The sequence below is a fragment of the Danio aesculapii genome, chromosome 12, assembly GCF_903798145.1.
Source record: "Danio aesculapii chromosome 12, fDanAes4.1, whole genome shotgun sequence".
NCBI classification, from domain to species: Eukaryota; Metazoa; Chordata; class Actinopteri; order Cypriniformes; family Danionidae; genus Danio; species Danio aesculapii.
The window spans coordinates 5249816-5304587 of NC_079446.1; the positions used below are offsets into that span (position 1 = coordinate 5249816).

Genomic DNA, 54772 nt, shown 5'->3' on the forward strand with positions numbered 1-54772 from the left:
TCTGTATGTTTTAGTATTTGTACCTATACAAAATGTGAATGAAAAATAAAATCCATTATAAGTATTTTTAAAATATTCATTCATTCATTTTCTACTCATCTATTTATCAGGGGTCCACACAGTGGAATGAACCGCCAAATATTTCGTTTATTCAATTCACCTACAGCACATGTGGAGCACTCGGAGGAAACCCACGCCAACATGGGAAGAACATGCAACCTCCACACAAAAATGCCAACTGGCACAGCCGGGACTCAAACCAGTGACCCTCTTGCTGCAAAGCGACAGTGCTAAACACTGAGCCACCATGCTGCTTTTTAAAATATTCGATATGATTCATTTGTGTCGGTAAATGGGAAATTCACAAACACATGTAATACAATGCAAAAAACGTTAATGGGATAGTTCACCCAAAAATATAAATTCTGTCAAAATTTACTCAGATTTCACTTGTACCAAACGTGTTTGACTTTCTTTTGTTAAACACAAAAGAAGATATTTCGAAAAAAGCTGGAAACCTTTGTTTTTCTTATGAACGTCAGTATTTACCAGTTTTCAGCTTTCTTTAAAATATCTTCTTTTGTGTTAAAAAGAATAAAGAAACTCAAAGGTTTTTTTAAGGTGACTACATTTTTAGTTTTGGGTGAACTATCCTTTTAAAGAAACAAATTAATATTTAGTTGCTGAATAAATATTTTTAAAAGCTCACCTTGCATTGAAGACAGCCGCATGTGAAGACTTTTTGCCTTGACCATCAATCCTCAGAAACACATACAGTTTCACACAGAGTAGAAGAAATAAATCCAGCTGCCGTTTGAGGGCGTTCTGCGCTCTCCTCTGCCTCCTCTGCTTATATATGACTGATGGATGTGGGCAGGGCCAAACGAAAGGGGCGTGTCCGTTGTGTCAATTGCTGTTGATCGTGATACAGGCATAGCTTTCTTTCTTTCTCTAAAATCTTGTTCAAATGTGCACATTGTTTAGACGTTATTTTATTAAATAAGCACTCATTTGCATAAATATCTATCTCTCAAAAATGTGAACATGAATAAAGTCAAAAAAATTCTTTTCATTTTTTTTCAGTCAAGGGATTATACAAAGATTTGGGATCTCTTTTTATCTCTCCATAATTCAGATAATACCGCCAGAATTTATTTGTTTATTTGTCAAATCAAATGTTAATCAGGATATATTATACTAAAATATAATCAGGCGTATTATGAATGAATAAATATATCTCTATGTAAAAAACTCCAGACTGTACATGTGAATAGAACAATAATGTTTGATGTAAGAGCAACTGAAGAGGATATTTATGGCTCAGATTATGAGAAAAAAAACTCATGTACTGCAAAAAAAAGTACTTTTCTTATACTGTTTATTTACATTTAGTTTTTGTTTTTAATTTAGTTTTTCCTCCAATGGGGTCTGTGTAATGATTTCATTTCAAACTAAAAACAAGATTATTTTACTCACCCCTGAGAGGTGCATGAAGAAATAAGTATCTGCTAAATATGTATTTATTTAAAGAGTTCACACTTAGCTGATGATGATAAAGCCTGTTTGGCATGCTGTCGGGTGTCACGGTGTCGCAGTGGGTAGCATGATCGCCTCACAGCATGAAGGTTGCTGGCTCAGTTGGCATTTTTGTGTGGAGTTTGCATGTTCTCCTCCTGTTGGTGTTGGTTTCCTCCGAGTGCTCCGGTTTCCCTCACAAGTCTAAAAACATTTGCTATAGGTGAATTGGGTAGGCTAAATTGTTCGTAGAGTATGTGTGTGAATGGGAGTGTATGGGTGTTTCCCAGTGTTGGGTTGCAACTAAAAGGGCATCCGCTGCGTAAAACATATGCTGATTAAGTTAGTGGTTCATTCCGCTGTGGCGATCCCTAATTAATAAAGGGACTAAGCCGGAAAATAAATTGAATGGATGAATAGCATGCCGTCCCGGGAGAGAGCCCTGAACTCAGAATATCCTCAAGCCTGGGGCTTCCTCCCATTTGCAGGACGAGAGGGAAGTTTGAGCTCAGGTAGGTCTGGAAAGCTCCCCTGCTAATTGTGTTAGGAATAGCTGGCTAAGAGTTTGTCTTATTGGATTATTTGGATTAGTCAATTTACTTATAATGTATGTCTTTGGACAATGGGAGAAAACCGGTAAATCTGTGGAAAACCCACGCGAGCACGGGGAGAACATGCAAACTCCACACAGAAATGCCGACTGGCCCGGTAGGGGCTCGAACCAGTGGCGTTCTTGCTGTGAGGCAACAGTGGTAACCACTGGGCCACTGTGCCACCCTATCAGGAGAAGGGGAGGAGTAGGGGTGGAAGGGGGGATTCTTTAAGACGAAGATGACTGAAGTGGAAAACTCTGGTTATTTATAGTGAGTTAGTATTCATCTGATTGGTGCAATATGTGAAGCTGATGTGGGACCAGCTGTGATCAATCATAATCACGTGATCCTCTCGAAATTAGTTTATAAATAAACGGCACTTACATATATATTCATATATATATATATGTCAAAGGCTGATTACATGCACTATTTAAACAGCACACTCACTCATTCCCATTGTTAAGTCTTGTTATCTGCTATAGTGACAATTCTACGTGTTTACCTTGTCTTGTTTCCCCGTGTTTTGATTTAGCCTAGTTTGTCTTTTTGTCTCAGTCTGCCGCCTGCCTTTCGACCTCTCGCCTGATACTTTGACCACGATTCTGGACTACCTTTATACATCTGTTTGCACCTGTGTTGACCATTGCTTGCCTGACTACCCAATAAACCTGCACGTGGATCCTCACCTCAGTTGTCTCTGTCACTCCCCGTGTTACATATATATATATATATATATATATATATATATATATATATATATATATATATATATATATATATATATATATTATAGGCCTATATTTATATATACATACATATCCCAAATGATGTTTAACAGAGCAAGGAAATTTTCACAGTATGTATGATAAAATTTTTTCTTCTGGAGAAAGTCTTATTTGTTTTATCTTGGCTAAAATAAAAGCAGTTTTTATTTTTTTTAAAACCATTTTAAGGTCAAAATTATTAGCCCCTTTAAGCTATTTATTTTTTCAATAGTCTACAAAACAAACCATCATTATACAATAACTTGCCTAATTACCCTAACCTGCCTAGTTAACCTAATTAACCTAGTTAAGCCTTTAAATGTCACTTTAAGCTGTATAGAAGTGTCTTGAAAAATATTTAGTCACTGTCATCATGGCAAAGATAAAATAAATCAGTTATTAGAAATGAGTTATTAAAACTATTATGTTTAGAAATGAGCTGAAAAACACTTCTCTCTCTTAAACAGAAATTGGGGGAAAAAATAAACTGGGGGCTAAAAATTCAGGCGGTTTAAAAATTCTGACTTCAACTATATATATATATATATATATATGGTCATGTGTTCTATACAGCATCTCCCACCTCTCGTGATTCACCTCCTCTTACGTCTTGACCATTTGTTTGTTGCTGAAAGTTTTCCCCCAGTTCTCTCACCTGCCGGAAAGCCATCTCTTAAAATATCCCCTCCTCTCACACAAGCTTTCCTTTATCGCTACACTTTTCCTGTGCTTTTTTGTTCCCCTGACTTGAGTCACACTTTTTTTTTCCGTCTCTTTCTTTCTTTTCCTTTTTTCATGCCCTTTGGCACTTCAGATGTCCTCCAGCTCCGTTCACTCTCCACATTCCCTCCGGTATTTTTCCCGATGACAAGACGAGGTCTCGCTCTCAAATAAAACTCATTCAGAGCGTCAGGAACTTCCAGGAATTTGGAGGTGTCTTTTGAATTGAGCTATATAAAGGAGATGAGCGCTCATTCAGGGCCCTTTTCCCCCTGTTCTCATCCTCTTCTGTCGGCTACCTAGGGTTTTCTTCCCTCCCTGTAGACTCTATTGTGCACTTTTCCTGCTCTGGACATCTGGAGTTGTTTTCCCGGTCGGAGGAGCTGCTGGGATCCCTCAAGCTTTTCTGCCTCCTGCAAACATTCATGTATTTCATATACAAACCTGTATCATACAGGGATCGCTTGTTAGATAAAGAGGAGAATGTCAGCAGACTGTTTACATTATTATTTGAGTTCACATATACTGTATATAGTTTCCCGCTGTTGTCTTGTGATCATGACATTGATATGCAGCAGGTCCTGAAATGAATTATTAGCATGTTATAGTTATACAGAGAGAAAATGTGCTCTCGCCATCTCAGTATGGACGATTTATGCAGTGGTTTATGGTTAAAATAAGCTTAAATGTTGTTTCATATTCTGTATTTTGAAGTGCTTTACAATACAGCATTTTATTTTATTCTATTTCATAAATAGAAAGCCAAGATATACATAGAGGTTGAGCTAAATGCTATTATAATCATGTTAAATAAATATTTGAGTTAAAAATGAAAGTGGTTTGCTGAGTACAGTGGTGGAAAGAGTTCTGTAAAATCATACTCAAGTAAAAGTACCATTACTTGCTTAAAACCGAGTGCAGGTAAAGTAAAAGTATCTGTTGTAAACATTACTCAAAGTATGAGTAAAAAGTAGAGCTTTCAAAAGTACTCAAGAGTAGTGAGTAGTGAGTATTACGAGCCTGATCTCATGAAAAAACGTATTACGTTTTGTCAGTTTAGTGGCTAATTCGTACGAAATTGTACGATTTTAAAAAGGAGGCGTGGCACCTAATGTTTGTTGCTTTTAAACTGATTCACCTTTATTCATCTTGACTCACTGACCAGCGCACAATCGCTTCTGACGCTGCTCAACAGGATACAAACAGCAGGTGTGGATGCAGGATTTGACCAACCGTTGATTACGAGTGGACGCTGCTGCTGGAGCACTTAGTGTGATTTATACGTGTATACATCAGTCTGTGGAGATAAGCAAAGGTGACGGGGCTTTATTCTCATGTGGATTGCAGCGTACAGAACATCATCACAAACATCTCTAACACACGCATCCTGTTGTTCACTGCCAATCAGTGCCAGTGTGTGTGTGCGCATTCATTGTGTGGGTGTGTATCAGTGTTTGTGCTGCTTTTTGTTTTGGGCCACTTTATGTTTATCCTGTCAGGAAACACATTGACTGTTACATCACAGGTTCACAAATACTCTTTTACTGCTGTTTAACAATCTAAAATGCCCATTCACACACTTACAGTTAAAGTCTGAATTATTAGCCCCCCTGTTTATTTTTCCCCCAATTTCTCTTTAACGGAAAGATTTTTTTCAGCACATTTCTAAACCTGATAGTTTTAATAACTCATTTCTAATAACTGATTTATTTTATCTTTGCCATGATGACAGTAAATAATATTTGACTAGATATTTTTCAAGATACTAGTAAAGTGAATTAGGCAAGTTAGGGTATTTAGGCAAATCATTGTGTAACGACCCACATAGCAAATTTCTCTGGCGCAACTCTGACCCAGGCAATCAGCTTTTGCTTGCCCCACATGCCGTGGTGAAATACGGTACATGACTGGACCAAATCTGGCTTCCATACAAGGGCCAAATGTGGACCATATCTAGGCCAAGTCTGAGCCAAGTTAATACCCCATAACTGGGCCCACACGGAATCTGCACGCACAGAATTCGGCAGATATTTAGCCCATCATTAACTCTGTTTATTGACTTGAGTAAATGTGTGTAAATCTATATTTATTCAGTTTTTAAATTAATTACAGTAATATTATTGACTAATATGAAAATGTTCATCTGATTTATGTACAATGCAGTTTGTACAGTGATAATTTCTGTCTTTTAGTAGAGATATTATATGAGAGACTTGCTTTGTTTACCAAATCAAGTGAATCTAATTGAATTTGCATTTTAAACATTAAATAAAAGTTAAAAAGTTATTTTTTTATTTCATATATTAAGGTTTTAGTTATGATACTGCCAAAATAATTCAGCAGAAATCCACAGATTTTTACCGAAATTCTCCGCAGAAATAGCAAAAACGTCCGCAGATTCCATCTGGCCCTACCCATAACTGGGTCTGAATTGGGCCAGATATGTTGGTGTGTCACGACTGCAACGAATTTGATAAGCCCATGAAGTATTTTGCTTTATGGCTGTGCTTTTTCTCGAAGCGACCTGATTGGTAGAATTTTTTTCTTTACTAAAAAATAAATTAAAAGGTATTTTAAAAGTGGGTCAAGATAGGCGAAACTTACGTGGCCCACATTTAATTTTTTAACATCTGGTCCAAGTCTTATGTGCCACCTTAAAGATGGTGTCACCTCTGTAAAACCCGGGCCATGTTTGGCCCACATGCTGTGTGCCAGTGCCGGATGAATGCCTACTGTGCCAGCTTTATGCCAAATCTGGGCCAGAATTCTTTGCTACCTGGGGATGGTTTGTTCTGTTGACGGGTGAACTGCAGCAGATCATCTTGACCATGTCTATATGCCTATAGTTGCAGTTATGTGATTGGCTGATTAGAAATTTGCATTAACGAGCAGTTGGATAGGTGTACTTAAAGGCGCAGTTGGTGATTGTCTTCAGAAACATTTTTTGTTGTGCTGGTTGAAAGTCTCTTCACATTCCAATAGTAATGATTGAAGTAAATGATCTAAATGTGTTTATATGTATGTTTATATTCTCGGTGAGGAATAAGACTAAAAAATCTTCATCAAACTAAAATTTGTCAGCCGATAATTCCCATAATTCTGATAAGTAGCCAAAACTGTCTGTCAACAAATGTAGACTTGAACAACTGCTCACCCCTTTATGCAGATCCACTGATGCGTGTTCACGCAGGCCGCGGTCACGTGGACACGAGTGACAGTGCTATAAGCAAATGCTCCATCAAAACTATTTCAAATCCTGAATCAATGAGTTACTTTTTCACGCTGGAGGAAGGACGACAACATGGCAGAACTATTTCTTTTAGACAGGTAATGTTATGGTTTAAAAGTATTTTAGTCACACAAAGCTGATGTAGACTGTGTTGTTGTTGGGTTATATGCACAGAAGTGTTGTTCAGCAACTAAAATCTTCCGACGAACCAATAATGTAAGAAATTTCCAGCCTGATCTCATGAGAAAATGTAAGTATTTTACGTTTTGTCAGTTTAGTGGGTAATTCGTACGAATTCAGTCATACGAAATTGTACGATTTTAAAAAGGAGGCGTGGCACCTAACCCCACCCCTAAACCCAACCGTCATTGGGTGATGAGCAAATCGTACTAAATTGTACGAATTAGATTGTACGAATTCATATGAATTAGCCACTAAATCAAAAAATTACAAATTGCCGTGAGATTGTGTTGGTAATTTCAGTTTCATAAGGTTCTATTTACAGCATAAATAATGTAATGTAGCTTCATAACAAAACATCAGTAAATAGCGTTATTCCACCTAGCCTGCCTTACTGAGCTAAAGTTGGTTTTATATTCACATTGGTTCATTTTCGAACAATGACAGCCTGTGATGCGCTCCCTATATTGTTCACCATGCTACTTTGAATATTCAGTCTAAAATAGCATGCAATTATGGCTTAGTAATAAATGTAATTCCTGCACGCCACCGGTCAACCCCTAAGCATACAGTAATCACTTTAGGACAAAGCGTGTGAGAGAATGAGACTGATGAGAGAGTGATGACAAGTTTTGCTTGCTAACTACATAACTGAAACTGAAAATGCTCAGAATTGTAGTATTATAAAGTACTATAAAGTTTTCTAACTGGCGAATGACATGATCTAGTGGGTCTCTGTCATCTTTAATGTGCGCGTTCGCAATTACAGGAGGCGAGGCTTTGGACAGCAAGGGAGATATTATACTAACCGGTTAGCATTTAAGCAGATCACCTTCTGCACCTTTAATAAAGTGGCCGGTAAGTTTATATACTGGTTATGGTAGGTTTTGAACCATGACTGCTGGTTCAAGCTGGTTCTTCTTGGTCATGAGCTGGTTTAAGCTGGTCCTAAGCTGTTATATGAAAACCAATGAGAACCAGAACTAGCTGTAGAAAACTGTATTTGTCATTGCTTTTTTGTTAATAGAAAGTGCAATTGTACTGAAATAATGTTCCATCTCTTGTAAGAAAACCAAAAATGTGAGTAATTAAAGAACTAATATAAAACCTAATAGGTTTTACATTAAAGCAGGCATTTAGATCTATTTTAGTATATGGATGTGACTAGAGACTGTCATGTACTGTATGTGTGGAAGTTTTCCGAGAATCGGAGATCTATATAATTATTCATTCATTTTCCTTCAGGTTAGTCCCTTTATTAATCAGGGGTCGCCACTGCGGAATGAACCGCCAACTTATCCAGCATATGTTTTACACAGCGGATGCCCTTTCAGCTGCAACCCAGTCAGGCCCTGATTAAGAATTCAAAGGCCCCTTGGCACATTGTCTTGTAGGGCCCCCTACCCCGCCGCACCCCTGTAATTGGATTAAAAATAATTAATATAATATGTTTTTTAATAAAATGAATTGAATGAATGAATGCATTTTTAAATAAATTATATATAGTACATATATTTATAGTCTACAAACATTGTACTTATTTTTAAAGCATTCAAAGCACACTTTGGGAAATAAAACTAATATAATTTGTGAAAATTTATGGTTTTTAGTATACTTGTTCAAGTTCACTGAAGCACTACTAATATATATATATATATATATAAATAATTTTTAGGGAATTTTTAATGTATAACTTCTACAAACTTACAATGCATATGATTTAAATATAACATATAGTGCCTCTCCAACCCAGTTCTAAGGATTTGCACTTAGCCTAAATAGACACACTCGAAATCTGCATTATTTTTTCCCCCCTCGCAGGGGCACCAAGTGTGCACGGGCCCCTGGGCCTGTGCCCATAATGCCCATTAATTAATCCGGCCCTGAACCCAGTAGTGGGAAATATCCATACACACTCATTCACACACATACACTATGGCCAATTTAGTTTATTTAATTCACCTAGTGCATGTTTTTGGACTTGGACCAAGTGCATGTCTTTGGACTTAGCACCAATGCAAACTCCACACATAAATGCCAACTGACCCAACTGAAGCTCGAACCAGCGAGCTTCTTGCTGTGAGGTGACAGCACTACTCACTGCGCCATCGCGCCACCCGTTATTTAGAATATATTTTTAATATATAATATATATATATATATATATATATATATATATATATATATATATATATATATATATATATATATATATATATATTCATTCATTTTCCTTCGGCTTAGTCCCTTATTTATCAGGGGGTCGCCACAGTGGAATGAACCACCAACTCTTCCAGTATATGTTTTTACGCAGCAATTGCCCTTCCAGCTGCCACCCAGTACTGGAAAACACCCATACATTTTGTTTTACCCAATTCACCTATAGCACATGTGTTTGAACAAACCGGAGGAAACCCACGCCATCGCAGGTAGAACATGCAAATGCCACACAGAAATGCCTGACCCACCCGGGAACCACTGAGCCACCGTGCCACCCATATATAACATACAATATTTAGAATAAATAAAAAATAAATCTGATTAATTGAAAATCCAACCCTGAAATAAGATTAGAAAATAGCGTTTATTTATTGTTCTGTTTGAATGCATTTAACAAAAACGTGTCCATAAGTAAAATTGTATTTAAAGCTTGTCTTACAGAGTAAATAAAACACCATTTACTGATTGTCAATTTAGAGTCAGATATCCCCTTTTGGAGTACATTTTGATGTGCAACAATTTATTTAGACATCATAATACAGTAACTATAATAAGCTGAACTGCCACCTTGTGGTTACTGTATGTACTGCAGCTGAGTTATTTATAGGCCGAGTGAATAAAGATGAAGTGGAAAGACATTAAAGGATTAGAGCATAACTAATGCACTGCAGGATTATAGAGAAAGAGGAGCAGGAGCGGAACGAGGGGTAAATAGTGAGTGAAAAAGCCTGAGAGAAGACCCATAGTTTTCTAGAAAGCGCTGTAGAAATTAAACATCAGATCCTGCATGGCACATTCAGCTGAAGACAAACTCACAGGTAAGAGATAAACTATCCTGAATGTGGAGACACTTTTTTGGGGGTGGGAAAAGTTGAAAATCCCGTATTTGATGATTTTAATTTCGGTTTTGTTATGGATTTTGGTGTCTAAGTTGATTGTAATGCATTTTGTTAAGTCATTTTAAACATTTACATACTTCTTTCCTAATAATATAATATAATATAATATGATATAATATAATATGATATAATATAATATAATATAATATAATATAGAATAATATAATATAATATAATATAATATAATATAATATAATATAATATAATATAATATAATATAATATAATATAATATAATATAATATAGAATAATATAATATAATATAATATAATATAATATAATATAATATAATATAATATAATATAATATATTATAATATAATATAATACAATATAATTAAATATAATATAATATAATATAATATAATATAATATGATATAATATAATATAATATAGAATAATATAATACAATATAATATAATATAATATAATATAATATATTATAATATAATATAATATAATATAATACAATATAATTAAATATAATATAATATAATATAATATAGAATAATATAATATGATATAATATAATATAATATAATATAATATAATTAAATATAATATAATATAATATAATATAATATAATACAATATAATATAATATAATATAATATAATATAATATATTATAATATAATATAATATAATATAATACAATATAATTAAATATAATATAATATAATATAATATAGAATAATATAATATGATATAATATAATATAATATAATATAATATAATATAATATAATATAATATAATATAATATAATATAATATAATATAATATACAACTGTTAACTTAAAGAACTATTTATATTCTCATATATACTGTAAAAAAATATTGCTGCCTTAAATGTTTTTAGTTAAATGAAATATTTGTATTCATGTCAACATACATCAAATCAAAGTGACTAAAAATATAAACTTAAACTTCACAGAACTCAGAAAATGTAGTTTAAACCTGATTAACTTATTACAATAAGTTAAAGTAACATAAAAACCTTTGTTCTCATGACTTTTAGTCATATTTTTACAGTGTAACTCATAAGATTAGCTTGTCTGATATACATTAATTTATGGGCTGTTTGAGTGATCTGAAACCAGTTCATTTCAGTGTTTCTAATGTTTTATGTCACAACTTGAAACCAAAGCTGAAAACGTCTATATTTCAGAATTTTTTATTTGTTTTCCATTTCATAAATGTTAAATATAGATTTATTATGTCATTTAATAATTACTTTAATGTATTTATTTACTTTTAAAAATAGATTGTAACATTTTTTTGACTCATTAAACAATTTAAGTATGGCCTAAACAGTTAATTTTATATTTAAATGACATTTTTAATGAAGACTCCCTCGCATGTTTCTGAAATAAATTGTGTTTTTGATGCAGCAATGGATGTGGAGAGGATTATCGAGTGTATAAGAGAGGGCGATCAGAAAGCACTGAAGGCAGAACTACAGCAATTTAATCGAGAGGTACTCACAATTAACTCTGATTATATTCCCTCCGGCGGCTAAAAAACCAATGCATTACTGACATGTCATTACAAAACAATCCACTTTGCACAATATGTAATTGCTCTTTCCTAATGACACACTCTCTCGATTCCCAGTACGCACAGTGTTTTTTCTACGATTTGGAGGAGAGGGAGAGAAAAAAGGTAAGATATCTGAGTGTGATTAAGCATGCACATTAATGAAAAGAGCAAACAGAAATGAATCTTTTTATATAAGATACTAAAGCAAAGTATTTTAAACTTGACTTATGCTGCTTGTTCAAAATACTTATTTAAAATGAGTCGAAACAACACAATTCTTAATTGGGGGGGAGGGGGGGTAACTTAAACGCTTTATTTTCAATCGACTTAAATTTGTAAAAAAATTAAGTTCACTTAATTGATTTGTGTTGGGACAACATGAAGGAATTGTGTGGAAGTTATTGGAACCCAGCATTTTTACAGTGTATGTTCAGTTTTGCATGAATATATATTATGCAGTCCATTCATTTTACAGTTAGTATCTTTATATCTGGGAAAATGAAGAATTGTTCAAACTACTTATTTAAAATGAGTCGAAACAACACAATTCTAAAGTTGTTTGGGGAAAACTTAATTGCTTCATGTTCAATCCACTTAAATTTGTAAAAGCTGTAAAGGGAACTTTAAAGTGTTGAGACAACATGAAGGAGTTGTGTGGAAATCTGTTAGCTCAGATTTGCATGAATATACACTGTAAAAATGCTGGGTTCCACACAATCCATTTGTGTTTGGACAACATGAAGGAATAAAGTAAACGAATTAGTTTTTGCAAATTTTAGTGGGTTGAACATAAAACAAATAAGTTATCCCAAAAAAACCTTAAGAATTGGGATATTTCAGCTTATTTTATATATGTAGTTTGAACAAACAGCAAATGTAATTTTTCTGAGTGTATATTATGCAATCCATTCATTTTACAGTTAGTATTTTTATATCTGGGAAAATGAAGAATTGTTCAATCTACTTATTTAAAATGAGTCGAAACAACACAATTCTTAATTTGGTGGGGGGGGGGGGGGGGTAACTTAAAACGCTTTATTTTCAACCGACTTAAATTTGTAAAAATTAAGTTCACTTAATTGATTTGTGTTGGGACAACATGAAGGAATTGTGTGGAAGTTGGAACCCAGCATTTTTACAGTGTATGCTCAGTTTTGCATGAATATTTATTATGCGATCCATTAATTTTACAGTTAGTATCTTTATATCTGGGAAAATGAAGAATTGTTCAAACTACTTATTTAAAATGAGTCGAAACAACACAATTCTAAAGTTGTTTGGGGAAAACTTAATTGCTTCATGTTCAATCCACTTAAATTTGTAAAAGCTGTAAAGGGAACTTGTGTCGAGACAACATGAAGACGTTGTGTGGAAATCTGTTTGCTCAGATTTGCATGAATATACACTGTAAAAATGCTGGGTTCCACCATAGACTGTAAAATATATGGACGTAGCATCCGTGACGTCACCCATAGGTTTCTGAAGAGCGCAAATGAATCTGAAAGCCATTTTGTTCGCGCGTGATCGCACCCACGGCGGGATACCAAACAAGGGCAAAAAGGCGGAGAGTGAGCGGAGCTACAGACACCTGCTGACATTTTGCTTGGACCTGGTTTAGACAGAGCTTACTTTGGGAGAAACGCTTGACTTTATTACCTGCGACTCGTTTGTGTTCTGACCACATGTGCTTGGTTGTACATTATATCAATAAAGTGTTTAGACATTTAAAAACACTGCTATAATACAGTGAGCCACTAAGCACTAAGTGTTCTTATGACATTTTTCAACAGGAGGAAAACCCGAAATACGTCCAAACACTTCAATTATAGTCTGTGTTAGTAAATCCAAGACTATTGATGAAATCCAGGCATAACACTGTATGACAACGCTTCATATGACTGTTTTATAGCCTACAGCTAATCAATCTGTCAGATTCTGGAGGGCATTACAGCTCTAAAGAACATTATAAATGATAAATGATCTTAAATAAAACACACACATTTATAGAGATGGTATACAAGTATATAACTTTACTCACCTGGGAAACGGAGGCCACGTGAATGGTTTGTGAGCACAATTAAGTGCACACAGCATCCCATATCATCTGATAATTGTAGGAAATAATCCCAAAAGGCAATTGACTGTGTAAAGAAACATTAACCAACACAAAAATGCGATGTATATGCCAAGTTTATCGGCTAATTAGCCGTAATCAGCTCAGGTGACGAGACAGCGAGCAGCGAGACCTAGCTGTCACTCAAGTGGCCACGCCCTTAATTATGCAGACTTAATATAACTTAATAAAACGAAACGCATGAGTTATAAAAAAAATTCACCCCCTCACAGTTGTCATGAAGGTTAATTATGGCTATATGCACCAAAGCCATCATTTGTACCAGGCTGTAAGCATGTTTTTATCAGCTGTAAAAATGGCCAATTTCCCATTGCAGTCAGAAATGACCTGGACTTCCTGGAGCCAGCCCCCCAAGGCGAGTCGATGAATTGCAGTTTTAGTTACTTCCGTATTGGCTTCCCGAGGGAGAGCGGGAGGTTGCCGCTTGGGTTCCACACAATCCATTTGTGTTTGGACAACATGAAGGAATAAAGTAAACCAATTAGTTTTTGCAAATTTTAGTGGGTTGAACATAAAACAAATAAGTTGTCCCAAAAAAACCTTAAGAATTGGGATATTTCAGCTTATTTTATATAAGTAGTTTGAACAAACAGCAAATGTAATTTCTCTGAGTGTATATTATGCAATCGATTCCTTTTATAGCTGGTATTTTTATATTTAGGCATCTGAGAAAATGTCAGCGTAACTGAAAGACTTCCTGCATGTCCTCAGTTGTTTGCTGATTCTGCAGTTGACTTGATCCTGCGGCTGGTTAATATTTAGGCCATAAGCTTCTGCTAATTCCATCTCAGATAGCAAGTCAGCGATGATGCATTAACGTTAATTATACTGACTTACCATTACAAAGCAATGTTGGTTCAGCTTAATTTTGGCATCCTGATAATGTTTATTTGATTTAATACACTGTGATGTTGATTTTACATCACAGTTGTTGAATCAAGATTGGAGGAAAAATAGTTCTGTAGTTTCATCACTGTTCAACATCTTGCGTGCATCTACACTAATTAATAAAAATGTTGAAGCTGATACCAAACAGCAATAATAATTTGTTACTGCAACGCTGAATACAAAGTTATTGTTGACTCTTGCGATTCGCCAATAGGTGTGTATATTTAATTTTATAACCAATGTTGAGTCTATAATTTAGAGCATTTATTTACAGAAAATTAAAATTGACATTGACAAAATGACAAAAAATGTGTGTGTGTGTGTGTGTGTGTGTGTGTATATATATATATATATATATATATATATATATATATACAAAGTTGAAGTCAGAATTATTAGCCCTGATTTTTTTCTTCTTTATAAAATATTTTCCAAATTATGTCTAACAGAGCAAGGAAATTTTCACAGTATGTCTGATAGTATTTTTTCTTCTAGAGAAAGTCTTATTTGTTTTATTTCGGCTAGAATAAAAGCAGTTTTTACTTTTTTAAAATCCATTTTAGGGTCAAAATTATTGGTCCCCTTAGGCTATATTTTTTCAGATAGTCTACAATAACTTGCCTAATTACCCTAACCTGCCTAGTTAACCTAATTAACCTAGTTAAGCCTTTAAATGTCACTTTAAGCTGTATAGAAGTGTCTTGAAAAATATCTAGTCAAAGATTATTTACTGTCATCATGGCAAAGATAAAATAAATCAGTTATTAGAAATGAGTTTCTAAGGGGGGCTAATAATTCTGACTTCAACTATATATGAATATATATATATATATGATGCAGTGCCGTGGCTCAGTGTTTAGCACTGTCACCTCACAGCAAGAAGGTCGCTGGTTTGAGCCTCGGCTAGGCCAGTTGGCATTTCTGTGTGGAGTTGGTTTCCTCCAGGTGTTCCAGTTTCCCCCACAGTCCAAATAAGCTAAATTGGCTGTATAGTGTTTGTATGCGAATGCACACATACATGTGCTGGATAGATTGGTGGTTCATTCTGCTGTGGCAACCCCTGATATATAAAGAAACTAAGCTGAAGGAAACGAATAAAAATGATGAGTACAGACTGTTTTATGAAGTGTGATTCTAAAAAAAATTTATTAATACAGTTTTACTGTAAAAGGCTGATTATATTTGCACACAACTGTTTTTTATCGTCTTATAAAAGTGATTTTTATTTTTTATTTTTTTGCATAATAGGGCCTCTTCGTGTTTCATACTCTAAAAAACATATGTCTTTGATGGATCCACCAGAGAGAGCGCTCAGGCTCTCTCACTGGTTTCCAACTGTCTCTGTGGCCTACAGACAGGACAGATCAGTGTGTTACCCTGAATGTTACCCAATATAATGCCATGCTGCTACAACAGGAATTTCTTATTACCGATAATTATCCTTGCAAATAAATATATAAATATATGCATTTAAAGGGATAGTTCACACAAAAAATGAATATTTACTGTTTACCCACCTTCAAGTGGTTTCAAACCTTTATGAGTTTCTTTATTCTAACGATTTTTTTGAAGAAAGCTGGAAACCATTGACTTCAATAGTAGGAAAAACAAATACTATAGAAGTCACATGTTACATGCTTTAACATTTTTCAAAATATCTTCTTTAGTGTTCAACAAAAACAAAAACTCATAAAGGTTTGGAATCACTTGTGGGTGGAAAAAATGACATAATTTTCAGTTTTTAGTGAACTATTACTTTTATAAGTACATTTTGATAATATATATTTATTTGCGTTTCTGTGATCCTCCTCTAATCTAGTTATTTCTCATTTTTCTGCTATAAATAAACCATAAATAAAATATTAAACCACACATTCTTTTGAAAGCTTTCAGTAGATTGTAATTCAAGAAAAAAAAGAATTGTAAAGTTGTAAACACAAAAGGGGATTCGGCGTCATCACGACTGGTTTTATCTCTCAGAAATCCTGCATAATTCAGATCAGATGACAACTATGAAACTCCTGAAGTGTTTCCCAGTGTGTGTCATGTCTATCAGACACTTTCCCAGTGTGTGTCATGTCTATCAGGTGGTGGTGTGTGTTCATGACGTCTGAGACGAACTGCTGGGAAACTCTGTTGGAGTTTTCAGCTGGTAATATTTTTCATGGCCACAGCAGATACGCTGTTTGAATCTGTGCCAGAAAAGTCATGTACGAGCATGTGTGACAGACTGCAGTGTGTGTTTACTATTTGATAAGTGACAGTTGAATGACTGAGAACTTGCAGAACCAAACAGGCGTTTCCAAAACCCCAATTCAACCACATTACCCAGTTTGCTAAAATAAAGACACACCCTTCCCAAACCTAGTTCCCTGTAGGTTAGTTTTCAACCATAGTAACTTCACCAAACCCGAAATAGTAAATAAGACTTGCCGACTCCATGCAGAATTACTAGGACACACTATATGTCACAATACAAAGCAAATATTGGCCAATATTACCAATTAAGCATTTATTTAACCTTTGAGATTTAAATCTTAACATTCTCTCATTGCCTTGAGGTCTGGCATATATAGTATTCCTTACTTCGTCCTTTAAAACACGCAAATCCAAAACATACACTTTGAACAGTCATGAATATATATTTGTATATAATTGATTAAATGATTTGTTTGTTTGTTGTTTTTTTATGTCTTTCTGGATGTTCAATCTGAAAAGAGGCAGGAGCTGGAAGAGGTATTGCTTTCCTTTTTTTAAAGTCTACATTCTTGAAAAGGATTTGCCAGTTTTTTAACCCTCTGGTAGTGCGATATAAGAAATTTAGTGATTTTTCCCAGCAGGCACAGGACGTCAACTTGACATCAGATTGACGTTTTACCCCAACGTCATGGGACATTGCATTTTCTTTAAAAATGAAAATCGAGTTGATGTCAGAACCCAATGTCAGGCTGACGTCATTCTCCAACATCATACAGACATTGCATTTTGGTTAATTTCCAACACAACCTAAAAACAACCAAATATCAACATCTAATGATGTTGCAGCTTGATGTTGTGTTGATGTTACCACTATGATGTCTGTCAGACATTGGATTATTGGTTGCCATACCTGACGAATAAATGCCAGTATTTGACGTCAATCTGACGTTAGTTTAAGATGTTGGCTCAACATTGGATTTTGGTTTCTTTCCAACACAACCTAAAATCAACCAAATATCAACATTACATTAGGTTGTTATTGGACGTCAAAATAACATTGTCCTTAGACGCTGGCGACCTAAATCTAACCTAATATTACTGTCTTATGATGTTGTGTGTCTCCTGGGTTGTGGCGCTTGCTAAATGAACTCAAACATACATATATTTTTAAAGATATCTAAAAAGACATTGACATCCATAGTAGGAAAAACAAATACTATGGAGATCAATGGTTACAGGTTTTCAGCTTCTTTAAAATATCTTGAAAGAAATCCTAACATGTTTGGAACAACTTGCTGGTGAAAATACATGTAAAACATTTTTGGACATAACTACATGGTCATTTAAAAAACAGTCAAGATCAAAAATGACATGGGTAAACGAATGGGTATAGTGCAGGGGTCACCAATCTCGATCCTGGAGGGCTGGTGTACCTGCAGGGTTTACCTCCAACTTGCTTCAACACACCTGCCTGGGTGTTTCAAGTATACCTAGTGAGACCTTGATTAGCTTGTTCAGGTGTGTTGGATTAGGGTTGGAGTTAAAATCTGCAGGACACCGGCCCTTCAGGAACAAGTTTGGTGACCCCTGGTATAGTGGGTCAGCGTTCGCTTCAGCGTTTCTCTCGTTTCACTTCCACAGTTTTCAGCCTAACTCTGCTTCATAATAATTGTTGAATACTTCAACTCCTCTATCAACATGGTGAAATCTCCTCAAAATACCAAATATTCTGGAGTTTATTTTTTTAATTGATATAAATTCAATTAGGGTTGATGCAGGGGCGCAGTGGGTAGCGCTGTCGCCTCACAGTAAGAAGGTTGCTGGTTCGAGCCTCGGCTGGGTCAGTTGGCATTTCTGTGTGGAGTTTGCATGTTCTCCCTGTGTCGCGTGGGATTCCTCCGGGTGCTCCGATTTCCCCCACAGTCCAAAGACGTGGTACAGCTGAATTGGGTAAGCTAAATTGTCCGTAGTGTATGTGTTTGAATGTAAGAGTGTATGGATGTTTCCCCAGAGATGGGTTGCAGCTGGAAGGGCATTGGCTGCATAAAACATATGCAAGATAAGTTCATTCCGCAATGGCGACCCCAGAATAATAACGGGACTTAGCCGAAAAAATGAATGAATGAATGAATTCAATTAAAAATTGTTACTCTTTTTTTTGGTCTGTTTTGAGGAACACCAGAGGGTTAAAGATGCAGTTTACAGCACCAAAACTGATCAGTCATAACCATGCATGAAACGCTGCATATTTAAAGTGGTTTTGTTACGATTATACTTTTTTTTCATTGCAGTTCCGAAAGAATAAAGTGCGTGATTATGTGTCGGACTCAGATTCAGACTACGATGAGTCCAGTAACCCAGATGTTCTTTTAAGACAGGTAAACAAACACACACATTAACTGTTTGAAACAAACTTCTGTTTTTGTTTCACTGGTATCTGCGTCCATCCAAAGATATTAATTAGACTTACGTGCAAAACTGGAATATGGCATAAAACACTTGCAAATAAAGGACCATTTCCGTCAAATGAGTCAAAGAGAACAAAATCGCCACTTCCTGATAAACGTGTGTCAAATATCAAAAAGAAAAGGCAATTTGCTGTGGTAGGAAAACATTTTGGGCCTCTTGCTTTTAGAATAAATTACTTGTGGCGTATAAGAATGACCAAACCAACATTAGGTTATGCTAAGTGGTCAGTCCACTGGTTTGTTTAGTAACGCCGTCCAATCTCGCCCATTTTTATCATCACATGATCTTTTAAAACAAAATCACATGATTTCTTTATGAGCATGCTGGAATTTGTTTGGTAAATTTGTTTTCATTGTAGTTCATGTGATTTTTTTTTTTACCGAATAAAATTTTTTTTCTCAAATTTACTGAATTTTTCACAGTACTGAATATTTTACAGTTTATTTTTATTCAGCTGATTATTTCTTACTTTTATTTTTGATAAAATTACAGCTTCCAAGTTCTGTTTGTTAAAATCAAAAGTTTCTTGCAGTGCCGTTTCTGTAATAAATGAAAAGCAAATTACATTTGTCTCCTCCTTTTTGGCTTATCTGAAAAATGGTCCGATCCATGACTAAAACCATAATGTGATCTGAACTGTGAGATTTGTAATCCAAAGGCCCGTTTTCACTGAGTGGTACGGTATGGTTCGGTTTGGTACGCTTTTATAGCCGTTTCCATTGTCAAAAAGCGTACCGAACCGAACCGTACCACTTTTTCGGCACCCTTTCCAAAGGGTACCAAACACGAGAAAGGGTACCAAAAGGCGGAGCTAGACGCGCAGCTGAACGATATTGGTTTACAGAGACACGTCATTCGCTTACGCAACAAGCCAGAATGAAAACAAAAAACCGCCAAATTTAAAATACACGCACAGCCGAGAGATTACAGCGGAATTATTTATACATATAATAACCCGGGCTCAAACAAACCTTGTCGTCGTCTTGATAAACAGCCACAAAGCCATGAAGTAGAGCAGATTTACCGTGTGCCGCGTAGTTTTTTTACGAGGCAGTCTGAAGTGCGAGTGGTTTCGCTTTCTTCCTAGCGCTCGCCGCGCGTCTATATCTGAAATAACAAACTTCTTAAGCTGATGATAATAACCTGCGCTTGATTATTGACGTGCTTTTGAAACCCGATCCTGTCAGACACTGACAAACGCGAGAGTGAAGCGCGAAAAAAACAAAGGAGAAGCCGGAAAAAAAGGAGCAAATTCTTTTTTCAGCAAACGTGAACAAAATGCCTTGTTTAACTAACTTATTATATTCACCTTTTGGACTATTATAAACTCAGAATGACAGAATTACTGTCTAACAGAGGCTACATGTGCTGCTGAAGATTACAGACACAGATTAGAGGTTTGCACTGACTGTAGGCTATATATTGTGTTGTTTTGAACGTAAATACGGACGTAATGTCTGCTATATGTAGTTCTTCTGTAGTTGGGAACATATCAGAGACTGTAAGGGGCTGTATGTGTTTATATATGTACATTGATTTAGTTATTTAATATAATTACAGATGTTACAGTACGCTGTTTGGTACTGTCATTGATCTGCAGTTATAATCAACTCATGTTCATAGAAAAGTTAGTAATAAACATTTCTACACAAGTATTTATGTGTTTAAAGCATCTGTTTTGTGAGAAGTGCTTTTCATATATGTAAGTGACCCGTACAGCTTTATTGTAGACATTTCCTCCAGCGAGAATGACGTCGACTGAAACTTTGTCATACACCACGCCCACCAAAATGGTACCCTTGTTAGTGGAAACGCACGCTTGATAAAGGTGACCCGTACCAAACCGAACCGTACCGTACCATTCAGTGGAAACGAGCCACAATACACCACTAGTCAGAATCTTATACCGGCCCATGCCTAATGTATAATCATCTTGGCGTTTCTATTAAGCATTTTTTCAATATGCCAAAATGAGCATAAATATAGGTGAATGGAAATACAGCTTGTGTGTGTGTGTGTGTGTCGCCCTCAGGCTTTGGCCACAGTTTTGATCAGGTTCCTCCAGTCTGAACCGCAAGGCCGCGTACTGAAAGCATGTCTGAGATCCTTACGGATTCTCTCCAGGGACAAGAAGGTTTTGGGGCCGCTGGTCACAGACAGAGCTCTTCTGACTCTAGCACACCTTGGTGGCATCAGCAACGCCCCTGTCCCGAAAGAGGACACAGATGGTGACGGAGACCCCTACGGTGATGTCATGGCAGCCATTTCTGAGCTCAAACTTGGCAGAGCAGAGGAGCCCGATTATGAGGAAGATGACGGTTTTGGGGCAGTAAGCAGTGAATCCAATGAGCTGGCGGTTTGGGGGCCCGGAGACTGGTGCGGAGAGAGAAAGGCCAGCACCTTCTCAAACATGAGCCTCGGGCCGCCGCGCAGGAGGAGCAGCGTTTTTAAAGCTCTGATGCCTGGGAAACGAGACAGCAGAGGAAGTCTTGGAGGAGCCGAGGAGGAGGAGGAAAAAGATGAAGAGGAAGTCCACAGGAAGGAAGTGATGAAAATCTTCTGTAACATTGTTTACAATAGTGCTTGGGCACAAGAGAGAGCCAGCGAACTCAGGCACGACACATCTTTACTAACAGAACACTTACAAATATAGACAGATTATTCTTTTATGCTAAAATCATCAGTCTTAAGAAAAGATCCTGTTCCTCGAAAATGTTTTGTACATTTCCTACTCTTAATATGTCAAAACTTAAATTTTGTATAACAATATGCCTTGCTAAATACTTAATTTGGACAACATTAAAGGTGATTTTCTCAAAGTGTCCAAGATTCCTCAAAATTTTACTCATATTCCTGATTTCCCGATAGTTATAGACCTTTATGACTGGTTTTGTGGTCCATCTGTGGTCACAAATGTCTTCAATTAATTAAAAACTAAATTAAAAACATGTTTTGGTGAGATTGAATGTTGTATTTGACATGTTTTTTTCTGTTCTCTCCATGTCCTTGCTGTGCTTCAGTCTCCTCTGTGGTCTGACAGAGAAGCTCAGTAAGGAGTTTCAGTCGGCTTCTTCCACCGCTGGCCAGTTTTACACGCTGCGCTTCATGTTTTTACTGACAGCGCTAAGACCTGAGCTCAGAGCACAGCTCAAACAAGTAACCTTTTCTCTTTTCTGTTTCTTTCAATTTTTAACAATTCTGCTATTACTGTATGTACATTTACATAATATGGAGGACAGTAAGGTCACATTAATTGGCCAAAAGAGACATTTATAATGGTTCATTAACACTTTATATTAATAAGACTCCATTTGTAAAGACTAGTTAAGGGATAAAGGGATAGTACACCCGAAAAAAAAAAAATTCTGTCATCGTTTACTTTTCCTCCACTTGTTCAAGTGCAGGTGTGTTGAGGCAAGTTGGAGCTAAACCCTGCAGGGCACCAGACCTCCAGGAACGAGATTGGTGACCCCTGATATATATATATATATATATATATATATATATATATATATATATATATATATATATATATATATATATATATATATATATATATATATACACATACACACTTATCCGGCAACTTTATTAGGTACACCTGTCCAACTGCTCGTTAATGCAAATTTCTAATCAGCCAATCACATGGCAGCAACTTAATGCATTTAGGGATGTAGACATGGTCAAGAGGATCTGCTGCAGTTCAAACCGAGCATCAGAATGGGGAAAAAAGGGGATTTAAGTGACTTTGAAAGTGGCATGGTTGTTGGTGCCAGACGGGCTGGTCTGAGTATTTCAGAAACTGCTGATCTACTGGGATTTTCACGCACAACCATCTCTAGGGTTTACAGAGAATGTTCTGAAAAAGAGAAATATCCAGTGAGCGGCAGTTCTGTGGGCGCAAATGCCTTGTTGCTGCCAGAGGTCAGAGGAGAATGGCCAGACTGGTTCCAGCTGATAGAAAGGCAACAATAACTCAAATAACCACTCGTTACAACCGACGTCTGCAAGAGCCTCTCTGAACACACAACACGTCCAACCTTGAGGCGGATGGGCTACAGCAGCAGTAGACCACACCGGGTGCAACTCCTGTCAGTTAAGAAAAGGAAACTGAGGCTACACGTGGCACAGGCTCACCAAAATTGGACATAAGAAGATTGGAGAAATGTTGCCTGGTCTGATGAGTCTCGATTTCTGCTATGACATTCAGATGGTAGGGTCAGAAATTGGCGTCAACAATATGAAAGCATGGATCCATCCTGCCTTGTATTAGCGGTTCATGCTGGTGGTGGAGGTGTATGGGTGTGGGCGATATTTTCTTGGCACATTTAAGGCTACTTCCAGCAGGATAACGCTCCATGTCATAAAGCGTGAATCATCTCAGACTGGTTTCTTGAACATGATAATGAGTTCACTGTACTTAACTGGCCTCCACAGTCACCAGACTCAATCCAATAGAGCACCTTTGGGATGTGGTGGAACGGGAGATTCACATCATGGATGTGCAGCAGACAAATCTGCCGCAACTGCGTGATGCTATCATGTCAATATGGAGCAAAATCTCTGAGAAATATTTCCAGTACCTTGTTAAATCTATGTCATGAAGGATTAAGGCAGTTCTGAAGGCAAAAGGGGGTTCAACCCGGTACTAGTAAGGTGTGCCTAATACGAGAGAGACTTTGTTCACCAAACAAGTGGTTTAGATCTAATTGGATTTGCATTGTAGACCTTAAAAAGTTAATAAATGTTTGATTTTTATTACATGTGTTCATTTTTTAGTCACTATACTCTCAAAATCTGTCAGAAAAGATCTGCAATTTTTTTATTCAAAAATATGGGCAAAAATAGCACAAAATGCCCGAAAATTTAAAGACTGGCCCCTGCTAATGTTAAATTGTGTACATTAAATCATCTTTTTGCAGTTTAATTATTTGAAACATGTCATTACTCTCAAAATGTGTGAAAAAAATGTTTGTACACATAATTTCGCATTGTTGTCATGCCTGTTGAAGTAACCCTTTTTTTGCCAATGTAAATATTATAACATTGCTGCTTCTGATTTTTTCTGCTTGATACCTTCATAATGATGTGTACCGTTGGTGTACCTGTAGGAGGGCGGACTGCCATTGTTGACAACCGTGCTGGAGCGCTGTTTATCAGTGCAGTGGAGGAGTCAGTATGAGGTGCATATGGACTCCACAGCGCCTCCTATACGTGTGGAGGAATCACAGCAGGCGCAGGAGGCTCTGAAGATCCTCTTTAACATCACACACAGCACTCACACGCAAGAGCCCGAAGAGGTGACTCAACATAAAACACTCTCATAAAACAACTACATGTGATTCTATATTATAGCATTGTGCTTTTCATCTTTGTCAGGATGATGCGGCTCTCTATCGCCACCTGGCAGCGGTTTTACGTTACTGCCTGATGGTTTCCTGTGAGGAGGAGGAAGCTGCAGATGAGTTGAAGGGGTTGGTGCTTATTGTTTTTTTATTTGATATTTAATATTAGGTGATGATTAAAATGTTATGAAAACAATATCAGCAGCTTCTTTAACACTGAGTATACTGTGAGTTTGATGATGTCGAATCATTCAACAAACAAACGAAAATGTGTACTGTAATGTACAGTGAAGGTCAAAAATAATTTACAATTGCGTTAAAAAGACTGACAAAATCAAGACAAGCACACACACACAAAGTGAAAGACTAGAAATTATTGATACAAAAGGAATACAAAAACAATCACAATGAACTCAGATTAAACTGGCTGACATGGCAATTTTGGCTGAAATATGTAGGCTACAGTAAAATTCAAAGTAGGCTACTTTATTTGGGCATGATAGTTAAGCTCAATACATGTGAAATAAAATTGAGATTTATACGTTTGAAGAATTATACTCCAAATAACTAATTTTTTATTTACATTGTAGGTATTTCACAATATAGCTTTTACTGTCACTGCAGGAAAAAAAGCTGGTTGGCTGGTTTTAGCTGGTCGACCAGCCTGGTTTTAGAGGGATTTGGGCCATTTCCAGGCTGGTTTCCAGCCATTTCCAGCCTGGTCTTAGCTAGTCACAAGCTAAACTTGAACAAGCTAAAACCAGCCTGATTTAAACTGGACATAGCTGGTTTTGGCTGGTCATCTCCCAGCCTGACCAGCTAAGATCAGGCTGGAAATGGCTGGAAACCAGCCTGGAAATGGCTAAAACCCCTCTAAAACCAGGCTGGTCCAGGCTGGTTTAAGCTGTTTTTTTTTTCAGCAGTGACAGTAAAAGCTGTATCAGAATCAGAATCAGAAAGAGCTTTATTGCCATGAATTTGTTTTCATGACAGAGCTTCTACAGTGCAACAGGATTACACAGACAGGACAAAAACAGATAATAAATATATTTAAAAAAAATAGTAAGTAGTAGTAGTAGTAGTAAGTAGTGAATGCAATATACAAATTGACAAGTGTATGTACGTGTTTATTACTATATACAACGTTATATGTGCAGCTGTTATGTGCAAATTGGCATGTAAAGTGTGTTGTTAAATAAGTGTATATGTGTATAAAAGTGTATAGCAAGTAGTGATGTTGGCTCCACAATAATTATCATCAACATTATTGTGAAATACTTATATTGTGAAATACCTACAATGTAAATAAAAAATTTGTTATTTGGAGTATAATTCTTTAAACGTATAAATATCTATTTTATGTCACGTGTCTTGAGCTTAACCATTTGTTATTATTTTATTAAATAAATGTATGCTTTTGTCAAAGCATGTTAAATCCATGGTAAATTTAGAGTTAAATTGCTACAATCTGTTTTGTATTATAAACATTTTTTGGAATATTTCATTATGAATATTTGTAATGATATAACATTTTTGCAATGGACTTTTATTTATTTTTATCAAATAGGCTATTGAATACACATGCATATATTATTTTATCTGGTACAGATTTCTCTCAGCAACACCTGCGTCTGATCTGTTTAAAATGAGGAATTAGATTTAAGTATTTCTCTCTCTTATGTCTAAATTTGCCAAAATTAGCCTGTCAGCCTGACCAGTTTCACAGAGAGCACGACCTCTTCCTTTTTTTCTGTCTGCGTTTCTCAAAGCTTTCCTCTCATTCTCATCTCATCCATCTCAGTGATGCGTAATCTTCTCCACCAGATAATATGAAAAATATATTAAAATATTAATATAATAATATCATAAATATAAGAAAGGAGCGCTCCAATGCCTTTTTTAATAAAAATATGTTCAAATGCATATGGAGTACCTACTCGAGTAGTATGTGATTTTTCTTTTCTTTATAATAAAATATGTAATAAATTAATAACTGTAATATAATACATCTCACATCAATTTCTGAAAAAAAAATTCAATCAAACTGAGAGAAAGTATATTAACAGTACACACTCACAGGTATAAACATAGTTGCCAGGGGTAAAAAATATAATAGTAAAAACATTACTTAAACAAATACATTTTACATTCATGATGACTTTAAAATCTCCTAAAATTTAGTCCAGGGTTTTGACGACCCTTTAAAACAGGTCAGATTTTCAAGCTCAGATCTCTTGTGTTATTTTCAGGCATGCAGCAAACACCCTGTCCGCTCTCCCGTTGAGCTGTCTAGATGTTCTGGTGTGTGTCCCTCTGGGTCCAGACTCACACCAGATCAATGGAGCCAACATGGACTGTGTGCACAATCTGCTCACATACATGGAGAGAAAGCTGGAGCAGGTGAAGTCACAGGGCAAGGGATTGATTAAAAGACTGCACATGGGGAAAACATGTCTGTTTCAAAGCTTACAAAAGCCTTTCAAAAACAAGTGAATATTAATATCATTTATACAGCACATTAGTTAAATATTAACGTATTTTGCATTTAAATCTGATCTTTAATTCTAGTTTTTAGAGTCTCATGACTAAAACAATCATCATATGCACCCTTAAACTTGCCGTGTTCGCGTGCGTTTCCCCCACAGTTCAAAGACATGCGATATAGGCAGTGGTGTAAAGTAACTAATAACAAATACTCAAATGACTGTAATTGAGTAGTTTTTCTCAGGAATTGTAATTTACTAAGTCATTTTAAAAATGTGTACTTTTACTTTCCCTTAAGTACATTTTTACTGCTGTATCGGTACTTTTACTCCACTACTTTCCTTTAACCTGTAGTCACTACTTCATTATTTCTTGTCTATGGCGATTAGAAAAATCAGTCATGTGATTCTTGTCCAATCAAATCACACATAGAAGGTAAATCGCATCATAATAAATTACCTCAAGACATGTTTGGAACCTTAAAAGTGTCCAAGAAGAGATCCAAAATCTTTACACGCATTGACCCAGAGACCCATGTTTACTGTATGATGACCGAAATGGCCTTAAACACCCAGCAGGCACAAGACGTCCACAAGACGTCAGATTGACGTTGTACCTCAACGTTGTGGGGATGTTTCATTTATTAGGTTGACATCAGAGCCCAACATCAGGCCGACGTCAATGTCCAATCTCCAACCTAAAATCAACCAAATATCAAGGTCTAATGATGTTACATCTTAACGTTGTGTGGACGTTACCACTATGACGTCTATGAGACGTTGAATTTTGGTGGCCATACCTGATGAATAAATGTCAGTATTTGATGTCAATATGATGTTGGTTTAAGATGTTGGCTCGACGTTGAATTTTGGTCACTTTCTAACAACCTAAAATCAACCAATTATTAACATAATTTGACGTCGTTATTGGACATCAAAATAACGTTCTTAGACGCTGACTAGACATTGAATTTTGGTCACCTGACAGCACAACCTAAATCTAACCTAATATTAACGCCTTATGATGTTGTGTGCCTGCTGCGCAATAACTAAATGCACTACAGAATGTTACGTTTACACACATCCACAAATTACATGTAAACGCATCAGCTTTTTACAGCGTAATACTCACTACTCACTACTCTTGGGTACTTTTGAAAGGTCTACAATGTCGAAATGTTTACAACAGATACTTTTACTCTACGTGCACTACATTTTTAGGCAAGTAATGGTACTTTTACTTGAGTATGATTTTCCAGTACTCTTTCCACCACTGGATATAGGTGAATTGAATAAACTAAATTGGTCGTAGTGTATCTATGTGTGTGAATGTGAGAGTGTATGGGTGTTTCTCAGTGACGGGTTGTGGCTGGAAGGGCATCTGCTGCATAAAAACATATGCCGGAATAGTCGGCGGTTTATTCCTCTGTGGCGACCCCTGATAAATAAGTGACTAAGCCAAAGGAAAATGAATGAATGACACTTCAAATCAGGTTTAATTGTTCATGATGGCGTTTGCTCATTGTTAATGTGTTTTCTAACCCATGCAGGGTGAGAAGGTGAAGGAGAGACTGACCCCTGTGCTGAACCTGCTGGCCGAATGCTCCAGAGCTCACAGAGACACCAGACTCTACCTTAGACAACAGGCACGGCCACTGGTTCATACGAGCAGTGATGTCGGATTGTTTTGTGCCAAACTGAGTGTGTTTTCCTGTGCAGATTTTGCCTCCGCTAAGAGACGCCAGCACTAAACCTGAGGAGGGAAGCACCATGAGGAATCGTCTGGTCAGACTGATGACCCATCTGGACACGGAGCTCAAACACTGCGCTGCTGATCTGCTCTTTGTGCTGTGCAAAGAGAACGGTACGGACAACATACACACACTGTTTCAGGAGTGACAGATGACTTTGATTAAGTGAGGGATGAAGTATATCCAGGAGGTTGTTATCACAGAATGAAGCCAGACAGGATAAAGGAAATCCAAGATGATTGTTTTCAAAGAATAAATCAGTGTTATACAAGTGCTCTGCTTCGGATAAACCTGTCTGGCTTTATTCTGTGATAACAACCTCCTGGATGTACTTCATCCCTAACTCATGATAACAATAATTATTACGCAGCTGTTTGGATTAGGTGTGCTATTCCCAGGTAACAACCGCTAAATAACACAGGCTCACCCGGGAACCTCAAATCTCTTTGACTGTCAGTGAATATGTACAAATCCATACACATACATCCACATTCATATGTGTCTGCTTGTCTGTCACGCCACAGTTTTTGACAGTTTTTTTTTGTTCCAGTGAGGCGTTTCGTCAAGTATACTGGATATGGAAATGCCGCCGGGCTTCTGGCCACTAGAGGTCTGCTCGGAGGGCAAAGGTCATCAGCCTCTTCTTCAGGCACACGTTACTCCAGTGATTCAGACTCGGACACAGAGGAGTACCGGCAGATTAAAGACAAGGTGAACCCGGTGACGGGACAGGTGGAGGAGGAGCAGCACAACCCCATGGAGGGAATGACGGAGGAGGAGAAAGAGGAGGAGGCACACCGGCTCATCAGCCTCTTCAGCAAACTCTCAAAGTCAGAATTTGATTTATTTTTGATTAAAAATGAACCAAAATGTATTATTGAGCAAATACACGAGTCTGTGTTCAAAGAATTAAAAAAAACTATGGGGTATTTTGAGCTGAAACTTGACATACACTCTTGTAAAAAGGGGCATAAGATATAATAAATGATATAATAAATAAATAATAAATAAAAGAAAAGAAAATGAAAGAAATAAAATGAAACAGAACAAATCAATTGGCTCAATTTTTCCACAAGGATCCTTGGTTACGTTCTCAAACCCTCTCGTGTTTTTTCCTAAACAGGGATAATGTGATTCAGCCGATGGGACTGAATAAAGAGGGTCTGCTGGTGCCACTGTCTGAGCTCAGAGATCTGTCCATGGAGGAGAAGGAATCAGAGGAGGATCCGGACGACCTGGAGAACGTGGAGTAGATGAAGCTGACAGAACTGACTGGATCAAAACATTTAGCGGATCAACAGCTCATCTCAAAAAACAGCATTAATATTTACCTGGATATAGTTCATTAATTCATATCAAAAAGGTTTGTGGTCAGTCAAACGAAACTCGTAAATATTTTAATCAGCAAGGATGCTTTACAGGTATCAAAAGACATTAAGGACATTTATAATGTTACAAAACACTCCTTTTTTGAGATAGACGCTGTTCTTTTAGAGCAAAGAATCCTAAATACACTGTAATGAATGCTGGGTTCCACACTATCAATTGGTGTTGAGACAACATGAAGGAATTAGGTTAATTAGGTTCATTTTCAGCTTAGTCCCTTTATTCATCAGGGGTCACTACAGTGGAATGAACCACCAACTTATACAGCATATGTTTTACACAGCGGATGCCCTTCCAGCTGCAACCCAGTACTGGGAAACACACTCATTCACACAAATACTCTACATCTAATTTAATTTATTCAATTCCCCTATAGCGCATGTGTTTGGACTGTGGAGGAAACCGGAGCACCCGGAGGAAACCCACACCAACACGGAAAGAACATGCAAACTCCACACAGAAACGCCAACTGTCACAGCCGGGACTTGAACCAGCGACCTTTTCGCTGTGAGGCGACAGTGCTAACCACTAAGCCACCGTGTCACCAAGTTAACTTATTCATTCATTTTCTTTTTGGCTTAGTCCCTTTATTAATCTGGGGTCTTAAATAAGTCGTCTGAACAAACAGCAAACATTATTTTTCTGGAGTTTTCTATTCTAGTCATTCTAATGTTCTTTTAGAATGATGATCATGACAGTAAGCCTGGAGAAACTCTGAAAACTCTGAATAATAATGAATGCATTTATTCATTTAGTGACTCACAATATGATTGTTTTTATTGTAGTTTTGATCAAGTAAATCCAGGAGAGCAGAAATGACTTCTTTAAAATGATGAACGGTACCTTAAATTTAAAATAAGAAGTCATGATTTGATTAGTTTGTGCATTTAAAATTTAAACACCATTCTTTAAATGTTGCTTTGAATGTTGATTCAGTGTTTCGTTTCTGTGAATGTACAATCGCACAGTGTGTGTCAGTTAAATGTGTTGTATCCTCCAGTGTCCTAAACAAACAGGAAGCTCCGCCCAGCTTGAAATCTCATCTGCAAAATCTCCCTTGATTGTTTAGTTATTAAATGTATGACCGAGTTCAGGCGACTCATTGAACAGAACCGACTCAAAAGATTCACTCACTCACCATGGCTTATCAATAAAAGTATTGTTTAGAACAAAGCATAACAAGTACATGTTGATTACAGAAATGTTCTCCCATGCCTGGAAAACCCCTCAAATTCCCTGACTTGTCCAGGTTTTACATGACTGGAAATCATCATGCTGATATTGTGCAGTATAAGTTGAAAAAAAGAAAAAGTAAACAAGAAAATAGGTCCACACACCAAATAAACACAATTCACATTTATAAGAAATATATATATATAAAAAAAAATCAATAGATCAGAGAAGCGTAGTAGTGTAAAAACAGCACAAAAGACTTACGGCATTTACAGTTCAGGTCTGAATAATTAACCCTCCTGTTAGATTAGATTTCTTTTATATTATCCTCAATTTCTGTTTAACGGAGAGATTTTTTCAATACATTTATAAACATAATAGTTTTCAAGAGTTCCCACTTAGATATGCTTGGCTTTTAAAGCAGGTTTGGCATGCTGTCCCGGGAGAGAACCCTGAGCTCGGAGATATTTGAGCCCAGGGCTCCCGCCCGGTCAATGAGCATATCAGGAGATCCGAGATCAGGTAGGTCTCGAGAGCTCCCCCTTTAGAAAAGGGTGGAAAAGGAGGAGATGGGGTGGAAGGGGGGATTCTTCCGAACGAAGATAGAGCAGTAGGGAGAAAATGATCCATTTATAGTAAACTAGGATCACTCTGATTGGATTATCACTGATTACAGATGAGCAGCCAATCGTGCTCAATCATATCACGTGCTCCTCTCGAAATTAGTTTATGAAACTTTACTTAACTAATTTGTAATAACTGATTTCTATGGAGACCCGAAAGGGACGTAATGGTGGGAAAAAGAAATGGGTGGGAGAAAAAAAAACTGATAGGAAAATCCCTCGCAAAATCCTTTTTTGTGTTTTTCCACAAGCACTTCTTGTTCACTTCATACATGTCAACCCTCCCGTTTTTGCTGGGATTCTCCCGTATTTTACCATTCTATCCCGCTATCACCCTATCATTTAGTATTTTCTCATATTTCTGATATATTTTTAATCTTGAAAGCACATTGAAATTAATATAAAAATGTCTGCGGTGGCGCAGTAGGTAGTGCTGTTGCCTCACAACAAGAAGGTCGCTGGTTCGAGCCCCAGCTGGGTCAGTTGGTGTTTCTGTGTGGAATTTGCATGTTCTCCCCGCGTTCCCGTGGGTTTCCTCCGGGTGCTCCGGTTTCCCCCACAAGTCCAAAGACATGTGGTACAGGTGAATTGGGTAGGCTAAAATTGTCTGTAGTGTATGAGTGTGAATGAGAGTGTATGGGTGTTTCCAAGTGATGGGTTGCAGCTGGAAGGGCATGCAACTGGATAAGTTGGCGGTTCATTCCGCTGTGGTGACCCTGGATTAATAAAGGGACTAACCCCAAAAAAAGATAATGAATGAATGAATGTCTGCATTCACTTTCTTTCCATTTAAGCTGTGCGTCGATCATCGCCCTTCATATGCAAATGCATGTCTGACAGACGTGCTCCGTATGATAAACTGATCCCAGATCAGATCAGCTTCTGTACACGCCATTTAAAGAGGAGCGAAAGTGCAGGACACTTTGGGTGTGGGTTTAAACAGACAAATACTCTTAATAATATGTAAACATGTCCGTCCTGCATGTTTGATTTCAAACAACTCATTTTCTCGTAAACTATTACTAAAGTAATGGAATGCTTTCATTATAGACCTGTGCAATCGTAAAGCGACACAAAACGAGAGATTCATTTGCTGCTCTTCACTTGTTTGATAACAGAGGTGTCACTTTAAATGGCGGGTAAAGAAGCTGATCTGGGATCAGTTTATCATATGGAGCGCGTCCGTGTACATGCATTGACTGATTCAGAGGTTGCATATGAAGGCCGATGATCGACGCACAGCTTTGATGAATAGAAAGTGAATGCAGACATTTTTATATTAATTTTAATGTGCTTTCAAGAATAAAAATATATCAGAAATATGAGAAAATACTAAATGATAGCGGGTTAAATGGTAAAATACAGGAAAATCCCTGCAAAAAAGGGTCGGTTGACATGTATGAAGTGAACAGGAAGTGCTTGTGGAAAAACTGTTTTGCAAGGTTTTTTTCTCCCACCCATTTTTTTTTCAGTATCACGTCCCTTCTGGGTCTCCAATAGATATTATGATAAAGGCTTAATGAGGTTATATAAATAACAATGGCTAAAATATTGGTTATGGGGGCCAATAATAATGGCTTTTAAAAATTAAAAACATTTTATTCCACCCAAAATAAAACAATTAAGACTTTTTTTTTCCAGAAGAAAGAAATATTATAGTAAATACTGTGTAAAAATGTCTTTCTCCATTAAATATCACTTTGAAAAACAATATTTGACAGGAGGGTGAATACTTTAGCCCTCAACTGTATATGAGCTCCATTTAAAATGACTCATCTCCTAAACTCAACTACTGAACCACGGATTAATCTCTTGTACCGAAAGTTTACTTCTCACACCTTGAATAAATACAGTTCACCACAGATTCGCTCACCACAGAGTAAACAGTTTAACCCAGGAGGTTGTTTTTAGCAGAGCTCCATCATTTGCTCCAGAGAAAGCTGCAGCTCGTCTGACTGCAGTGAAGACGCTCCTTGTTCAACAGCCATAGACTTCAAAAACTCCAGTGCTGTGAGATTAACCTGAGCAGATGAGAAGAAAAACATGCAAATGAGCCACGAGGCACTTTGTACATACAGCTGGAGTTTATTGGAAATTATTTTTCAAATATTTCACAAATGATGTTTAACACAGCAAGGACATTTTCACAGTATTTATTTTTATTATTATATTTTTTTTATTTAGAGAAAAGAAAGAAAAAAAATAGAAATAAAAAACAGAGAACAAAGCGGGTCTGATATACATAAACAAGCAGCTCTAGTCTGGTTTTGGTGGTCGTGTAAATTACAAACATACCTCATAACTTTATTTTCACGTCTTAAACTGAAGTAGAATAGACTCGAGCACCATATGCTGTGTTACACAATGATAAATCTCCAGAATATAAGATATAAATATATATATATAAATATAAATGCATATATACAAAAAACAGAAGAACTGTGTACTGTACATGTATATAAACTGTACGATCATGCATACAGTATTGATTTAGGGTATTTTTTGTAAGCTTTTGTTTTCTACTGAAAGAGCTGTGCATGTAAAGGGTTACAAAATCAAGTCATAATACATTTGACATACATTATCACAAATTGTTTACAATGACATATTCAGACCATTTTTTCCAGTACTTGTTACACTTTTTAAAATCAAATCTTAGATTAAAAGTCAGTCTCTCCATACAGTGTATTTCCTTTACAATTCCTATTAATTGAGCCCTTGTTGGAGGATCAGCCTGATTTTCACAGTGTCTGATAATATTTTTTCTTCTGGAGAAAGTCTTATTTGTTTTATTTCGGCTAGAATAAAAGCAGTTTTTACATTTTTAAAACCCATTTTAAGGACAAAATTATTAGCCCCTTTAAGCTATATTTTTGTTTTCAATAGTCTACAGAACAAACCATCATTATACAATAACTTGCTTAATTACCCTAACCTGCCTAGTTAACCTAATTAAGCTGTATAGAAGTGTCTTGAAAAATATCTAGTCAAATATTATTTACTGTCATCATGGCAAAGATAAAATAAATCAGTTATTAGAGATATTAAAACTATTATGTTTAGAAATGTGCTGAATAAATCTGCTCTCCATTAAACAGAAATTGGGGAAAAAATAATCAGGGGGGTTAATAATTCTGACTTTAACTGTAGATTACAAATTGAAAAATTACCCATTGGTCCATAGATCACAAAAAACTTCATTAAAGTATCATATTTATAAAGAAAATGTTAATGATAATGATTTCTTTACCAACATCACCCAGAAAACTATTCCTGAAAAGTCATTCATTTGAAGGATTTTAGCTTTTGTATTCTAGTTTGTTCACATAATGTCAATGTTGATTTTTTTAAATAATAAAAAACAAGTGTTTATTTGCTTCACATGCCAAACCTGAAAATATATATAAAGAATTGTAAACGTATAAAAAGTTTTACATTTAAAGAAAGAGTTAATATTTTGGTGTCTTGCCAACAATGTTGAAACTTACTTTACATAAAGAAATCATGATGTTTTGATTAAATAACACCAGGATTATTGCAATGGGGACTTTTTTTGTCCTGAAAGGGTCACGAAACCCCAAAACACATTATATGAGATGTTGACAGTCATATTTGTGTCCCACACTGCTATAAACACTATTAGGACACATATATTTCACTAAAAAGTGAAAATTGGTTGTTTTGCGTTATTTCGAGCAAATTCGTTCTTCCAGTTTGAAAAAATTTTTGAAGCTGCGTCACGCTGATTAGATCCTTGCGTGTATTCCAGTGTGGAGACTGGCTGTCTGTCCCGGTCAGTACAACGTGACGCGTTTGAGTGTGCAGCATTAATTCATGAGAAAGACTTGGTTCGAACCAATCAGCGCGCTCTATTGTGTATGAGGTGCAACTTCATTAATATGCATGATAGCTTCGAAGACTGTTAGTGTTCAGACGGCAGAGAGACGCCACGTTGTGTTGCCAAAACAAGAGGAAGAACAAGAATTGTTTGGAGACATGGGTCGTCAGTGTTGTGTTTATAAATGTGCTGCAACGAAGGTTTTGTTTTCATTTCCCGCTATGAGAGCACAGCTTCACCCACGTGTGGATTACAGTACACATGACACACGACAGAAATACGCTTGTAAAGGAACATTTTTTACCCAAGAGGTTTTTGCATCTGGAAATGGTGAAATCCCGATTTGCAGCTCATCTCCTTTTAAAAATGGCACGGCTCCAGTTGGTGTTGATTGTCCTGTCTCTACAGATTTGGTAAGTAAGCGATCAGTGGTTTTTGTTTGTTTATTCAGATGCTCAAAGTTAGTTCGTATCGTCAGCAGTACTCTTTCAGTGTTTAAAGACAGACCTTAGTCAAAATGATTTAGTTAACAAGTTTACAGTACGTTAATATCACTGCAATATGATGGGCTGAAAGATCCACTGTAAATCCAGCTCTCCGAATGTAAACATGTAAACACCTTAAAGGGCGCCTATGGTAAAAAAATCTACTTTTCAAGCTGTTTGGACAGACATATGTGCATGTATGGTGTATAGACCGTCATATTGGGGTGATATAAGCACACCCAGTGCTTTTTTTTCCAATTTAACAACATAAAAAATGGTGGACCAATTGGAGCTGTTTTCAAATCGACCACAACTTTACATAGGAGAGCGGTCCCCCCGCCCACCAATATTGATTGACAGGCGCGTCATCATATCATCAGTTTCTTGATTCACGTCCGCAATTTTCAGCGTGAGTCAAAGCGATATCACTAAAGGAACACCCTAGCTCTATTTTTAGATGCAAGGCTCATTGGGCTCAACACAAGAGCAATATTCTCCACATTATGGCTCTAATCGGAATTATTGGTTGTATCTTTAGGTAGGTTTGCAAACATGTGTACTTCTCATTGAGTCTACCTTATACTTCAGCCGTTTGCATTTCTCGCGATCCCAGAAGCTCCCTGTGATCTTAACTAGCATGCGTTTTAGAATACTTAACATCGGTTTCTATCAGGGTACACTCAAGTCGACGGCTGGGCGCCGCGGACCGCTGCAGAAACCTGTTTAGAATTCAAAAATGCGTGGAGCGACGATTCGGGACACTTCATGTATCAGCCGCGTCACAGAGAGTGTCTGGTGTGCCGTGTCGCAGCTTCGAGCGGTGCATCCGGTGCCTCAGTCAAAGTTAATTCAGTGTGCGTGGTTATTAGTTTCTGTGTACAAGCTCGGCACTTGAAACTAGCACACAGTTGGCTGTAAAACTGTACAAAGACACATATGATTTTGTACTCTCTGCTTGGTCTGTGTCCGAGTCGTACATGTACGACTGAATGCTGATCCTCTCCTGCTCCTCTCAGTCTGCCTGTCTCTGTTGCAAACACAGAGAGGGTGAGCTCATGGCCCCGCCCCCTTGTTACGTTGGGCGGGAAGCTGAAACTAGTCTACATGTGAAGCAACACACCCCTAAATCAGTGAACTGTGGACACGCCCCCAACATGACACTTTTTAACACATTATAATAAAAAATCTGAATTGTGTTTTAAACTGAACCTAAACTGGCACACTCAGAAGAACCATAATATTAATATTAAATCATAAAAAAGAGGGAAACTATGTGCCCTTTAATCAAACTATTACAGTCGTGTAGGATTTTCGAACAGTGTTTTTGTGACAGGATACTCAATACACTCACGGCTTTCTGACGTTACCTACCGAGTGCATCTAAGTTTGCAAGAAATGTGGAGGTTTTTTTCTCTCGTATGACGTGCGGTATCAAACATGCCATTAAAACTTACACTCTTCCAGCAGTTGTCACGGAGGGCACGCATGAAATATTCCTGAATCAAAGTGAAAGTGCCAAACTGCAGGTAAAGTCCACAAATTAATAATTTGGCAAATATTACTGCATGTAAATGAAGTCACTGTCTTTCTCCCCTGCGTCTGTGTGTTTGTTTTGCCTCTGTGAAAAATAGCGCATGCCCCAACGGAAACTCCCATTTTTATGCAAAACCTTCCCTCTTTCCCTCCCACGACACTCCCACCTAAGCAGAGCTAGACACACCCACTTTCCTGACTTTCTTCAAACTAGAGGTGTGAAAACACCCTGCTGAAACAGTGGGGTTTCGTGGCCCTTGAAGGTCCTGAGAGGAACATTTTGTTTAAAAATAAGGGTGAAATATAAAAAAAATGTCCAAAATGTATGCTATTTGCATTAGCAATACCAAAATGATCAACAAAACTAAACTACAAAAAGACATAATGTCCATAAGGACGCAAAATGAAAAATAACCAATCCTGACCTCAATCATGATGAGTTTCTTCTCCCAAGGCTTCATTTTAGGGTCTGGCCACTTCTCCCCCAGGAAGAAGTAAAGAGTGCAAGAAGGAGATTCACCGCCGGTCTGAATAAACTGCATCAAACCTAAACAACGAGACATCGTCAGACAGCCTTGTTTAGTGAGATTGACCTCCTTAAAGGGACAGTTCACCCAAAACAGAAAATTCTGTCATCCTATACTTGACCCATTCCTTAAAAGAAAGCTGAAAACCTGTAACCACTGACTTCCATAGTATTTGTTTTTCCTACAATGTAAGTTAATGGTTACCGGTTTTCAGCTTTCTTCAAAATATCTTGTCTTGTGTTTTACAGAATATAGAAGGATTGGAACAGCTTGAGGGAGTGTAAATAGTTGTCATTTTTGGGTGAACTGTCCCTTTAATAATAAGCGTGCTGTTTACCTAAATGGGATAAATGTAATATAATCCACCTGAAATGTAATCTTTCATGAGGTAGATGGGTTGAGGAGTGTTTTTGGACAGTTCTCTGGGTGCTTGGCTTCTTTCATGCTTGCACAGACCCCAATAGATCCTGCTGGACCCCCAACGGTGACCTTGAATCACTCCGTCTGATCTCCGAATCTCCAGACCACCCAGGTTATCCAGAATATCATTAGTATGCCTGGTCTGCACTTGATCCGGGATTCCTTCAGCTGGAGGAAGAGTGACCACAGGGAGACCCGCACCGTCCTGCAGGCCTGACTCATCCCTGCAAAAGTGGAGTATATGGTTAAAGGGATAGTTCAGCCAAAAATGAAAAGTCTGTCATTTACTCACTTTTTTCAAATCAGTTTTTAGTCTGTGGAACACAAAAGAAGACATTGTGAAGAATGCTGGAGATAACAAAAAAGACATTGATATTTTGTTCCTACTATTGATGTCAACAGGTGCTTTTTTCCCCAACATTCTTCAAAATATCTTCCTTTGTGTTCAATAGAAGAAGGGAACTCCTTTTTGGCTGAACTGTGCCTTCAACGATTCATCAAGCATGAGCCAGAGATGTAAATGTAAAGAGTGATCATGAAATCATGAAAACCTACATGTTTCTGTGGTACATCAGTCTGAAACCAGAGTCATTCTCCACCAACTGCTCCATCACCATATTCCCTCTGTAATAAACCTTGATCTGAAAATATGTCGCTGTAAGAAAGAAATGTGATAATCAGACACGCTGTATTGCACTGCATCATCATTTTTGACTGTACAATAAAATAGCTGTGACTAGTGTTTTGTGCAGGTATCTTGGCTGGTTTAGGTCAAACATGGATAAATAAATATGACATTAAAGCACCAGTATCACTGTGCCACGGTCACTTATATACATTTACAGTGCATCCAGAAAGTATTCATAGCGCTTCACTTTTTCCACATTTTTTATGTTACAGCCTTATTCTAAAATGGATTAAATAAATTTATTTCCTCAACATTCTACACACAATCCCCCATAATGACAATGAGAAAAAAGATTTCTTGAAATTGTTGCAAATTTATTAAAACCAAAAAACCTGAAAAATCACATGTACATCAGTATTCACAGCCTTTGCTCAATTCTTTGTTGATGCATCATTGGCAGCGATTACAGCCTCAAGTCTTTTTGAATATGATGCCACAAGCTTGGCGCAGCTGCCTTTGGGAATTCCTCTTTGCAGTACCTCTCAAGTCTATCAGGTTGGATGGGAAGCGACGGTGTACAGCCATTTTCAGATCTCTCCAGAGATGTTCAATAGGATTTAGTTCTGGGCTCTGGCTTGGCCACTCAAGGACATTCACCGAGTTGTTGTGAAGCCACTCCATTGATATTTTGGCTGTGTGAGCTTTGGGTCATTGTCCTGCTGGAAGATGAACCGTCGCCCCAGTCTGAGGTCAAGAGCACTCTGAAGCAGGTTTTCATTCAGGATGTCTCTGAACATTGCTGCATTCATCTTTCCCTCTATCCTGACTAGTCTTCCAGTTCCTGCTGCTGAAAAATATCCCTACAGCATGATGCTGCCACCACCATGCTTCACTGTAGGGATGGTATTAGCCTGCTGATAAGCGGTGCCTGGTTTTCTCCAAACGTAACGTCTGGCATTCACTCCGAAGAGTTCAACTATAGTCTTATCAGACCAGAGAATTTTATTTCTTATGGTCTGAAGGTCATTCAGATGACTTTTGGCAAATTCCAGTTGGGGAGTGTCTTCCGTCTGGCCACTCAGGTCTGATTGGTGGATTGCTGCACAGATGGTTGTCCTTCTGTAAGGTTCTCCTCTCTCCACAGAAAAATGCTGGAGCTCCATCGGGTTATTGATCACTTCCCTGACTAAGGCCCTTCTTCCCCGATCACTCAGCTTAGAAGGCCGACCAGCTCTAGGAAGAGTCCTGTGGTTCCAAACATCTTCCACTTACGGATGATGGAGGCCACTGTGCTGATTGGAACTTTCAGAGCAGCAGAAATTTTTCTGTAACCTTCCCCAGCCTTGTACCACGAGACAATCCTGTCTCTGAGGTCTACAGACAATTCCTTTGTCTTAATGCTTGGTTTGTGCTTTGACATGCACTGTCAACCCTGGGACCTTATATAGACAGGTGTACGCCTTTTCAAATTATGTCCAATCAACTGAATTTGTACCTGAGTGTACCTGAGCTCAATTTAAAGCGTCACGGCAAAGGCTGTGAATACTGATGTACATGTGATTTTTCAGGTTTTTTATTTTTAATAAATTTGCAACAATTTCAAAAACTCTTTTTCTCATTGTCATTATGGGATATTGTGTGGAGAATTTGGAGGAAATAAATGAATTTAATCCATTTTGGAATAAGGCTGTAACATAAAATGTGGAAAAAGTCAAGCGCTATGAATACTTTCTGAATGCACTGTATAATAGCATGTATCCCTGGGCTGAGATCCTCCTCACATATTACATTTAATTTTCAGCTTTTCCTTCATTTCATCCTCAATTTATTTCCCCTGCGTATTCCTCTTGAAATTGAAAACAAAAGTCTTGCATACTAATTTTAGCTAAATGAAGAGTCTCGTCTGTTCAGAGTCCAGAATATCTGTCCTTTTTTCCAAATGTTAAAAATATCTTTCAAAACATTTGAGTGTGTTGCAAGTGGTGGAAAGAGAACTGTTACTTGCCTAAAATGTAGTGCAAGTAGAGTAAAAGTATCTGTTGTGAATATTACTCAAAGTATGAGTAAAAAGACCCTTTTAACTGTACTTAAGAGTAGTGAGTATTACACTGTAAAAAGCTGATGCATTTACATGTAATTTGTCCATGTGTGTGTAAACGTAACATCTTTTATGCACTTATTCAACTGTTCACAATAAATGTGTAATGTCGAACACTTCACGCACTCAATGGACGCAGGTTTGCTCAAGTAGCAAAAGGAGAGAGGCTATCGGGCACTGAGGTTGGATTTCTTTTATTTATTTTGCACTGTGAAAGCACAATTCTTCCACATAAGTGATTATACCACCTCCAAAATGGTGACCTACTTATGATAGGTGGTAGTTTGGTATTTTTTTTACTTATTTGACAACACTTAATGCATGGGAAACTATTTAAATTTCCGTTTAGTAAAAAAATATTATGGTTAAATTTTGGACGACACTAAACTCTACACAACATGGTTGTATAGTGTATAAGTATGATAGTCCTGTGCCAAATCCAAGTTACTCCAAGGCAGAACAAACAGCAACAAATTTCATTTGGTTTGCACAATTAATATCACATTAAAGGAGAAGTACACCAAAAATGAAAATTCTGTCATCATTTAGTCACTTTTTACGTGTGTTGAACACAAACAAAGACATTTTAAAAAAAGCTGGAAACCTGTAATCATTGACTGCAATTGAAATTTTTTATCCTACTATGGAAGTCAGTGGTTACAGGTTTTCAGCTTACTATAAAGCATCTTCGTTTGTGAAGAAACTCAAATAAAAAACTCAAATAAGTTTGAAACCACTTGAGAGGAAGAACATTTAAATGTTTAGGTGAACTATCTCTTTAATGTTTGGTAAAACAGCCTTCTTTCTGGTGTGGTTTTACTTCACTATATGTTACTATATTATAGGGCCATTCTAACTGCGCTCTTTATCACACAGCCCATACTATTAGACTCTGAAGATGCGTATCTTTGGAACACACATAGCACATACCTCTATTAAACACCAGTAATTGGTGCAAATATGTGATTTTTTCAGGATTGACCTACCCAGATTTGGTTCAGGAATGGCAGTGTGATCAGTTACAGCTCCTAAATGTGGTTGAGTTGCAGTCTGCTGATATTCTGGAGAGCTATGATTGACAGCCGTCGCTCCCTCAGTCGGTGAAATCTGTCCCAAACCACCGACAGCACCTCCATCTGAAAAGGATATGGGTTCAATAGGAACCACTGCTTGAAAAGTGTGTATCTGGGTTCCTGGATCCACATATAACTCATCTGGATTCACAATGATATGGACTGAAAGAAAAAAGGAAAAAGCTGAACACACCATCTAATGTCCTCACTAAAGCTACTCCAAGCTAAACACATGTAAAAATATTCAGTAAAAATAGTGTACGCCCACAAATAATTAAATAAAATGTATAATAAAATAATAATGTGTATTTACTAGATTTGTAATCAAATAAATGCAGCACTGGTTATATGGATGGATAGATGGATGGATACTAATGTTTTTAGAAGGATAGGGGAATGGATGGATGAATGGATGGATGGATGGATACTAATGTTTATAGATGGATGGATGGATGAATAGATGGATGGATGGATACTAATGTTTATGGATGGATGGATATGAATGTTTATAGATGGATGGATGGATGGATACTAATGTTTATAGATGGATAGATGAATGGATGGACTGATGGATGGATGGATAGATGGACACTAATGTTTATAATTTGGATGGATACTAATGTTTATAGAAGGATGGATGGATGGATGGATGGATGGATACTAATGTTTATAGAAGGATGGATGGATGGATGGATGGATGGATGGATGGATACTAATGTTTATAGACGAATGGATGGATGGATGGATAGATAGACACTAATGTTTATAGATTGGATGGATAGTAATGTTTATAGACGGATGAATGGATGGATACTAATGTTTATAGAAGGATGTATGGATTGATGGATGGATGGATGGACAGTAATGTTTATAGATAGATGGATGAATGGATGGATACTAATGTTTATAGATGGATGGATGGATGAATAGATGGATGGATGGATACTAATGTTTATGGATGGATGGATATGAATGTTTATAGATGGATGGATGGATGGATACTAATGTTTATAGATGGATAGATGAATGGATGGACTGATGGATGGATGGATAGATGGACACTAATGTTTATAATTTGGATGGATACTAATGTTTATAGAAGGATGGATGGATGGATGGATGGATGGATACTAATGTTTATAGAAGGATGGATGGATGGATGGATGGATGGATACTAATGTTTATAGACGAATGGATGGATGGATGGATAGATAGACACTAATGTTTATAGATTGGATGGATAGTAATGTTTATAGACGGATGAATGGATGGATACTAATGTTTATAGAAGGATGTATGGATTGATGGATGGATGGATGGACAGTAATGTTTATAGATAGATGGATGAATGGATGGATGGATGGATGGATGGATGGAAACTAATGTTTATAGTCGAATGGATGAAAGGATAGATGGACATTAATGTTTTTTGGATGGTTGGATGAATGATGGATGGATGGATGGATGGATGTATAGATGGATGGATGGATAGATGGACACTAATGTTTATGGATGGATGGACACTAATGTTTATAGATGGATGGATCAATGTATGGATGGATGGGTGGATACTAATGTTTATAGATGGATGGATCAATGGATGGATGGATAGATGGATAATAAATCCAATAAATGAATCGACAGAAACAATGATGGATTAATCAATATACAATACACAACTTTTTTTAAAATTAGTTTATGAGACATACTGTCACGATCACCAGCAATCTAACCTTCATAGATCGCTGGAGAACATTCACATTTACATGACTACAATCCTGTCATGCAACACACACACATACTTGTTCCAAGTATCCATTGATTAGACTCACACAGCTGATGCTGTTCAAAGACTAACTACAAAGACTATAAAAACAAACACACACACACACACACACACACACACACACTGATGCTGAGTCTTGTTGAACAGTTTTGTGAACTTTGCGACACATTTTCCTTTCCTTGCCATGTTTTTGACCCTCGCCTAGTTTGTTTGTTTGTTTGTTTACGTTGCCTGCTGCCTGCCTGTACTGACTTTCGCCTGTGTATTTGACTATGACTATGATTTGACTGTATACATCTGTTTGCCCTTGTGTTGACCGTTGCTTGCCTGACCATTCTCAATAAACCTGAATTTGGATCCACACTCAGTTGTCAGCATCCTGTTCTCATTACACACACAAAGCATCAAATGCCCAATGTAATCATATACATGCTTTGTATTTAAGCCTGGTGAAGTAAAGCACCCTCTTTTCTGGTTTTTACCTTGTGCTGATGTGTCCTGGAGGTTTAGCCCAAATAAATGTTGGTCCAAATCAATGGGTGCTAAAAAAAAAAAAGAGCATCAGAGAAGAGAAAGCAAATATAAAACTACAGCATACCGCCATCTCAGTGAAAAGCCTGCATCATAAATATATAATAAACACATGTCAGGATATAACAATTCCTTCTCACCTGTGAACACATCATCCACATACAGATGCGGTGAAATCTTAAAAATGAAAGGAAGAAAGAAAATCATAAGTCAGTGTGTGTTTGATAAGAGCATGTAGACAACACATCTTAGCATTTCAAACACAAAACAGTCAAAATGTCATCACAAATCAATCTTCTGAAGAAATATAACTTTCACAGGTAAGCATTACAAATCTTTCAATTATGATAGTTTTCATGTCATATTAGCAGAAGGCTTCGTCTTGTTTAATTCTGTTAGTTTAGCAGAATCATTGGGTTGAATATGATTTTATAAAAGTGAGAAAAATTTTTACCTAATTTCACACAAAAAATGCTGTCATTTGGAGCATTTTTACTTCTAAAATGAGAACTGGTCAAATGTGTTCAAAACATAAGGGTTATTCCACTAAATACGGGTTTCTTGACTCTTCTGAAGTTAAACATTGGTATTGCATTTTTGTGTAAATGATCATAAACATTGCACCTTTTTTGTTATTTTTGAAAAAAATAAAAATAAAATTTGCAACATTCATTCATTTCAGCGGAATGAACCGCCAACTTATCCAGCATATGTTTTACACAGTGGATATCCTTCCAGCTGCAACCCAGTACTGGGAAACATCCATACATACACATATACTACGGCCAATTTAGTTTATTCAATTCCCCTATAGCGCATGTGTTTGGACTGTGGGGGAAACCGGAGCACCCAGAGGAAACCCACGCCAACACAGGGAGAACATGCAAACTCCACACAGAAATGCCAACTGACCCAGCCGGGATTCAAACCAGTGACCTTCTTGCTGTGAGGCGACCACTGAGCCACCATGTCGCCCCCAATTTACAACAATTTAATACAAAATTGGTCATCAGTAGTTCTCAAAGTGAAACAAAAAATATGTTTTACTCAAACAGATTAACTCAGATTAGTCATAGATTAACTCAGAATGGTCATGTGGTTTCTTAATTTATGTACATAGCTTTATTTTACTATGGATTAAATGTGATGAAATATACTCACTTCAGTTTCTTGAGAGCCCTCAGATCCTGAAGCTGGAGGACAGAAAACAAACAATCAGAATAGAATAGAATAGAATAGAATAGAATAGAATAGAATAGAATAGAATAGAATAGAATTTGAACAGAACAGAATAGAATAGGACATAATAAAACAGAACAGAAAAAAAAACGAATAGAACAGAACAGAATTGAACAGAATCGAATAGAACAGAATAGAATAAAATAGAACCGAATAGAACAGAACTGAATAGAATTGAATAGAATAAAACAGAATTGAATAGAAAAGAACAGAAGAGAATAGAATTGAATAGAACTAAATAGCAAAGAAAGAATTTAATAGAATCTAATCAAATAGAATTGAATAGAATAGAATCGTTGTAATTGTACAAGTACGAAATTGAAGTGCCAACCTTAGGTGTACAAATATATTGTGCAAAGATTTCAATGTAATAAATACAAAACAAGACATAAAATCAATATAAGTGAAATAAAAGCATGTCTCCAGCATGTGTGAGGATCCTATTATGAATGAATAGGTGTAACAGTTGGATGAATAGATTATTGCACATTGTTAATTGCAGTTCCCATCTTAAGAATTGTTCAGTACTGTAATGCACAGTCAGTGTTAGCTGGCAGCATTTCAGTTGTTATGTGCATTTAATGCTCTTGGGTATAAACCTTTTTTAGTCTGATTGTTAGTCCTTTGACAGACCTGAAACAGATTTCCTATAGATGATGACCTGGGTGAGATCGTCTCAAATGTTTTGGGCTTTCTTAAAGGGGTGGTCCAGAGTGTATTTTTAAGGCTTGGTTGAGTTTCTAAGATGCAAAGCAATGTGTGCTCATGTTTCATTTGTAGTAAATCACGTTATTTTTTTCACATTTACTACTTTAATTATTCACAGACACTCAGCTAACATGAAAACGACTGTCATATTTCCTAGTTTCTCTGAAGACCCGCCCTCAAGAGGCTCTGATTGGTCAGCTAACATAATGTGCTGTGATTCGCAGATCCACATCACCAAGAAGCGTCTCTGTTATAATATTACAGCGCCTCTGGCCACGCCTCTTCGCTGCACAGGGCACAACCTGAAGGGTTTAACACATCATTAACACTAAGGATGTATTTTTTTTGTAGTCCCCAAACTTTGTTCATTGTAGGCTTTGCTAAGCTAACTCTGTAAAAGCCATTGCCTCCCTTTGTATTGAACTTTGAGCATCTTACATTCAGAGATGTTGTTTATGTTCACACAGCTACATTACACATCAACTACAGTTTAACATATGATATCACCGTGGACCACCCCTTTAAGTCTTGACATCAAGCACAAATGTAATGTCTCTCACCTGCAGAATGAGGATCGGAGGGAAACTGATAGACTTTATGTGGATTGGCGCCATCATTCTTGTTGTCAGATATCATTTTGAAGCCTTTAGCGCGAAGAGCACTGCGAAAGTTTCTCTTCCACACAGAGGGATCTCCATTTATCCTGCCATCACCAGCAGCGCTAGTCTGAGCCCACGCCTGACGAGAGATAAAATACATTCAAAATACATTTATTTAAACCTCTTTATTTTACCAGGAAAGCCTCTTGAGATTTGTAATCTCTTTTTTAAGAGTGTCACCAAATGATAAACATTGCTGACTACACATCAAAATAAACCAATACACAATACAATTAAAGAAATACATCATAGAATTATACCACCAAAACATATCCAGACTACATGTGAAATACGCAGTAAGACTGTAAATTATTTGAAGACATAACAAATGTATATAATGGTTTAAAATCAATATAACATATAGTAAAATTGACAGAGCAAGTACCTTAGCATTGGCAGCTAAAAGATGATAAATGTAAATCATGCAATAAAGATCTGCCTAAGGGAACTAGTAAAGGAAAGCTGATGACAACATGATAAAATAAAATGATGATAGTATGCCAATATCTTTTTTTTAACATATATACCATGGTAATTACATTTTTATTGATGGTATGTATCTGGTATTCCAAGGTAGTTTAATTTGTTATGTTAATTAGGTTTGTATAATTGTTTTCAGCATTTTTATTATTATTATTTACAAATAGTAATGTGCTAAATAACACAAATGACATGTAATTAGTTATCTAATCTATGACGTTAGATAATTCCAGTAATATAATCTGTTTACTTTAAGATTACCTAAGTTGTTAATAGCACAGCAATTTGACTATGCTATACACTGTAAAGAAATGCTGGGTAAATGCTGAGTTCCACACAATTGCGTCCCAACCAGTGGGCGAATTATACACTGACGATCTGGGGGGGGATGGATGGATGGGGGGGGGGGGGGGGGGGGGTGAAGCAAATGTATGCGTTTATTTAAATGACATCTAGTTTTTTCATAAAATGTATTTACGTTTTCAGTGTTTTGTGACATAGGCTATTTGGTGTATTCTGACCTGATAGGACTTACTTTAGGACAAACTATGCAAACAATCCATCTAATTTGACGGTACTTTTAGGCAGTATGTAGAAACAAACACCTATTTTATGAGAAAATGTGGTTTTCTTCACGTCTTGTGAACTCTTACGGGGTCTATCTGTGCTATAAATTTGCCGGTTTCAGACTGCTGAATTATTTTTTTTTCTCACATGGACTGATTATGCATTCACAATGGTATGAACCGTTATAGGGGTGGTCAAATGGATGTCTACTATTTTAATTATTGACATTATTATTTAAAATACAGATCAGAGTGAACTTTTTTCTCAGTTTCAAAGGGCTGACCCCCCCAGACATCACGTTTTGACGTCCTTTGGGGGGGATCAAGCCTTAATTAGGAGGGTCAATCCCCCCAAATCCCCCTGTAATTCGCACCCTGGTCCCAACACAAATCGATTAAGTTAAATTTCCATTCTTTTTACAAATTTAAGTGGATTGATCCAAAGTTCCTTTATTGTATTCTACAGTCTTTAACTGAATGTAAAAAAATTAAGTCGTCCCCAGGGCCGGAGCAAGCTGAACTGCCACTCTAGGCAAAGGACGATCATGCCGCCTTTAACCCGAAAGTGAAAACGAAAGTGACCCGTTAGCAAAGTGAGGACATGGGGGTTGGTCGCGGACATAACTGAGGAGGCGAGTGGTGAGGGAGGTGTCGTGGACGTCGCCCTTTCTATTCTGCCACCCTAGGCGTGGATATAACTGCTGAGAATGCGGGTGGCGAGAGAGGTGTCGCGGACGCCGTCCTCCCTATTCTGCCGCCCTTGGCGACTGCCTAGGTCGCCTCTATGGACGCGCCGGCCCTGGTCGTCCCAAAAAAATCTCAAGAATTCTGTTGTTTAAGCTCATTTTAAATAAGGAGTTTGAACAAGCAGCAAATATATATATATTTTTTAGTTTACCGTGCCATACTAAATCAATAAAAGTGATCCAAAAAAATAAGAAACATACTCAATTCTCTTCATTATATTAAGAATTCCAGAAACTATAAAAGCAAAATAGAGCGAATCTGTGCATTAAATACAGACACATTCATTTTACACAAGCGTTTGTAGCTCCGCCCTCTTTTGAAAAGAGCACAATCTCATTTGAATTTAAAGCGGCAGTCACCAAAATGACACAATTAAGATCAAAAGCTAAAAGGGGCAGATTTAAACAGTCATAAAACATTATTTGTAGGGTATTTTGAGCTGAAACGTCACATACGCACTCTAGAGACATCAGAGACTTATTTTAAAAAATTGACATAATAGGTTCACTTTAAGCATCACGTTCAAAAACATCTACTGTTTAATATAGACAAGTTAAGCATATTTTTACCCTGAATATGAGCACATCATCGCTGTTGGAGTCCTGTCTCAAAGCATGTTTCCAGGGAATGCTGAACTGGGTACGGTCATCATTTGTCCAGCATACTCCAGGATAATGTCCACTCTGGATTTGTTCATACAACCAGGGCATGAAAAGCGGTTTTGCTTGAGCCATGATGCAGTCAGACTACACAGCACAACATTGATCAATATACTGGACCTGTACAAACAAACAAACAAACAAACAGTAAATAATGCTGAAACATCCATATAATCAAACTCTATAAAAACCCTCCCACATAAAAAAACACCACAGTATACTTTAGGATTTGACACAGTGAAATTTAGTAAATTGTACAGGGTGGGCCATTTATATGGATACACCTTAATAAAATGGGAATGGTTGTTGATATTTACATCCCGTTTGTGGCACATTAGTATATGTGAGGGGGCAAACTTTTCAAGATGGGTGGTGACCATGGTGGCCATTTTGAAGTCGCCATCTTGGATCCAACTTTTGTTTTTTCAATTCGAAGAGGGTCATGTGACACATCAAACTTATTGGGAATTTCACAAGAAAAACAATGGTGTGCTTGGTTTTAACATAAGTTATTCTTTCATGAGTCCCCCTACATATACTAATGTGGCACAAACAGGACATTAATATCACCAACTATTCCTATTTTATTAAGATGTATCCGTATAAATTGCCCACCATGTAGTATACTATACACAGTAGTCTCATATTACTGTATTTGATACATTAAACACATTAACTGTAGCAAATTATAGTAAATACTGAGGAACAATTCACAAGTTACAACAGTTTACTAGTAGACTGTGGTGTTCATTCATTTTACTTCGACTTAGTCCCTTTATTCATCAAGGTTTGTCGCAGCGAAATGAACCGCCAACTTATCCAGAACATGTTTTACACAGTGGATGCCCTTCTAGCTGCAACCCAGTACTGGGAAACACCCATACACCCTCACATTCACACACTCATACACTACGGCCAACTTAGTTTATTCAATTCACCTCTAGCGCATGTGTTTGCACTGTGGAGGAAACCGGAGCAACCGTTGGAAACCCACGCCAACACGCGGAGAACATGCAAACTTCACACTGAAATGCCAACTAGACTGTGGTATATTGTATTATATTATTGTATATAGATATTAATATAGTATTTACATTTTGTTAATATATAAATGCCAAACTATATAAATATCTGTAGTGAACTGATCAAAACATTTCTTAAAAAGTTACTTGTTAATGGGGAAGAGTGTGTTCTATGATGTATTATAATGTACTGCAATTGTGTACGACGGTTTATCTTTTTAACTAACACAATCGACATCAGAACATGGCATTAAAGGTTATTAAGTCTAAAATGTCCCAAAATACCCATATGTATGCCAATTGTTGACACACCAAAAAAAAAAACGTAAAGAGTATCACACACATACGGCATAGTATGGGTTTTTTTTTTTTTTTTTTAGAAAAGTTACTATATTGATTAATGTAGTAATTTGTTTATTTTACTATAGCAGTTACTAAGTATAATAAAATTACTACAAACTACCAAATCATTGCAATTTATTATGGTATATTTACTATATTAAGGTTTAAACACACTTTCAGGTGTTTTATCTATATCTATGTATCTATATCTATGTACTATACTATAGTATTTTTTCAAATACGGCTAGCATTAAACACATTTCTTTTAATGTCAATGAAAGAATTTATGAACTTCATATTATAAACACTTTCTAACACATCCTAAAGGACACTTTAGTATTTAAACTGAGTGAGGTAAAGTTGGTTTTATTCGTTCAGGGACGAGCTGTGGCATGCTTCCTATTTTGTTTACCATGGTACTTTAAATATTCGGTCTAAAATCACATGTAAATATGACTTCAAAACAACATTAGCACTATTTATGTGACTGTGGATAATGTTGTACTTTGATAGTCATACGAGTTCAGTGTTTTAGTAAGGAATACCTTTTCTGAAATATTATTATTAAGGAGAACGTCCGAATGTGTGAATATATAAAACCAACTTTACCTGAATTTAAAAATGTACATATCTAGATAGAAGGCATTAACAAATAAAATGAAGTCACGATTCATATAATAATGCAAGCATGCACCCACTGTGATGCAACATTAAAACAACAAACCAAGTTGAAATATCCACGTATTCTTATACAAACTGACACAACTGCCCCAAACATCCTAAAATGCAGTAAAATATAAATCCGAAATTATTATTTCGTCGTCTGGTTTGGCTTGACAGTGCCGTTAACGTTAGCCTATAAACATTTGATGACAAATCGCAGAGACTATTTTAATCTCAAAATGAACATGCATATCTTATTGAATAATATATATTTAATGAATAATACAATGTCATTGTTTATATAATAACCCATTAACACGCTACAATACAAAACAATAACAAAAGTCCTGTGACTGTCAATGGTAACTTACCTTACAAACAGAAGCGACAGTTGTTTGTGGCCTCGTGTGTTTTCAGCGAACTCTTCCTCAGAGATGTAAGTAGACAGAACTGCTTGTCTGTGTTGTTTTAATACCGTACTTTATTCAACAGATTGTGCTTTACGATCAGGTGTTAAACATTACTCGGGAAACCCATATCAGTTTCGATTTCCCCTTTTCTCGTCATTTTACACGTCACCGCAAGAGTTATTTTACCCTGCATGACCACAAGATGGCGGAGACGACCATTAAAAAGAGCATAAACAACAAACGTTTGAAATGTGTTTTCGTGTGTGTCAGATCTATCGTTTTATTTTAGCACTTTTAAATAGGATTGGATTTGACTATTGACTACATAAACAAATAACAAGGAACAATACTTCTACAGTTCACCCAAAAATGAAAATTCTGTCATCATTTAGCCTACTTGCCCTTTACTTGTATTTCAAACCTTTACAAATCTCTTTCTTCTGTTGAACACAAAAGATATTTTGAAGAATGCTGAAAACCACTTGACTTCCCTACAGATAATGGTTGGTTTTCAGCTTTTTCAAAATATCTTGTGTTCAACAGAATACAAAACTCAAAAACAGGTTTGGAACCACTTGAGGAAGAGTAGTGAGTATTTTTTGGGTGAACCGAACACTTTAATGTTAATTACTACATACTAATATACAAATCTAAAGTTGATAATATTAATTAATGTACAATAAACAACAACAAAAACTGTTTTATTTACAAGCTTTAAAATGTATTGCTCATAATATGTTCATTAATGTTTTACAAATTATACTGGACTATGTTTACAAATGATTTTGCATTATTTAAATGTATTTCATTCATTTTCCTTCGGCTTAATCCCTTTATTCAACAGGGGTCGCCACAGCAGAATGAACCGCCTTAAATTTATTTAGTTAATTTAATTTTGAACTCTCGATTAACTCAGTGACTTTAACGCATAATTGATCAGTACTCCTATCAGGTGTATTTATTTCAGAAGACCCAATATCCCACGTTTATTTGTTTATTCATATACATGAAGTGCTTAATATTGCACAAAACAGTTTCTTTTACTTTTTACAATGTCTACGTCTACTTTTCACATTATAAAGTAACCAACAAACATTAGCAAAAATGTTAAATCAGTTAAAACATCTGTTAACAAACCTTTAGTTTTTAACCTAAAAACAATCCTTGCATATTTACAGTTTTTTGGAGGGTCAGATATAAACAACATGAAAATCAGACATTTTTAAAATGGTATTAAATTAACATTGATATCATTTAATCAAAACTATTTTAATTAATACAAATTTAAAACATTTCTCATAAGTATAAGATGTATTTATACTGTATTTAACCTAGAGACGGTGGTACAGAGCAGCACTTTTATTGTGTAACCATCTAATAATCCTGCTGTTTATCAATTAATACTTTCTAACCATATAAAGTGGACAAACTACCTCTAATTTGTTTTTTAATGATCAATATTGTGACTATAAATGTAAAACCTACAGTAATCCTCACCTTTCTCCATCTGTGAAAAATAAAACAACAATGATAATCATTTTTGTTTTAGTTAAAACATTAAATTTATATATAATTTCCTGCAAGGCTATGAATGTAAGAATGATTTCACATGAGGAAAAAACACTTCAGTGGCACTCTACTGTACTTTTTAACATATAACTTCTAGATAATTTGATTAGATCGCAGTACTTTCTGGTGATGCTTTCTGAAAAATATCCTAAACCACTTCTGACCGTTTATTTTCAGAAAAACCAAGACATTTTATTACGTTTTCGAAAAGTTCCTGTTGGAAATAACACAATTACGCAGCTAAATTCATGGTCTAAACAGAAGATAAACAAAGTGAATATGTAAGCAAAAGGGGAAACTGTAGTGAAATCATGCTTAGAAAATCAAGAAAAAGTACAAACGTTTAGAGAGAAATGTCCACTGGATCTGACATACAGTTGAAGTCAGAATTATTAGCCCCCCTCTTTATTTTTTTCCCCCAATTTCTGTTTAACAGAGAGAATATTTCTTCAACACATTTCTGAACATAATAGTTTTAATAACTCATCTCTAATAACTGATTTATTTTCTCTTTGCCATGATGACAGTAAATAATATTTGACGAGGTTAATTAGGTTGACTAGGCAGGTTTGGGTAATTAGGCAAGTTATTGTATAACGATGGTTTTTTCTGTAGACAGTCAAAAAAATATATAGCCAAAAGGGGCTAATAATTTGGACCTTAAAATAGTACAAA

At 36.5% G+C, this 54772-nt stretch overlaps 2 protein-coding genes across 2 annotated transcripts; one reads left to right on the forward strand and one right to left on the reverse strand.

The window, feature by feature from the left end:
- The first annotated feature begins 10011 nt into the window (after positions 1–10011).
- On the forward strand, positions 10012–30217 carry si:dkey-94f20.4 (synembryn-A). Its single transcript, XM_056469718.1, has 14 exons — positions 10012–10042; positions 11516–11601; positions 11739–11786; positions 17404–17421; positions 19176–19262; positions 21386–21966; positions 22374–22509; positions 24465–24653; positions 24733–24827; positions 26948–27098; positions 28732–28827; positions 28901–29045; positions 29483–29762; positions 30056–30217. Exons 1-14 carry the CDS (start codon positions 10012–10014, stop codon positions 30183–30185), a joined length of 2073 nt encoding a protein of 690 aa, XP_056325693.1. The 3' UTR covers positions 30186–30217.
- Positions 30218–31462: 1245 nt separating this feature from the next.
- Positions 31463–52684, reverse strand: irf3 (interferon regulatory factor 3). The gene is made up of 11 exons (XM_056469823.1): positions 52490–52684; positions 50002–50211; positions 47541–47718; positions 46195–46226; positions 45174–45210; positions 44985–45044; positions 42630–42878; positions 39473–39572; positions 38864–39141; positions 38396–38517; positions 31463–34135 (listed from the first exon to the last, which is right to left on the reverse strand). Exons 2-11 carry the CDS (start codon positions 50164–50166, stop codon positions 34022–34024), a joined length of 1335 nt encoding a protein of 444 aa, XP_056325798.1. The 5' UTR covers positions 50167–50211; positions 52490–52684; the 3' UTR covers positions 31463–34021.
- Between the last annotated feature and the right edge of the window lie 2088 nt (positions 52685–54772).

Coding starts and splice junctions, on each gene's coding strand:
- irf3 (XM_056469823.1), bottom strand. CDS start 50,166: ATGGCTCAAGCAAAACCGCTTTTCATGCCCTGGTTGTATGAACAAATC. Junction 46,227..47,540: donor CTCCGATCCTCATTCTGCAG/GTGAGAGACATT, acceptor TCTGTCCTCCAG/CTTCAGGATCTGAGGGCTCT. Junction 39,142..39,472: donor CTGATGTACCACAGAAACAT/GTAGGTTTTCAT, acceptor CCACTTTTGCAG/GGATGAGTCAGGCCTGCAGG.
- si:dkey-94f20.4 (XM_056469718.1), top strand. CDS start 10,012: ATGGCACATTCAGCTGAAGACAAACTCACAG. Junction 11,602..11,738: donor TACAGCAATTTAATCGAGAG/GTACTCACAATT, acceptor CTCGATTCCCAG/TACGCACAGTGTTTTTTCTA. Junction 21,967..22,373: donor GAGAGAGCCAGCGAACTCAG/GCACGACACATC, acceptor GCTGTGCTTCAG/TCTCCTCTGTGGTCTGACAG.